At 45.7% G+C, this 70,885-nt stretch overlaps 1 protein-coding gene across 3 annotated transcripts; it reads left to right on the top strand.

The window, feature by feature from the left end:
* The first annotated feature begins 11,892 nt into the window (after window positions 1-11,892).
* On the top strand, window positions 11,893-68,156 carry LOC309602834 (dihydropyrimidinase-related protein 2). Of its 3 annotated transcripts, none has more exons than XM_082336842.1 (15): window positions 11,893-12,053; window positions 12,576-12,945; window positions 27,134-27,222; window positions 28,573-28,757; window positions 46,910-47,074; window positions 48,227-48,288; window positions 49,448-49,528; window positions 50,435-50,503; window positions 55,083-55,203; window positions 58,700-58,856; window positions 59,019-59,160; window positions 59,383-59,553; window positions 62,812-62,991; window positions 64,447-64,612; window positions 65,280-68,156. In XM_082336842.1, the coding sequence occupies exons 2-15, from the start codon at window positions 12,595-12,597 to the stop codon at window positions 65,369-65,371; spliced, it is 2,031 nt and encodes a 676-aa protein (XP_082192968.1). In that variant the 5' UTR covers window positions 11,893-12,053; window positions 12,576-12,594; the 3' UTR covers window positions 65,372-68,156. The 3 variants fall into 3 exon arrangements, with proteins under 3 accessions (XP_082192968.1, XP_082192970.1, XP_082192969.1); XM_082336844.1 differs by lacking the exons at window positions 11,893-12,053; window positions 12,576-12,945 and adding exons at window positions 22,627-22,678; window positions 23,708-23,871; XM_082336843.1 differs by lacking the exons at window positions 11,893-12,053; window positions 12,576-12,945 and adding an exon at window positions 23,582-23,871.
* Window positions 68,157-70,885: the final 2,729 nt, after the last annotated feature.

Genomic DNA, 70,885 nt, shown 5'->3' with positions numbered 1-70,885 from the left:
CTGGTCCTGCTGGCCACACTATTCCTGATACAAGCCAGGATGCCATTGGCCCTCTTGGCCACCTGAGCACACTGCTGGCTCATATTCAGCCAGCTGTTGACCAACACCCCCAGGTCCTTTTCTGCCAGGCAGCTCTCCAGCCACTCCTCCCCCAGCCTGTGGCGTTGCCTGGGGTTGTTGTGACTCAAGTGCAGGACCCGGCACTGAGCCTTGTTGAACCTCATACAGTTGGCCTTGGCTCATCGATGCAGCCTGTCCAGGTCCCTCTGCAGGGCCTTCCTGCCCTCCAGCAGATCAACGCTGCCGCCCAACTTGGTGTCATCTGCAAACTTACTGAGGGTGCCCTCGATCCCCTCATCCAGGTCATCAATGAAGATACTGAAGGACCGGCCCCAACACTGAGCCCTGGGGAACACCACTTGTGACCGGATGCCAACTGGATTTAAGTCCATTCACCACCACTCTTTGGGCTCGGCCATCCAGCCAGTTTTTTATTGCCACTTAGTAGGCGCAGGTGAAGGCAGTGACATGCCGAAGGTCACCAAGCGAGTCAGTTGCAGAGCCAAGTGAGGAGCCTCAGTTTTCATTCCCCCTCTGGTATAGCAGACAACTGACAATGCTGCTTCTCTTGACAGGTTTTGGTATGCAGTGTAGAACAGAGAAGTAAGCGTGCTAAAGTAGGAGGGTTTGCTTGTAAAGGCTCACGCAAGTATGTGTATTTATTTCACTGCATACCTAGCCAAAGAAGCCTTGCAGATTAGAGCCCTCCGCCTAACTCTTACATTTGCACACATTAGCAAAGCGAACAGGAAATTGTAGAGCGGCCGATGCATATTTCCCACTGTAATGCTAATTTGTTGGCTTCTGTTTGGGAAAGAAAATGGTGACTAATTTGAGGGAGATTGTTTGTTTGTTTTTCCTCTGTAAGACTGGAAAAACTGCTCCAGATTAAAAACTAATTGGGCACTATTGAACCTGGGGAGAATTCTGCCATATTCTGGGGCTCAGACTTCAAAGTATGGAGCACTGAATTCTGCAAAACACCTTAATCGTAGCATAAATCTCAGTGGGAGAATTGCTCTACCAGTACTGCTGAGGCCATCGCGTGTTTCTGAATCTGGGCTGGTTGTTTGCAAGGAGATGCACAGATCAGTCAGGAGATGTAGGTGTGATCCGTTTTCTTTCGCATCGCAGTTTCAGTATTGAAGCTGCTGAAGAGTAACGTGTGTCTTCCTTAGAGCACTGTTGTCAGATACTGAAGCCATGCTCGTTGTTTGGAAATGTTCTTACACTTGCAGTGGGGCAGTGTTGGCAATGCCGGGATCCCTGGGGCATTCCCTGACTCTGTGTGTCTTCCAAATGGTAGCTCAGCTAAATTTGCTTGGGCCTGGGCATTGTCCATGCTCGAGATTTGTCGTGGTTACAGTGTGAGGCCTTTGTGAATATTCTTTATCCAAATATGTGAAGTGAGTATCAAATCTATCTATTGAGCCATGCTTAAAATGGATTTGAACACTTCATCAAATTGTTTGAGAGAGAATTCCTTTCCTTTTTTTCTCTTTAAAGGGTTAACATATTCATGCTGGTTCTTGAAAAACTGCAGTTCTTCGTTTTGAAGTCAGAATGTCTTTCTGCGCAAACATTTCCTTTGATCCTACGAAAAGTACAACTCGAGCTTAAAAAAAAACCTGTTCAACCCCCAAATGAGATGTTTCATATCAGGTGGAAGGCAGGTCAGTCTGAAATGTTACATTTTGATTCACTGAAGTTTGTTTAACAAATTGTTTCATGTTGACCTCAGATCATTAAAACAAAATCCCAGCATACAAGGGGGAGGAAAGGCTGTTTTGCAGAGAGTGTAACACAGAGCCTGACCTCTTGGTACTGCTCTTCTGGAAGAGTTAGTAATACCCTGCATTTTCACTGAATTACAACAGGCTCTTGGGATGATTTTAAACAAGTATTTCCATATATACAGCCCATATTGGAGGGTATGCAACTTGTTCTCTTTTTGAAACACCAGTACCAAATTTATGTGGATGTTAAAGCAGCTTCTTAGATGCTCCCATCCTCCCTTACTGTTTAAAAGAGAGTATGCATTTCACCGGTGGGGGAAACCATCGCCCTGTGTGTCACGCCTCATCCTGCCCAGGGAAAGTGAGGCGCGACACTGGCATATGTCTCTGGCTGTGCAGGGATACCCTGGCAGGGGAGGATGAGGGGTCTCCATGTGCTGGTGACACATTACTGTTCCTTTCAAAAGCAGCAGCTGGCAGCCCTCTGATTAGTGTGCTACAGATGGCAGCAAGATGCAAAGGGCCTCTCCCATCCCCTCACTGGAGCGCCCGCCATGCTGTCACCTCCCTCCCTAATTCAAGGGAAGCCGTTGCTGCTTGCTGGGGTTTCCCGTCCTGACAGTCGCAGCTGCAAAGCAACGAGCTGCAACTAGGGCTTTGGCCTGTAACGCATGCAAAGTGCTCTGAGCCTGTTCTGGTCCTTGGGAGCTAGGTAGTCGGCAGGGATGATGGTTTTGTCAGGAGTGCCTTCTGCAAGCTGTGGGGAGGAAAGGCATAGTCCACTCAGGAGTTAATTCTCTGGGTGATCTGGGAGGCACACAGATTTCTGAAATAAAAGCTTGTAATGCAGTTTAATAAGATTAGATTTATTTAATAAGCGCAACATGAGGACGTTGGTTCATGTTAGCAGCAACTGCAACGCCCCCAGACTTAATGGGTTCTACAGAGCAGCACGAAGAGGTCTGGTTTTTGCATTGCTTCTTTCTTACTACTACTGTTACTCCTGGCTTTTGCCTGCTTCTGCCCCTGCCTAGAAAGAAGGGCTGAAAACTATGGAGGCAGAGTGAACAGAGCAGTGGTGGTGGCTAGGAGGATCCCCAAATAGGGCTGACTACAGACAAACAAGAGCCTGGACCAGCGTCTTGCTATTGCTCCATGTGACAGGCTGCTTCTGCGGTTTTAGGTGGGTCATTTGAATTTCTATGCCTCATTTCCCATGTGTACAGTGAGGCTAATAATGCTGCCTTTGTCTGTCCCGTCTATTTAAAATGTAATGAGATGAGATTTTCAAAAATGACAAATGATTTTCGGTGCCTCGTATGAGTGCTTAGCTGAAGGCGTCTTCAGAAGTAACTGAACTCTCTCCTGCTGGGCAGTATGGCCTGGTGAGGTTGTCAAGCTGTGTCAGCAAAATGAAGAAACTGAGCAGTACAGAGACAGCCCAGTGCAGGTTTCTGCTTGAAGCTTTTTCTTCTTAGCTTAACTTTTAAATTCGGCAACACTAATGCTTCTTAACAGTTAGCAGTGGTTCTCCCAGACATCACACTTGGAGAGAAGAGAAACCTTTGTAAAAACAAGGAAGAAAAGTGAAGTTTTTCTTTTTCTCGCTTTCCAAATTCTGAGGTTTGATGACTTGACTCGATTTTTGCTTTGGAATTTCCAGCATGAAATTTTTGTTTAACTATTTGTCCTTCACATTCTTCTTTCTGCCGTTGAACCAAATCCCAGTTCAGCATGTCCCTTGAAACACTGGTCATCAAGAAAACCTCTGCTTGAGACCTTTGGAAAAGACTGCGTCTTTTGTGTATGTTTATAATATTATATAGCACAGGACATGCTGCGGTAGTAATATTGAGCATATTGGGAAGCTTTAGTTCTATCTGTTTCACTTGAAAGTGTTGCACTACTTGGAAATCTGTTTGCTTTAGTAGGGTTCTTCCTTGTCTTTGCAGTTGGAAATGGTATCGACCTGGTACGATGGCCCAGCTTAGCCATAATGTTCAATAGCTTTCCAGTGTAGTGATTCTCTCTTCGGTATTATTGTCTCTGGTTGGCATTTTTATTGCAGAATAAAGCATGATAGTCTATTTACCTTTATCGATGGACTTTCCCTTTCTCTCTCCTTGGGTTCACCAAGTAAGTCACTCCATGTGTGTAAGCAGGATTAGCAGTGTATTCAGAACTGTCTCCTAAATGCCCACCTGTGCAGCCCGGTGCGATGTGTTCAAAATAGGCTCTAAAGCCATCACCAAGCACAGAGGGGTGAGATGCTTTTGTGCTATGAGCCGGCAGAGCTTTCATCCAGTGATGTTGGTAAACAGAACCATCAGCATAAGTAACATCTTCTGAACTCACCTGGGCATTTTCACCCAGCATCCCTTCTTTACCTGGACCCTGGATGTGCCCTCCTTCTCTTTTCTTTTAACTTGTGTAGCTCAGATCTCTACAGTGAAAAGTCTTGAGATAAGGGATAGGGGAAACATGTCTCTGCTCGTGGGACGTGCGTGTGTGCACGCATGTGTAATGAATATTCGAAGCATAGTTCTGATCCAAGTGTTGATTACATCGCTGCCTGTGAGTGCAGAAAACTGGTTTCAGTGTCCAAGGAAGCCTTCTCTGAGCCCATCATCCTGTATGGTGGCCCATCATCCTATATTATGAGTGCAACACAGCAGATGATGCCCCAGAATATTCTGTAGAGTTAAGTGTTTCCATTCCAGTAAATGGGGAGGCAGTTCCACTTAGTGGGAAGTGCTACAGGAATTGCTGTGAAATAGCAGGGACAGGAGAGAGCAATTCTAGAGCAGTTGAAAGGGAAGGTGAAGCTGGACTGCATCTTCGATGTAATAGCAGCATGTTAAGCCAAGTAGTATGCATTAATCGTGAGTCTGGGATACTTCTCATGTCGAGTTTAATGCTGACTTTTATTTTTAGTGCTATTGTGTCCTGTCTTAAAGGAAACCAGAGAGCTGTAACACTCAAAGTCAAATGAGTGAATCATTCATAGAGCATGATATGCTTTATGACCCTTACTATTATTGTTGCCATCATTATTTATTAACATAGTCCTTAGAAGGTGCGTGAAGCCATGTGGATCACAGCTCTGGCATGCTTGCAATGGAAAGATCTTATCTGGAGAGATAGAGAGCAGCCTAAAAGACCCCGGTGACAGGACATAAACAGTAATATTCACCCATTCTTCTCCTTCGCTTTTTGACCAGAGCTCCCTGACTTAGAAGGTCTCTATTTTAAGCCATGCTGCAATAGTAAAGATTGTCATTGTCCATTTTGGGTCCTTTTCCTGGGAAAACGCTGGCAAAATTTTAAATCATTTCCAGTCCACAAATCAATAGCTATTTCCTGCTGAGTCCCAGTTCCATACAGATTTTAATGGTGGTAAGCCAGTAGCTCTCATATTCTTAGAGAGGTGTTCAGAGGAAATGTTAATATTTAATGATACTTTTTTGCGGTTAGACGGGTGAGTTCTCTTAATGACACTGTCTGGAAGAAGCATACCTCAATCCTCAGCTGTAATCAATCCACACAACCTATTGCAAGGCTTCGAAATGTCACAGGACATTTACGGACCTTAATGAAATCAGCAGTTTTGCTGGAACTTTTGTCTTAAATACTGAACACTTCAGAGACATTCCTATTGCTTCTATCCATGATTATCATCCTGGGAATAGCTGAAAAATGTCTCTTTTCAGAGCAGGCTGGTACCTTTCACATGCATTTATTTTATAAAGACTGAATTAGTAAGAAGAGGTTTTGAAGGCAGTGGGGCTCTCCACTCCCTCTGGAAGTCAATGGGAGTTGTGTGCCTGATTTCCATTTGTGCCTTTGGAAAATCCCCTTCTAATTGACTAAATATTTGTACTATTGGCTGTGGGCACAGTGGCACAATGTGGCTTTCAGACCATCTGTTTCCATGGACTAAAACCCACTGGCAGCAAACCTTGATTGGCAGAAATTCACCAGGGCTGGTTTACATTAGTTGAGGTTGCTGAGGACAAAACCATAAAGGAAAAGAGAGGCATAGGATAAGCAGAAATAAAAAGGACCATGGAAATAAATGAGCTTTGTTTCAGCATTTGAATGGACTTTAGTCATTTATCAAAAGACTTTCTTCTGGTCCTTAATGTTTCTGAAATAATGTGTCTTGTCTTTGAGTGCTCAAGGCCAAGAAAAGCTGTCAACCACTCCAGCAATTATCATATCCCGAAGGGAAGCTGGTTAATGATTTCTCTGTAGACAACTTGGTCTTTCAGGTTTTGTGCTATGCCAGAACAATTCCAACCCAATGAAGCATTTTAGGATTTGGTTTGATTCTTAATGTTCAAGGAATATTCTGGAAATATAGTTATTCACTGCCACCTCTTGATACTGAGCCTGCACCTTAGGAAATGAAAATCACAGGGTCAGATGCAGGGATCAGCAATAGGTAAGGCAACAACTAGAGAGAGGAACGATGGCTTTCCCAGCTTGTGGTCAGGCAGGGAAAGTCACTGGCAGTGGCACGTGCAACAAGCTGGTATTTTTAAGGGCTGCATAATTTTGTAAGCAATGACGGTTGCAGAGGTCAGCACAGGCGATCAAGTCCTTGCTCTGAGCATCCTTGAAATTTGGTTGTGGATTTATATTCAAGCTTTGTTCAGCTTCTCTTTGAAAATCACTTGCTAGTGTATATAAGAGTGGTCATTCGATCTCTGCTTTTAGCCCCATGCTGCCAGGCATCATGAAGATTTTCCTCTACGTTCAGTAAAAGCATTTAGCTAACTTCACCGTGGAGTCTCCTCTCAGTGGACCCAGCTGAAAACATGATATCAACTTGATTTAATTCTGAGGACAAAACTGTATTCTTAAATTGTGACCCAATGAATTTTAATTGAAGGACTGCCATTGACTTAAAAATGTCTACTTTTTCACTTGAATTTGCTCCTGAGTGTGAATGCCAGCTGCGCTTCAGCTACCATAAGCCCATGCTTTGGCACAAACACCTAATTCATTTGTATGGGTAACTGCAGCTTTCTCTGGTAAGGTTTTGACCTGTGCTCCTTAGGGCCACTGTTCAGATGTTGGAGGCATTGAGCATGGTACCTCTGCAGCCAGGGACAGGTAAATCTGCCCTGTGCAAGGGGTTTGTTACATTCATGATTATCTGCCAGGTATCTGGTTGCCATGAAAACCCTGGCCCTGGCTAGATCTTAGGGGCCCTGTCCTACGGAGGGCCCAGGCTAGAGTTCTGTAAGTCATGGTGGCTCATGCCGGTCTCTTTCTTTGCTCATTTTCACTGGAGAATGTAGGTTTTCTGGAGTTCTGCTTTTGCAAATATCCGAATTTCAATGGGACCCTGCCTTGCATGATAAATTTTGCACCCACTGGTAGTATTAATAATTAATTATTTGCAATAGGAGGAGCCCCAGATTTGGAAGTAGTTGCTGTCATTTCTTTTAATAATGGCAATTTAATGGCAGAATATACTGCTGTAATTTCTGGCTGGGTTCTTAATCTTTAAATAATGAAGAAAATTCTGGATTTGCAGCAATTGTCTCACCTAAGGATGGTAGGCAAATAAAGCAACGTAGAGCTTAGATTGCATTGTTTCTAATTCAAATCAAGGTTGATTGTTCAGCCTTACCCTGCATGCGTAAGTAACTATGGCAATGAAATGTGATAAAGCATCATTCGTCATTTCATGCATGAGAAGTAAGTTGGCACGGCTTGGCCAGACGGAATAGGAGATCAGAAATCACTAGAGCCACTGATGCAACGCAGGTTAGTGAAGGAGTCCTATGCTCCTGAGTTTTTCTAGGCAGGCCACAGATACCAGAGCACTGTAGCCCAGAGGGAGTAGTAGTATGTAAGTAGAGAGACCTAATTTTCCACTTGTTTGACGAGGAGCCTGCCTCCTTCATATCTTTGTGCTCACATCTTCCCCTCTATATCATTGTAAAACTCTTTTGCAAAAGGATCCTTGTGAAATCCTCGTGCTCTTCCTGCGATCCTTTTTCTTGTCTTTGCCAGGGCAAATCCCCAGGCAGGGATTATCTTTTGTCATGTGGTACTGCAATGCTTAAGGTAGTGAGTACTTATGTCACTTAGGACTTTTGTGCAGTAGCATAAAAGAAGCTTAAATTAAGCCAGTTCTGCCACCGCTTTCCTCTGCCGTTTCAGGCAGGCCATGCAAGCTCTCTTCATCACTTTACTTTTTTGCGGTGTTGAGATATTGCTACTAGAAGTCACTTGCCCAGAAGCGTCCAGAGTGTTATGATGTTGAGAAAACCTGATGTTGCGATTCCACTCAGTTTCCCTCTTTTGTTCCTTTTATTATGTGCTGTGTGGATGATATTAACTGATAAAATTAACTAATTTTTCATGTATTGCTAAATAGTTTATCTGCAAATAAGTGTTCAAGTTAGTTATTCTACTCTGCATACCTGTATCACTCTGACATTGCAAGAACCAATTAATACTCATTACAGGATTGGAATATGGAATCTGCTGCATGGAGACTGAAGGCTACCAGTTTAACTCCAACTGGCCCGATTCATTTCTCAGGTTGTGTTTATGCCACTCTTCAGTGTTTCTCCACCTTTGTTGTCAGTAGGGCTAAGTATGTGCTGTTATCTGAGGAATTTTTCTTATTGATGCTGGGTTTATGAAATTCAGATGAGGGTCAGTGTCATTTTCAAAGTAATTTCTGTGGTTCAGAGTGAAAACAGACACCCTATGGGATTATTAAGCACACATTGATTATCAGCGTCTGGTGATTTTTCAGCAAAATTTGGTTATTTCCGTGCTTAGAGCATGGGTATATCCAGTTGCTGGTTTAATATATTACCACCCAGAAGTTGTGCCATGCTAACTAGCTGTAAACAAACTCAAATGTAAGTTGCATCAGCCTATGCTCTTTTTATGATAACAAAGTTGGTAAGGAATCTCATATATCTGGCTGGGAATTCTGGGATCTTAAACAAGACCTGGATGTCAGACATTATAGAGGCTCAACGGGACTCACGTAGATAATAAGTTTCCATGGCTGGTCCCAAAGTCAGAGTGATTTTGGGGGTCTAAGTTCCCAGTGCACTGGCTCGTTGAGCTTTACTCAGGACAGCACTCTTCCTGTAGGAAAAGGAATATCCTAGGAATAAAGCTGTGGAGTCATGTAGGTGTATCAAAATGTTTCTGTTCAAGTGTAAGAAAAAGAATGAGTAGAATTTGCTACTACTGGACATTTCTCAAGATCTGATACTTGAGTTTCACAGGTTGGAATAAAAACTTGAAATTACCCCAGTATTTTTCAGTGTCCATAAAAGGGCCATAAAGACAGAGAGAGTAATGCACAAACACCCTATGAAATATCCAAAAAGCAGAATACAGTCAAAGGAGGATTCCTTTTATTAGTTCAGTGATTCTTTTGGAGTGCCTGAGTTTCCACATGGGTGACTGAAGTCATCTTTGGTTTGATATGTGAGGCCAACCAGAGACTCAACAGATCAGCCTGTGGTAAGGTGTCTTTGATGGACTTCCCGTGAGCACAACTGGAGCTGAACACAAAATAACTGCAGACGCTGCTGAGAGCGTCCTCAGGTGCCTGTGGAAAGGGGAAATACTTGGAGATGGCTGTTCAGTATGTGACTGTTGTCCGTGTTTTGAGGGTTTATTGGAAAAGAGAGTCAGAGCTGTATGGTTGGAAACCTCAGCTTTTGGGAGCGACCTTTATCAGGTCTGAAACGTTTGGAAGTTGTGGTCTTGTCTGCAGGATTTCAATCTTGTCTCAGTCCCTTCACAGCCTCTAGGCTAGCTTATTGGCAGACGGTTCTCTTTCCATCCCTCCACAGAGGCCTGTGTCCGTGGCCATCTGAGCATCTTCCAAGGATGTGCCAAGTGATGAATGAGCTTTATTTAAGGCTATCCCTGAAAGCCACTGCATACCTTTCAGCAAACGGCAGAACGTGTCAACACAGTCGCTTCAAGGCTTTCAGTTTGCTGGAGCCTCTGTCAGCACTCTGCAGCTTCTGTGGACTGCCTGATCAGCAATGCTATGACTATTAATATTTATAAACCTTAAATAATACAGGACTTCAGTGTACCTGAGAGACCATATGTTGGCCTCCAATCCCCGACAAAGCACCTGAGATCAGTGTGGCTACAGCCCTGGCTGATCCACGGTTACGGTCCCAGAAGGGGAAGGAGGTGGAGCTTTTCCCCTGGAGGGCCTCTGTCTTTGGATTTCTCCCTCCTTCATTAGTTACCAGAGCACATCATCTTCATCCTTCAGGGCCATGCTGCAGGCTGATTTCTTTCCTTTTAGTCTGGAGTCTTTTATCACTGTGCTGTGCATTTATTACAGGGCTTCACTTGGTTGTGACCTTGGTGTTGGGTTTTTTTCCACCATTTAGTAAAAATGCATTGATTTGGGTGTGGCTTGCAGGGGGAAACGGCTCTGAGATTATTATTATTATTTATTTATTTTTTGCTTTTAGTGTTTTTTTTCGCCTGAATCTTATGAAGGTGCTTGGTAACCATTTGGACACAGATGCCTCTAAATTAACATTTAATGTATGCATGTACAAAGATGCCTATCGATGAATAATGCATAGTGATAAACAGCTTGGTGATTGGGTTTGGTTCAGAGCAATATTGCATATGGATTAGCCTTAAGGACCCAGATCAGCGGTGTTAATAACGTGGATCAGGTGGAGAGAGCCAAGCTAAACCTATTGTGTGCCACACCACTTACCTTTGTGATAAAAATGTCTCTCCTCCCACGTACACAGCCCCAGCCGGACTCGCAGAGCCATTCGGTGTACTCCGCCGAAACAAGCCCTTCGGAAATGACTAAGGCAACCCTCCCTCCGCATCGCCAGCCGCTGGAGCGGTTTATTTCGGCACAAACCCCAGAGAATAAGTAAAAAAAAAAAAAAAAAAAAAAGAAAAGGACAGGATCCCTGACACATGCAGCTGTAGCAGCCGCCGGGAGCAGGGGGGTGTGTTAGAGCCCAGCAGCTCATGCAAGGCGCTGCTGGGGTGGGGTGTGAGGGCCTGCGGCTGGCTCTGATCCCCCCCCACCCCGGGGCCGGCTCTGTCCCCCCCGGGACCGGCTCTGACCCCCCTCCGGGGCCGGCTCTGAACCCCCCCCGGGGCTGGCTCCGAGCCCCCCGGGCCGGCTCTGACCCTCCCGCTCCGGGGCCGGTTCTGAGCACCCCGGGCCGGCTCTGACCCCCCGGGCCGGCTTTGACCCCCCCTCCCCGGGCCGGCTCTGACCCCCCGGGCCGGCTCTGACCCCTCTCCGGGGCCGGCTCCGAGCCCCCCGGGCCGGCTCTGCCCCCGCTTCGGGGCCGGCTCTGCCCCCCCCTGGGCCGGCTCTGACCCCTCTCCGGGGCCGGCTCCGACCCCCCCCGGGCCGGCTCCGAGCCCCCCGGGCCGGCTCTGCCCCCGCTCCGGGGCCGGCTCCGAGCCCCCCGGGCCGGCTCTGACCCCCCCCGGGCCGGCTCTGACCCCCCCGGGCCGGCTCCGAGCCCGCGGGCGGCCGGCGGGGCGGGCAGGGCGGCGGGTGGTGCTGAAGGGACAGCGCCGGCGGCGCGGCGCGGCCCGGGGGGGCCCGGCCGGCCCCCGCTCCCCGGCCCCTCTGCCCCCCGCCCGCTCGCTCTCTGCCGCCTTGCCTCCGTCTCCCAGCGCAGGGACGCCGTCAGCATGGGCGAGAGCGGGGAGGCAAGGGGCTGCTGCTCTGCCTCCTCCTCTAGAAACCTGCATTCAGCCGGAGCCGCCTTCGGCTGCCTCCCCTGATCCCCCGCAGGGAGGGACTGGGGGCTGCTGGCATTGCGGAGGCTTAATTGACTAGCAAGGTCACTAATTTCGGCTCCTGGAGGTAAGTCCTGGTTAACGGCTCATTTTCCTCTCTCCCTCGGTTCTCACACCCCTCTCCCATCTGTCTCTCCTTCCCATTCTCTCTCCAGTGCCATCAATCAACCCTTTTCCCCCCTGCAGAGGGTCTACCCGAGTCACGGCACCAGCGATGCCCCAAAACCCAGAAAGATGAGTCAGCATTTTGCCTCCCACTAACCCAACCGCGATCTCATCTGCTCCCCGCCCTCCGGCTCCGCTGCTTTGAGAAAAGTGTGGAACAATAGGATTCCCGGAGCACTCCCTGACTCCACCATTTCGGGGCTAGGGGAGGAAGGGGAAGGGTGGTGGGAGGAAGGAAAATCCTTTCTCCCCTGCCTTGGGAACACGCCTCCGGAGCAGCCGGAGGTGAGTGGGGTGCCCAGTCCCCATCAGCCTCTGTGCAACTCGTAGCAATGGCAGCAGGCCGCGGAAGGGGAGGGGGGAAAGGGTGTGTGCGATGGGGGCTGTTGCTCCAACCTGATCGAGTCCATTTGCCAATTCACCGGTCGCATCACTTCCGGATCAGTCCTCAGTTTCTGCTGCAGAGTGAGGTTTTTTTTTTTTCCCCTCTCTCTCCTTTTCCCTCCCTCCCCATCTGGATGCTGGGAACTTGAAACCTCCTCCCTTGATTGCAGCAGGATCTGCCCCAACCTTCCCTCAACTTTGCACTGCATCAAAGAAAACAGAGCGAGCCACAGGCTATATTGTACCGATGGGGGCAGGGGATCTGCCAGGCACAGCCCTTTGCAGCTGATGTTGCCGTATCTCTAGGACCCAGAGCTCTCTCTCTCCCCCCCCCCCCCTTTTTTCTCCCCCTTCCTCTCTTTTCGTGTGTGTGCGTGTGTGTGAAGGATCCTCCTGGTTACCGCTGTTATTATTTTCCCTTAGCAGGGAGACCACCCGAGCCATGGCTGAGAGGAAGCAGTCTGGCCGGCAGGGCGAGGAAGAAGAAGTGCCAGCCTTCTTCAAAAACCTGGGCTCGGGCAGTCCCAAGCCCCGGCAGAAATTCTGTGGCATGTTCTGCCCGGTGGAAGGCTCTCTGGAGAACAAGACCATCGACTTCGACTCCCTCTCGGTGGGCCGCGGATCTAACAAAGTGGTGGCAAAGCAGAAGGACGTTGCCCACCTGGGTCCGGATGCTCAGTCCGTCTATTCCAGGCAGAGCGGGAAGGGAGGGGAACCATCTGTTGATTTCGGGAGAAAGGTGGAGATCAGGAGTGCCACTGGGAAGGAGGCGCTGCAGAACCTGAATGACAAGGTGGGTACATATATATGTGTGTGTGTGTGAGAGATGCAATCTGAACAGGCGATAGGCTGCAGAAGGGATGTATCCTTTCCACCCTGCAGTCTCTTGCTTTTATATCACTTGCATGTATGTGGCAGTCGATGTCTTCCTCTAAGAAGCAGCACCTCTCCGAGAGCCTTCTTGCCAGACCTCTAATGTTATCCGTGTGCTCTCTGCAGGTGTGTGTGTATGTGCACAGGGAGGAGGGCAGAAGAAGAAAGGAGCCCTCACACCCACAAACACACTCCCTTTCCCCACCCTGCCTTCCTATTTGGTGATAGAGACCGACTTTTGTGTTTCTTAGGCGATTCCCCCCAGCACAACGGTAGCAAAATGCCCCACCCAGCTAGTGAATGCAGCTCATGGGAACAGAAATGCAATTGTTAGCAAAAGAGCATCAAAGAGCCTCCACCTACAGGGATCAAATCCCTGCAGGCTTCTTCCAGGGGAAACTCCTACCCCCTCCTCCCAGGGGAGGACAGAGCAGTGACCCCTGGGAGCTGTATTTCAATACCAATTTTGATCAAGGCCTTTGGCTACAGTGGGAATTTTTGCCTCGGGAAGATCTGGGACTTTCACAGGAATGTGGTGTTCTCTTAGAAACCCACCGAACTCCTCCCAGTCCTTTAAGACTCCTGAAGCTATTTTCTCGCTCTCTGTATGTGCCAGGGTGTAATAAAGCCTATCCTCTTCCTGAGGCAAAACCCATTCAACCCATAGGTCTAGCTGACCATGCACATTTGTTTTTCTCGATAAATAGATTTAAGCAAGCTTTATTCAGATCTGAGCCATAAAATACGCTGCGCATTCCTCTGACAATGCTGGCTCCTATGCATAGGCTGGAACAGCAGAAATGAATGAAGCATCGACCAGCAAACTGATAAACTCCTAGCATGCTGGGAAAGAGTTTCTGTGAGTAGTCCCCCAGCGGGTTTACACAGCAGTCCTTTCTTCTGGGAACTGTTTCTGGGATGCGCCTCCTGATTTTTACTAGTGGTATGGATTTGTATATACAGGGCAGAAGTCTGCCTGGAATTCATAATATGGGCTCGTTCGCCACTTTCTCCTGCTTTGAGAAATGGGAAATACTACTAGGAGTATTACTGGGGGCTCCTCCTCCCCAAATCAGACCCTACTCTGCTTTTTCCTACTACAGTAACCTAAGGGCTCCATCCAGCCATATTTACATGTGCGAACAACTGCTGGTTACGGTGAGATGACAAAGGTAGGCCCCGATTTTCAGCAGTGCTACGCACCAACCTTTAATTAGGAGCGGGATATGCTCCATGCTGCTTCAACCCTGATTTGCCAAACCCAAACAAAAGTTTGCCACTACAAATGCCTGTGGTTTGATCTGACCATGTTGGAGTGCCTACTTGCCATGATTAACTTTCCATGATTAATTAGTCTTGTTGGACTAACCAAAGTGCATCTCAGGAGCAAAGGGTACACAACATTTCAGCTTTGTGAGTCAAAGGTTTTGCAATTCAGGACATTTTCAGAACTAATTTTGGACAATTTGATGCAGTGATGTCCTGCAGGACATAAGTATAAACAGGTGATATGTTCATTCTGAAAAGCTGAATTATTTTGTGATTGAAGGGTACCAGTGCAATAAACTGTAAGCACAATATGGTGAAAAATCAGAAGTCCACACAAAATATTAATCACTTCTTTTAAAAAGTGCGCTTTTTGGTTCTGTTTTTAAAGATTGTCATATTAATGTTAACTGAGGGTATGAAATAATGGGATAGCGCAAAACATTTGAGTTGTTTCTCATTACCTTTACATAACACCGCTGCCAATGGATTGTGTTGAGAGGGGTTGTGCGCATTGGGGTAAGTGCAGTCTTATTATAAATGTCTTGCTATGGATTGGCACTTTATTGCAGGAGTGTTTTAGCTTTGATGGTTTTCCAGCTGACTGCATCGACAGCTTGAATCAATGGTTAGATCCTCAGCAGGTAAAACTGGCTTTACTTCAGTGTTGTTAATAGAAATGCGTTTATGATGATAATCAAAGCTCAAGGTATTACAAAAATAAAGGTAAAGAAAAATAATGTTGCAGGAAGTGGCATTAAAGGAAACAGTGCATTAAAATAATTTGAGATAGGAGTCAAAACGCTTCTGAGGTTTTGCAACTGAATTTGGCCCATTATTTTCAAACCTCTGTCTTAAGCATTTAATAACACATCTGAAATAGGTTCTCCCTGGATAGACTGTACACTATTTCCATGTGATAGGAGTCTAAATTATCATGGAAAGGAAAAATATGCTAATTTATAGGATCTTGAATTTACAACTTGCATAAATTATTTCACAATAGGCTGGAAATCTTACTGCTTTTTCTTTAGCTTGAGGCTGACAATAGTTGCAATTTTTATCGGTTCATGTAACAGTCAACATACAGGACGGTCCATGCTCTGTTTCAGGAACCAGAGGAACATATCGTGAGCTGATGGGAATGGGTGCCGATCAGCTGGAAGCAATGGAGATAGGTGGAAGTATTTTAGCCAGTGACTGGATCCACAGTGGGTTTAAAACACAATCATCCTTTCTGCCACTGTGTAGAAAGATCTTGTATTAATCTCCACTGAAATAATTAACCAAGCAAGATGGACAAGCTATTTCTTATTTTTCTGAGGTCTTAAGTGTCCAGAGGATAAAAAAAGGAATGTAATTATTCCACATCAAATTGCAATATATTGTTCTGCAGGCAAAGATAAGGGTAATCAAATCTCTTTGTGTCTGTCCTGTCTAGAGTATTCTATAGGCATCTATCATGGCCTCGCTTTATTGCCTCTGGGCCGTGCTGCCTCATAATTCAGGGTTAAGATCATCTCTAGAGGCACCAGGAAGGCTCTCTATCTTAGTTTAAGCAGCTCTTTACAGTTAGGCCTCTGGAGGCAGTGTGACCTATTCAACAGGTCTGCAACTCAGCAGATCTGAGGCAAGCTCTGCTGCTTCCCAGCTGTCCAGCCTTGGAGAATTAACCGTGCTTCTATTTCCCATCTTCAACTTTGTCATCTTCCCTGTTTAGGCCGTTCATGCCTGGTCCTGGAGCTACTTGTTCAATGTCTGAGCACTGCTCAGTGCTTTGAGGCCCTGACCTCATCTGGGCCACCACTGCAGTCCAACAAGAATGCCATGTTCAAACCAGGATTTCTTGAATGAGACAATAAACACTTGGCCTGGCTTTCATGAATTGCTATGCTCGTGCAAGCCTATTTTCTACAGTGGGATTTGGTATTCAGAGAGCATCCGGGCAGGCACCTGTGGAACTTACTCATACCACTGCTTTGTAGTAGTCGGCACAGAGGCTGCAAGCTTCCTTGTCTCAGAGCAGGGGGACTGATAAAATGGCTTCCCAGGGCATTAGTCCTCTGTTCCTTAGATGAACAGTCTTGAGATCCATGCATTCATCTGGGTTTTGAAAAACCTTGGTCATTGCTTGCTTGACCTGGGTCATTTCTCTGTATTTCCCAGATTTCCCCTGTGTATAATTGGCATTCCTTCTGTCTTGCTCATCTGTTGAGATTCTTCAGGACAGAGATGGTGTTTTAGGGAACGTCTATAGGGAAAAGCAAGGTTTGATTGCAAGAGGGATCAGCAAGCTGGGGCTTGCTTTGATCTAGTTTGCATAGAGAGCCTGAGAAGGTGCTAGGACACTTCAACATAAGTACAAGCCCTGGGATCCCAGATCTCTTCTTCACTTGCTGGCTAAAGTTCCCATTGCCATCTTGTCGTTACCCCAGTGATTCAGGTGGTTCCCCTGCGCAACAAACAGTCACCTTTATAAGCCGTTTTTGCATCCCTTAGAAACAGTTTATGGACCTTTGGGAAGTGCAGAGTACTGGGTGTAAACTACTGGTCTAAACCAACAAAGCTATGTCCTATTGTAATAAGATAAGTAACAATAATGAATAAACAGAGACTAAGAAAATATTTTTATTTTAGAATTGACAGGAGAGGAATCACTTGCAAAACACAGTTTCATGAAGCTTTTGACATGACTTGCCTTTTTGCTAAAACCTCAAAGCTCTCAAGATCATGGTGGTTCATTCCTGGAGAGAAATAATGAGTAGCAGGACGTTGTTGAGAGCTCAAATAATCATAGGCTCTGGAACATTAATGGAACTGTTGTGTAAAACAAAGAAGCTGTTCCAGACAGTTGGAAATGCAGTTCTGAGTTTAATTTGTTATGATGCCTATAATTTTTCTAGCCTTGTTTCGATGATCATTGCTTGCAAAATAATCATACAGGAGGATGACTTGCATGTTCTTCTCATGGATCATAATAGTTTGTCTGACTACTGAAAAAGAAAAAAAAACCATAGAGAAACTAACAGTGATAAGCACAAACGCCAAATTCCTCTTAACTTCTGAGATCCCTCTCAAAGCCATCAATCTGCATAGCAGAAATGTGATATACATCCCATGGGCATCTTGTGGCGTGGTCTGCTAGTGTTATGTCAGGAATTTACCAATACCACTCTCTCATGCAGAAATGAGCAAGGGGCTTTGATAAGGGCCAACTTATTATTTGGGCTAAAGACTGCAGGGGAAACTTAAACACCTGGGGCCAGATCTCCCCACCCAGTTTGGAACTGAGCCAATTCAGAGGTCTGGTCTTTCAGCAGCACCTTGCGATGCAGGCTTTATCCCGGGGGATAGGCAGAGTATCTGGGACAATGAGACTGGCAGCTTTGCGTGCCGCCCTTATGCCCGTGCTATGGCCATCATTTGATGTGAGCCATCTGTTTTTAGTAGGTGCTGAGCAGTTGTTTAGGTCTGCCTGCAATTTGTTACCTGCAGGACTATGTCTAACTCCCCATATCACTTGTCTGCCTTATGGCACATTAAATCTGAGTCTATCTTCTGTGGTATTGTTACAAAGCTGGGAAATGACGTAGGCAGCAAAGCTCATGTGAAGCTGATGTGTGTGTTCTGCATGAACTCTCTTACCCTAAAAAGGGACGGCATCTGGGAGCAGAGCTGTAGGAAACCTACCCAAAATCAAACCTCTTTGCACTTCTGTGTGATTCTTACAGTAATGTCCTGTTCTTTGGTCAACTCCCGGAGATCTGGAATGAATCTCAGGGTGGGAGAATAGAGGTCTGAATTTCCTTTTCTCATTGGCTGGAGTAATGATTGTCCTGTACATCAGAGGTAGGCAAAGCTGGCTGACACAAGCAATGACAGCAATTGCTGAGGGCCTGAAGCTGTGCCCTGTAGGTTTTTGGGGAAGGAGAAGGGATTATAATGTTAAGAAACAATGCAAATCACTGTGAAAATAGCCATTTCTTAGACCCTACCCATGGTTTCCATGGGCCCGGAGCTGCTAAACTCCCTCCACTGGATGAAAGGGTGGAGCAATGACAAGGATGCCCAAACGTCCCATGTTCTAGAAATGCTGTATTTAACTATAGTGAAGGTCACAGCATGACTGTAGGCTGCAAGCTGTTTAGAGAGGAGAGCGCATTTTTGCCATGTATTGTACTACCCATGACAGAGCAATCTCTGTCTAGAACCCTGAAGGGGGCTGTCTCTTTCCTGATAACATGGCGTGATAGTAAATTAACTGCGGCGCAGCAGCTCGGGCTTGTTTAAGGACTATTAAGATTGTAGTGCACCCGAAATGCTCAGGACAGTTCCTCTAAGAAACACACTATAACAGTAACAGTTGTCTTGGAAGGTTATTTCTGAACTTTCTCAAGGTTTTCCTGGGATTTTAAAGGAAACAAAATCAATTGGAAGGTTAATTTTAATTTCCAGATCAAATGTACATTTTTATCGACCTGTTTGTGTGGCTAGAAAGTGAATCTCCCCCCTCACAATCTCAGTCGGTATTCAAAAAAACCAGGCTATTTCTCTGAGAAGTTGTATGATTTCACCTCCTCATAGTAGCACGTTTGACCTCTATGGTCATTTCCGTATCATGACACTTAATTTTCATTTTCTCCTCTAAGATAATAAAACAAACCAAAGATGCCCATTGGCAAGTATAATTCCCCTCTGTAATTTAATTTATAGTGATTAATAATGGACAGTTCTTTCATCATCTTTTGGGAAGGACAGATGTACTCCTTCTGCCACGTATCAGTCTGTATTTAATCTTCCCAACGCTTCATAGGATGCAGGGGATTGCTGGATCCATGGGAAACTCCTTTCGAGTCATTGAGACCCGGAGCTGATGCAGCAGTTGGCACGGGCAGAATCACGACAGAAAATTAGGGCCTGATCGGTGAACTCATGAAAGCTCTTTTGGCCCAGTCCTGCTGCCTCTGATTGCAGTAACAAGACCCTTGCTGACTTTGGCAGGGGGTGATTCCCTAAGAGGGAGTGGGGATTATTAGCAATTATTAACAAGCAATTATTAACAAGCCTAAAGGGAAGAGCTTGCTGATACTCTATGGTAGAATTTCAGATACTTCCAGGAATGCTTTCAATCCATCTCTGATCCCTCTTGTCATTACATTTTTAAATGTTTATTTCCACTTGCAGGTTTTCTAATTTCATAGCAAAATGTCCTTGTGGATAAACCTTTAAGAATTTAGTAGGAGTAGGAGTAAAAGTCATTGGGTGTTGCAGAAATTCTGTGGGGTTTGTTGCAATTCCACTAAAATTCCACAGAGAAAGAGAGTCTTTCGATAGTATTTTCCCAACCATCCAGTAACTCCACAGTGGGCATAAAATTCGCTGCTAAGCGCATTATGGTAGTTCACAGAATCTGTAAAGTTAAGATTCAGAGCTGATGTAAATTGATTTTCACTGATGCCTGTGATGATTTATTTTAGCATAGATTATCACTGTACAGAGATTCTCATATTCTTGTGCCATTTTCCCTCTAGACCTTTACAGAAGACAAATTTAGACATAGACATTCCTTTACCATGAAATGTGTTTCTGCTGCAAAGAGCCTGCACAAGATGTCCTACAGCAGCTGATATCTGTGCAGAAATGGCTGGCAGCAATCTTGTGTACCCACTGGCCGATACACCCCCCAACTACCCGAAGCCTGAGGAGGGGCCAGAGACACTCGGCCAGCGCAGAGCACAGCTCTGGATGCGGCTGGGCCAGAGGCTGGCAGTGCAAATGTGGGTGCAATGCTCAGTTTTGTGCATTTCCTCCCCTCTCCTGCCATTTGGGGAATGATGTCAAGGTCCTCAGAAGTGCTGATGTAGCATAATGAAAGATATTTTTGTCCTTTTGCTGTTCCTCTACCGCTGATGTGACTTGGCTGCAGCAACCTTGCCGGTCCTGCCGTAGAGGCTGCAGTCAGGCAGCTGGGTTGGGCTGGCCAGCCATCCCTCATCACTTGCCTTCAGTAACGTTTGGCAAGGAAGATTCGGCAGTGCTTGTTCTCTGTAGCACCGTCTAATTTTAGCCTGCTCAGCCTGCCGTATGCATTAACAGACCTATGGAAGACAAAGTGCATCAACGTTATCTAGCAATCCCATCACTACCTACCTTGGCCGGTCACGGCACCACCATATGACAGCTGGACTGAATACAAACCTGCACGGATTTAAGAAGTGAGTTCAACTCTCTTCTTTTAACCTAGGACCTGACTCCTGCCCCTGACATTTCATAAGTAGTTATCTTTCTTCATTTAACTTACAGGGCAATTTATACATAAACTATAGCTTTACCAGGGGAATGAACCAGCTTTTGTAAAAGAAACGTAGGCATACATCTCTGTATTTTCTGACTCTCTTCCCCACTTGTTCTCATCCCAACATTGTCCTTTAGCTTCAATAGCTCGCCTCCTTCCTTCCTGATCACCTCCCCTCATGTGTGTTTATACAACAGATAATATCCTTTCCTTGCCTTTGTTTAGCAAGGCTAAATAAGCCGGTTTGCAACTACATTAATAATTTTTTAATCATTTATTTTGACAACCTTTTAGCTCATTGCTAAAAGGAAAGAAAATTGGGCCGTATTGGCAATTGGTATAGTGGAGCTAGAAGGTACACCTGGGAGCTCAGTTCTGGTCCCTTGGGTACACACTAAATCATATGGAAGTTTCTAAAATCTGGTGCTGTGTAGATGTTGAATATTGAACGACCATGTTTTCCAGCCCTTTAATCTCTTCATTTATTTTATTCTGTACTACTTAGGTTCTTGCAACATGGTGATGGGAAGGAAAAGCTAAGTGTCATCTGAAGATGCGTTATTACTTTCTGAACCTAGTCACTATTGGATTCAAGTTATGGAATGTATTTGAAGTTCAAGAACTGCTGTTCTGAACTAGGCCCATGTGCAGTAAGGATTGCTTTTTAAAAAAAGTATTTTAAATAGCTATCTTTGAGCAGATGAGAACAGCTTTAGAAATATTAGTGTGCTGATGACATCATCCCCTTAAAGGTGCTTCTATTTCTTCTACCAGCGCTGCTGTTCCACAGCTTTTAGCGTAACATGGAGCAGTGACCTGCCCAAGGTCAGCAAGGCAGTGATGGCGATGTACGCTTTCCTGCGCCCGTGTTTGTGGCCGTTCCTCTGTAATCATGTTGCTGCTGCCAGGGCGGGATCTTGAAACGGTAGCTGGACTTAGCACATCTCCGATCAGCTGCCCGAGGGCCTTGATGCTATCTCTCAAACCCTTAGGCCGCGTTTCTTCCCTCTTTGATAGCTGAAGACCCTCTTTCACATGGCAGGCAAAGGCAAGAAACCATTCAGATATAAAACTGAGGAGGAAAGCTAGCATTAAAGAGAAAAAAGGAACAGTTGTGCTGTCTCAATTTAGAAATCTGATGTAGATGCTTTCTTCCATGTTCTGAGCAAAAATATGCTGAGGTTTCAAAACTTCTTCCAGCACAGATCAGAGAGGGGCAGGATAACTCATTTAGTAGTGTCTATTCTAATCATTAAATCAAAATAAACCCCTACAGGCTAACAAATCAATCATTTTGCTGCTGTCATGAGCCACTTTTTCATTTGCTACTAATTGGATATTAACTGATTGGCATATTAGCTACTTACATGTTGCCTGATGCCCTACCTATACCCAGGAAAAGCTCTTTTACTCTTTTCCTTATAGCCTCCTGTGAACTGATGTACATAAAAGGTCTTGATAGTCATCTGTTTGAACAGATGTTGCCTTTATAATGATTTACTGGAGTAATATACTGCAGGTTTTAATTTCTTACTGGCTGTGCACAGTGCGTTTCATGGAACTATTTGGGTATGTAAAGATCACTACATTCTGTGACAGGAGAAGCCTGCGGTTTGTTTTGCGTGACGTGAAAGTCACCCACGATTAAGGGAAGAAGGTAAGTCTTTGTCGGTCATTAATTGTCTCTTATAACCTCCAGGCAGAAGTGGATTTGTGCTATCTATGAGTTCTCCAAAAGGTGTCTTACATCAGTTGCTCTGGAGGAAGGGGTAAGAGGAACTGGTGTAACCAGATGCATTTGGAGTGGTTATCCCACACACTGGCCATGAATCCCATCTCTCTTCATTGCACTGGGGCAAGGTGCACTGTAAATAATGAGGAAACATTTATGCCGTTTAATGCATTTCTTTCCTTGAAGTACCAGCTGATGGAGTTCAGGGACTGAGAAATTTAGGACTCCAAGTGTGGGTGAAACACCGAACGTGGAGTTTGCAGCACTGGATGAGGCAGAAATGGCCAGAGTGACTGGAGAGGGCCCCCATGCCCGCATGCGTAGCTCTGTCCCCAGGTTTCCCTGGCACTAAAGCTTCAGGTTAGTGACCACAGCAGCGGGGGCTTGAATCTGGGCTGTATTTTCTGGACGAGGAGGTGTGGGAGAAGGCATTTAGAAAGCGTGTCTGACGTGCTGGGAAATCAAAGGGCCGGCAGTGGCTTCCACCTTATTCCCCCCCCCCCCCCCCGCAATTCGCTAATGCTTCCCAACAGCTTGCTGCTCCGCTAGCGCCAGGAAAGGCGGGGTGGGACAAAGAAGATGGAGGGCAGCGCGTTTCCCAGCGCACCGCTCCGCGGGCAGCCTCCTCTCCTCCCGCTGGGCTCGCAGCCCCGCCGGGGGTCGGAGGCGGCTGTCCGCAGACCCCGGGGGGGGGGGGGGGGGGGGCGTTTCGCAGCAGCCCCGCGTCCCCCCCCGCCCCCATCGCGCAGCAGCTCCTCTCCCCCGCCGCTTCGCAGCAGCCTGGCCCGCGGCCGCGCGGGGGAACGGGCGGCGGCGGCGGGGGGCGTCCGGTTCCCCCCCGCCTCCGCGGCCGCCGCCGCCGCCCGGCGCGCGCGGCCCCGCGCCCGCAGTGACGTCCCCCCTGCGCCGCTTTGCATATCAGCGCCGCCGCCTCTCCCCATTGCACGGCGGCCGCCTCTCATTTGCATCCCCGCCAGGCGCTCAGCCAATGGCGCCCCGAGCTGCGCCCCCCTCCCCCCCCGCCGGGGAGAGGGACGGGAGCGGCCCGCGGCGCATGCGCCGCCGCTCCGCCGCCGCTGTTGTTGCTGGCGGCGCTCGCCCCCTCCCTGCGCGGCCGGGGCTGGGCCGGGCTGGGCTGGGCCGGGCCGGGCTAGGCTGGGCCGGGCTAGGCTGGGCTGGGCTGGGCTCCGGGCAGAGGGAAGAAAGGGAGACGCGCAGGGGTGGCTGCTTCTCCCCTTCCTGCCATTGCGGAGAGCAGGGCTCGCCTCTCCGCCGCGCCGCGCCCTCCCCGGCGGACCCCCCGCTCCCCTTCCTTGTGATCGCATTGATTTGGGCTCGGGAGACTTATTTTTATTCTTTTTTTTTTTTTTTTTTTTTTTTCCGGTGGAGGGGAGGTCGGGGAGCAGTTGCTGCACGGGAGACAATAGCGATACAGCAGCCGCCCCGCTTCTCCAAAAAAAAAAAAAAAAAAAAAAAAACCATTAAATAAATAAATTGGGGAGTGATTTCCCAAGATGTCTTATCAGGGGAAGAAAAATATCCCACGGATCACGGTGAGTTGAGCGCACGGGAATAAAGGCGGGGGAGGGGGAGGGGTGCGGGGACGAAGCCCTTTGTGTGCCGGAGGGCGATGCAGGGGTTTGCGGCCGGGGACGGGATCAGGCTCCCGCGCAGCGCCTCCCGCGCTGCGGCGCGGCCGGGCGCCGGGGGGGCGCGGGGGTGCCCGCCGCTGCAGGCGGGGTCGGGAGCGGCGGGATGCGGAGCGGGCGGTGGGCGGCGGAGCGGGGGCCGCCTTTCATCAGCGTCGCCCGGCGGGTGTCAGCGGCCCCGGGAGGGCGGCGGGGACAGCGGCACCTCCGGGCGGGGGGGGCTGCCCTGGCTGCCGGCTGCGTGCCCGGGCTGGGGGGGTGGATGGGGGTAGAGCCCCCCCCCGTCGCCCTCCTGCCCCAGCCCGGCAAAGGGCGGCTCCGGGCGGGGGGGTGTCGGCCGGAGCCCCCCGCCCCGGCGGGCTGCGCTGGGGATGGAGCCGGGTTTCCTCTCCTTCCCCAAGAAGCTTCTCGCAACGCGCACGTTTCAGTCCGCTCCTCGATGCAATCCTGGGGGAAAAGGGAAGGAGCCGTTATATAAACCCCTCCCTTCATTCCCTTATTGTGGGAGCCGATTTAGGGCAGGTATCGCAGATCCGAGGATATTAACTTTTCATTACGTAAGGCAAGATATTCGCATCTAACGGACTGTTGCAGCCATTTATTTTTTTTTTTTTTTTGACACTGAGTTTTTCATTACTGGCAGCGGCTCCTTCTCGCAGCCCCACGGACACACCCATCCTAGTCCTCCTTCCTCAGCCTCGCAGGCAGAAAAGTGAGCTCGGAAATAGAGCTTTGAGGTGTGACATTTCTGCAGGAGCCGCTGGGCTGTACGGTTACGTTTTAAATGATGCTTAGGAAATGCAGAGGATGCACAAAATTGGTATGTGATAAATGCAGCATCCTCTTTTTTTTTTGGGGGGGGGGGGGCGGGGGGAATAGTTTCCCTCCAAGAGTCCAATGGTAGAGAGTTTAAAAAGATGCCGACGTTTAAATAACGATGAAGGTTACTGCTGAATTGCTGTCATGGGCCAAAAGTAGTATGACGCATTTTTCTTACGACTGAACGCTCTGATTTATGGTGTGTGCACCCAATGCACACATCTCTTGTAAAGATAAGGGATAGAAAAAAATCAGATTCTGGTCTTATTTGCTGTTGTATAAACGCAGAATTGATCTACCGAGACTAAGGCTTGAAGAAGGAGGATCATCAATGTCTAGCTGTCCTGTTTTGACTGCCTCAGTAGGGTAAATAGATAGAGCTTTCGTGGCAGGCCCTCGCACGGTTGCAAACTGCGTGCGCTTTTGTCTCCAAGGTGGTTGAAATGAGCAGAAGGATTCGCACTGATCTCAGAGCCTGCCGTTCGGCTGCAGCAGGAGACCTGTTTACTAGCAGGAGCGTTCAGAGCATCATTAAAACGGTCCAGGCTGCATTTTTGTTGCTCACTATATATATACGTATATTTTTTCTTCTTTCCTAATTGATGCCCCGTGCATTAGGGGCTGTCAGTGACATTGATGGCCAAACTAACCAATTTCAATAGTAGCCGGCTTTTTTAATAGCAGAAGGAATCTGCACTAGAGGTGGGCATAAATACTGCAGTGTTTCTGGAAATGGTAAACATGTAGGACAGTTTGCAGTAGAGGCTGGCATTGAAAGACAAGTGGGTTTTTCACGCCCCAAGTTAATTCATTCAGGCTTATTGGCATTCACAGCAGATCCTAAATTTAAATCTTGGGGTTTTCTTTCTTTGTTTTTTAAATTGGTGGCATTATTCAGGGAAACTTTCCATTGCAGCAGTAGGAGGAAGGAGAAGGAAGAAAAGGAGGGCGAAGGAGAGACACTTAACATCTCATAGATGTTTAGCAGTTATATAAAAGATGGATATAATGGTGTAAATCAGTAGCTGATGCAATTCACGTAGCCCTTTTGGCATTAAAAGAGGCACGTCAGCTTGTGTCAGTTGAGAATCGGGTGCTCCAACTCTTCAGTTTTATTACAAGCTCTTTAGGAAAATGCCTGATTCTTCTGATGGACCAGCGGAGTCCCAGCTCAAAATTAGGGCCCTGAGCATCACTGTCACTGTCCTATATGTATTTGCTATAAGTTCAAGGCACCGCCAAGTTAAAGTCCGGCTTTCTACCCCTTCTTGAATCAGCATTTGGCTTCACCAGCCTGGCCATGCTGCTCTGGTATAGCTTTGTTCTCTTACAAAGCCGTTTTTGGGAGGAGGAAAGAGAATCAGAGTACGTACATGTGAAGATGTAAGGGCCAAGGTGTATGTGGTTTAAACGGAACGCTGGATAACGTGTACGTGCTTTGCTTTAAATGTATGCATCTGTCACGTAGGGAATGAAGGAACCAGGGGAACGTAGCGGTCACGTTTAACTTTCCTCCCCATCCAGAGCTCTGTAGAATGTGTTTCACTCTTGTTTATGACCACTGCAAAAAAAAAGAGAAATTTGTTTTTGACCTAAAATCTCGCAAAAGCGAGATGTAACCTGGGCTGGGATAAAAGCACATCGCTTGATAGCTGCCTCGTTACAATTACCTTTCTGTTCCTGCCAAACTGTCTTCTAATTGGAGGGAATTTTAATAACCGTTTTTTAAATCCTTCTCTTAAACTTAATTTGCTAATGTGTGCTTATTTCCATCTGATTATGCAGTAGTGCTCCGGGAAGGCAGTAAAAGTATCCACCGCATCGAAACATCACCAAGTTGGACAAAATGAGTTTGTTTGTGTTGTGTAAGCCCTGGCAACAGACTTTTGGTCCCTTTCCCTGACAGCCGGTGACTCACAGTTAGCCCAGGGGTGACTCCAGTCTGTGGGTGCATATAGGAAATTTTGCATACGACCAAGGCAGAAAAAATAGAGATGCGGCTCTTACGCATCCCTCGGAGTATTATTTAATGCTTTTGCTGTAGGTGACGGTGGCAGACTGCAGGTATGAGGGAAGCTGCCAACTAGACAAGCCCGCTGGAAATCAACTCCTTTTCCGTTCTGATTTTTTTTTTTTTTTTTGGATCATTGGTGTGATGAAAGGACTTGCAGCTGAAATAAAATATTTTATCTTTCCAGTTGAAAGTGCAGCAATTGACTCGCGTTTTGACATGCACTTTTGAATAATGCAGAGGTTGTTTCCGTCTCTTTTATCTCTGAAGTGACACTGCAGACTGTCAGCCTTCTCACAGAATAATTATGTATTCCTCTATGCTTCTTTGTTGCAGAGCGATCGTCTTTTGATCAAAGGTGGTAAAATAGTTAATGACGACCAGTCTTTTTATGCAGACATTTACATGGAAGATGGGTTGATAAAGTAAGTGAAGCCCGATACCGTGTTGCGATTGGAAATGTACAGAAATGTATTGCAGATTAGCAAGGAATAACTTAGTCTCAGTGCGCTGTATTAAATTGCAATGAAAAATTAATGTTTCACCTATATCCCGGTGTTGGACGGAGGAACTTTAAAAACAAGGTGTTGGATTAAATAAACAAATGGGCCAAACCCCCACTGTTATTAAAGTGTGGGTCAAAGGAGGTACTTACATGTGCTTAATTTTAGCCATGTGAATAGCCCCATGCTGAGATGACACGTATGTTTGAAGTTATCTGTGTTGTAACATTTTACTGAGTTATGACTTAAGATACTTTGAATCCAGAGTTCAGCATCCTAATACAGTAAATTCTGGTTTAGGGTAGGAGGCTGGACTTAGGTGACCTCTTGAGGTCTCTTGCAGCGATGTCTTCTGTCATTCTATGATACCAGGATCAATCTAAACCCCCTTAAAGTTAATAATGCTCCTGTAGTTGAAGGATTGAGGTTCAGATCTCTTTCCAGCATGCTTCTGTGTTTTCAGTCCTGAAACATGCGTTTCTGGCACATTAAATATATTACAGATTTCTCTGGAAAATTACTCTTAGGAAAAAATGGATGAGCCCGAGGTTACAAACAAGGAATTTTCCTGTTCTGGCTAAACGGTCAGCCCATGTGCTTTGTTAATCAAGCTTAAAAGTTAAAGGGGCCAGGCAAAGACAGCTAATTAACTGCAATGTGTCATCCACTATTGCATTTTTAAAAATACGTCTGTGAAGAACTAGACTGGAGAGGGCTTTGGGGATCTCATCAGGAATTTGGTAACCGGTATCTGCATGGGTTTATATTTGTGCAGGGACTACATAATATTTATGCGTGAAAGAAAAGTAGATAATATAGAGGCAAAAATTCTTCCAGCGTTCCCAGAACGATACTAACATCTAAATCGCTGTTAGATAGCTAGAATCAAGTGTCGAACTGCCACTTGGCAACCCCAGTCCGGTCCCAGTAAAGCTGCTCGCAAGGCTCTTGCTGTGTTTGGTGCAGCCATCATCTGATTATCGGCATGGTCCCTTCTCCAGCTGTCTGCCGGCATGGCTCCTTCTTTTCCTTCCTATTAAGCCTAACATCGCCCCGAGGTCCTGAAGTAATTGCACACTTTGCTCCCAATTATGCAGCTGCTTCAAGGGGAAGCATAAAATATTATCAGCTTGGCATGCTGATCCTGTATGTGGCTTTATAAGGAAAAAGAAGACACTAGCCAGGTTAAGTAGCACAAGGGTGTGTGTTTACAGGCTGTTTGCCTTGTCTGATGTTTGTGTCTGACTTGCTGTTTGAAATGCTTTTACCCAGGCAAATAGGAGAGAATCTGATTGTGCCAGGGGGAGTGAAAACTATTGAAGCCCATGGCAGGATGGTGATTCCTGGAGGGATTGACGTTCACACCCGCTTCCAGATGCCGGAACAGGGGATGACATCTGCAGATGACTTCTTCCAAGGGACCAAGGCTGCACTGGCTGGGGGCACCACCATGATCAGTAAGCTGGCTGCTTTTTCTCTACCAAGAAAGCTTTACTTTTTTTCTTTCTCAGATAAGTACAGAGACTGTGGGCTGTGTAAGTCACGTGATATTTGGGACCAGGTATTGGCAGTGGAGGATTTCTGATGTCTGTCCAGGTTGCTGAGAAAAGCTTGTGTAGCGGTGGGAAAGGGGGTGGAAAATCCAAGACCCCAGGATTTCCAAAACTTGCAGCTGTCCGTCATTTCAGTCTTGTCTTCTATGTTGGCAGGATTTACCTTGCTACTTGTGTGACTTTGCCGGATTCTTGGGTCTGCTCCTAGTGAAACCAGTGTCACTTTGACCTCTGGTTCCAGTATGAGCAGCAGATTCTCCACATCCCTGTGCCTCGGTTCCCTTTCTCCGTGATGTCTGTGACTCCGAGAGGCTTGTACTCTTTCATCTATAGAGTTCAACCTTTCTGGAACAGCACTTGCTGCATGTACAGAGAGAGGAAGAAGAGGTACTTCATACAGGGTTGTCTGGGGATGGATAGATGTCCATCGTATGGTTCACACCCAGAAGCTTGATGCCATTGTACTACGTGTCTTTGAAAACTGGGCCGCTTATTTAAGAATTTGCACATGTCCACTTATGTACGCAGCTTTAGCACAGGATTTTTGTTAACGCTGTTCCTTCTGTGCTCATATCCTGTTTTGGAGAAAGAGAGAAATCGGGAAATGAAAATATCTCAAAATAAACCGACAGACTGACTGACGGACTGTTCTGCTGACACCAGGATTAGACACCCATGGTGTTCCACTCTGGCTCTAAAATGCCTCATCAATGACTTCCAGGCTATCTGTCCCCGCTTGCATTGGCTACAGATGCTTGGCTTGTCAGAGCCAGGACCTCAAAACTCCATAAGTGAGTCGTTGTTGTTAACCTTGTTTGAGCTAGAGAAAAAAAATAAAAACCTCTGTTGCAGTGCAGCTGATCACGTGTAAACTGTAACACGGCGCCCTGGAGTCTGTTGCTGCATATGGGAATCAAGGATAAAGGTGTAAAGTGATACAATATCTGAGCATCTTGCATTCTTTCATGTACTCTGAGGGGCTGCCATTTCACAGGAGGGGAGTTAAGGTACAGAGAAATAAAAGAGCATGGTTCAGAGCAGGTACTAGCGTCTATTGTCCAATCCAGGAATATAAAGAGATCTTAGGCACAGCCAGGAATCGGCCTAACTCTCCTCAGTTCAAACGTACTCCTTATGGAGTAGAACATCCTCATCTCTTAGAAGATGGTTATGAGCAATCTTTGATCCCTGGCCTGGTGGGTGGACTCGGATTGATTGACATGGAGGTTGGGAGTGGGAGCCAGTGGTCCAACACAGCTAGACTGTCTGTGTTTCAGAAACAAATCTTTTTCTGGGTCTGGACCTTGCAAATAGGTGTGTCTGGCCTATGAACTTGGTCTAATGCTTCAAATAAATAACCATAAAAGAAGCTGGGAAATTATTTTTCATAATGTTATCACTTTAGAGTATGAAGTTTGTGTATGAAGATAACCTCACGCATACAGAGAATGTAAAGCGAGAGTGTAGCTGTGGATGATCTCAGTGTGCATACTAATATCCAGTTTTTCTTCAAATCTTTGCTGTCAAGTTAATAACACCAAAATGGTATTTGCTTTTCAGCTTTAGTTCATTGACTTTGTTTCGTTGGTTGTTCCCTTGTTATTAGTACACCTGGTTCACACTTGAATTACCATTTTGTTCTTCCTTGTTAAGTTGAATTAGATCAAAGTAACATTCTCTGTCATCTGCATCTGGGCTTTTACCAGCACTATTTCCCCCAATGGCACTTTTTAAAACATTTTAAGCAGAAATTGCTTAGGCAAAATTTTCTAAAGTAGCCCTTTACTTTGGCTGCCTAATTTTACCTATGCAGGGCCTCATGCTTCAGAAGTGCTTGGACTTTTCCGTGTATGTGTAGATGTATATCACCTTTATGACTGTAGTATCTGAATATCTCACTAATGGTGTTCATAACACATCTTTGAGTTAGGGAAATTGGAGGAGAGTCCCCTGTTTTATAACTTCTCATTTTACAGCTGTGAAAAATCAGCACAATGTAGATTGTGACTGTGGGCAAACCATGTAGAGGATGCCGGTGGCTAAACTTGACCTTACTGCCTTCCTGAGCGTCTGGGATTAGGATACCAAAATACACAATCATCTCTGAACAAAAACCATCTTCCTAAAGCGTAGCAGCAAGGACAGTAATTGGGCTGCTTAGGATGATGGAGAGACATTTCTGATGGGTGGGCATCAGCAACTGGAGCTGAACAGTGGAAAGCAGGATAAATAATCCAACTAGACTTCAAAGCTTTGGTGACTCTGCTCTGTGTCAGCTCAGCTGTTCTCCTCTTAGCAAAATTATACCATTTGCAAAAATGTTTTTCCATAAGGAAGCATGCAGAACTGCCCTCGTGAACATGCTCTTGGTGGGTGGCCTTTGGTTTCTGCCAAAGCAGGTGGGAGTCGTGGTTGATTGCAGCATTTTTTCTTTTTATGATAAATAGGACAATGTTTAGTGAGCTAGATTCATAATATCACAGACAAATTGCAGCCTGAAAATGACACGCTAATGTTTATGTCGTTGTATATTTTAAATACCGTGCCTGGGACTTTTCAAAAGAGAATATCCTCCTCTCATGGAAATGTGTCTAGCTGTGTGCCTCCCTTCTTCAGGCTTTTTTGGAAAAGCTAGCATCATGGATGTGAGCTTTGTGGAAAAAAACACCCATGTTTCTTCATTTGTGCTTTAAGCAAACTTTGTATTATTTATTTACAAATACGTTTACTCCATCCGTTTTTCTTTTTTGTACATAGCCCTCGTTTTGGGCAAGAAAACTGATTAGTCGGCTTCATGCCTCAACTTGTTTCACATTTTCATGCAGGAGGGCACTTTAAGGCTGTTTACAGTCATTGTAGGGAAATACTTGTTTTATGTACATTTTTCAGTGAAATTAAAACAAGAATCTTGGAGAGGTTTCTATTGATTGTTGGTTTTATAAAAACTGTGGGTGAAATCCTGGCTTTGGCAAAGTAACGGAGAGTTTTGTCATTGACCTCAGCAGTGCCAGGAATTCACCCTGTATGTCTGGTTTGGTTTCAATGAACTTCATTTTCAGCTCAGATCAAATTCAATGTTGTTCCTTTAATTCTCATGGCAAACACATCCAAGGGAAGCACACAGGAGTTCAAGAATGTAACCTATTGTTTCCAAGCCCTGTTCTCATTTACTTCCGTTCCCCTTTAAAGTAAATTCACTACTACAGCATCAGAGATAGGAGAATCCGACTCTCCACTGGTATCAAAGGGAGTAGCCCCATTTTCTGTGCAGAACCAATGGAGATTTATCCTGGTGGGAAGCAGATGTGGCTCCAATCCTGTGCTTCTCAACTCATCCACTGGTCAGCTGGAATGAGGGAGAGTGGCTGGCGGTGATGATCTGAAGTAGCTCTTTTCTGCTCTACATCAGCTCTGTTCCCATAGGGCTCTCCAGTCCTTGCTTTCCTGAGCCCTCCTCTAGGTTGCTTCACTCAGGAGTTAGGGCTGATTTCTTTTTCTAGCTACTCGTTCCACGGCGGCCATCTGAACAGGAATTCCAGCTATGATCCTTCTGTCTCTACCCTCTTCAGTGCCAAAGGCAAGACTCCAGCTGACTCTGCTAACGTATGAAAAAATACAGTTGGTCTTGCTGTGCAGAGCTGAAAGGTGAAATGACATATTGTGATATGATTGTTTTTCTGAAACAGCAATTTTCGTGATCCTTTCTCCGTCTCTACCTTCAAACAGTATCAGTGTGGGTATGTCAGCCGAGGGTGAACAGCACTGTGCATGGTATAGGATAACATAACATTACGCTGGAAAAAACTCGGATATTCGCCCTTTTAAAATGTCAGAATGCAGCGTTTGGGTGTTAAGTTGAAGGGAGGATTCCAGGATGATCTGCAGAAGACTTTGGAGGAGAGAGGAGTACTAGATAGGCTCCAGCTTGTTCAGGGTAGCTTCCCTAAGCTCCCCTGTATTCCATGGAAAGAGAACAGTCCTTCTGGAGTTTTGGAAAAGGACTCCGTCTGAAGTTGTCCTTTACAAGAGGCTCTTTCTCATCCATGGAGCCCATGGAGCCATGGTTTTGTTGAGCTAAAGATGGCATTTTTGAGCCCTTATTGTCCCAGCTTGAGATAGGTTGATGCCCTAGGATATAAAACAGTCCCTGGCGCTGTTAGAGAAGGAAGATATCACTGCTAAGAACAAGGTGGTCTTTCCAAGTCTTGTGATGGTTTGGTTGCTTATTAACTGTGATGGGTGAAATCCCTGTCAAAATCGATGGTAAAACTCCCCTTGATTTCAGTCGAGGCAGGGTTGCCTTTCTCTGCTCCTAACCCTTCAGAAAGGATGAAGCTCAGCTGTGTATATTTACTGGCTCTCTGATTCTATAGCCTGTTTAATGTCCTGAGAACTGCATCTATTCAGGCCAGCTCCCACACACATTTCAGCCCCCCCCCCCCCCCCCCCCCCGAAGACTGTGCTTCTTCCTGGGTATCTGCTGTCCTGGGGTGAAATCGCTTGCTGACATTGCCTGTGTTGACTCAGTCAACCACTGTTATAATCATAGCGAGAAATTACAGTGAGAGAAATTATAGCTCTTTCTGGCTTGGTGACTTGGAAGCCAGCTGCCTTTTGAACTTGACTAGCAGTTATCCTAATAACATGGAGAATGTATGGTAGGGATATGAGCCTTTGTGTCTTGGGAGGTTCAGAAAATGAAGGGGAACTTCGAATGGGCTGCAGTCTGCTTCCTAATGCTTTACCCTGCTGTTAAAGAGAGAGCTCGTGTGCAGGGTGGCAGAGGTTTTCAGGAGTGTGTTAGCTGCTTAGCGCCGATCAAATTTGTGGTGAGTTGACACCAGGTCTCCCAGGTCATCCTGAAGATCACCACCTTGCTAGAAGGAAATGTTTCCAATCTAGTGTTCTTCCTCGCCTCTCAGTTTTTGAACTGAGCATGACTTGGGAGAATGGAGGTGCCCTAAAGGAGATCAGAGTCTAAACTGCAACATGAGCTTAGATTAGAGTTTAGAAAAGGGCTAGGCAGTGTTTTGGGGCAAGGGCAACTTGGCATGGGGGGGTATTTAGACCCACTAGTGAAGACTGGATCATATTCTACCCTACTGGGTGCTGCTCTTTTATATTATCAGGGTTAGCCCTATCCTGAAAGACAGCAAGAGTCTAAATGGTGGGCAAAGGAGGAGGATGGAAACAGAGACGCATAAGGAGGTGGCACAGCAGTGGTTGTGCAGTAACTTGCGGCCGAGCTGGAAGTATAAACCCAAGCGTTTTGAGTCCAAGGGCAGTGACCACAGAGCTGCAGTGTCTCACCAAGTCTCTGTGGCTGTGTGTACACAGCCCTGCATTATTCCGCAGACACCAGCCTGAATTTTGTTTCTTTTTGCACCCAGTAGCAGAGATAAAAGAGGAACTGTGTGGCTAGGGGCTGGCACTTCAGATGGGCTGCATTGGGGTGCATGGCGTGTTTCACTTTCTAGCAGCTGGCGGTGCTTCTTCTGCACCAAAGAAATGTTTAATTCTCTAGAAATATGATGAAAATGTCCACTTGCTTGTATAAAAGATTATTGGTGATTTATATGGGTAGAGGCTTCCTTGAACTCTGTTATTAAGAGAACGACATTACCACACAGGAGTGCAGAGTCCCTCCGGCCCTTTCTCTCCTCTCCCCAGCTCCCCTCGGTGCCTTTTATTACCCCCCCACTCTTCAGCCTCTGCACTGATTCACGCTAAATCTTGTTCGCTTCGCTGACTCCCAGCTTCCTGCTGATGTGTTTGTTGCTTTCATTCAGAGCGGGCTTAAAATCATTAATGAGAAAGTCAGTCCGTAAACAGAGATGGGCACTCCCCCGTTGCGAGCTACTCGTTTCAAGCTTTTAAACCCCTCTAAGTCCATTAGGCATCTCTGCCTGCAGTAGTGTGTGCAGCTACTGTACGGACGACGGCCTGCCTTGCTGGGGCCGGCTCTGCTTCCAGCCATCCCTGCGATGCTGCCTTTCTGCTGGATGGGATCTCCTCTATTGTTCTGATGGAGTTTCCAAAGGGGTCTCGTTGGAAGTGAACGAACCGAGGCTGCCAAGCCCTTGATGTCTCTTGCCAGTTAGCACAGAAGGAAACAGCTGTTCAGTCCTGAACATACGTTGTGTGTTATTGTGTGCATTTTATTTTTTTTTTTTTTCCTTTGGGCTGCAGCTATTGTTTGTCATCTCTTTGCTGCTGAGAGAATAGGCTCCTGTGAGGAATAAAGGAGGACTTTAGGAGCTGTGTAGCTTTGCCTGAGGTTATGCAGGAGGCCTGTGGTGCGATAGTGTCTTTAACCCTGGCTGTCGGATATTCAGGCTGATGACTGCCTACCAGCTGGGCCATCTTTCCTTCTTAGTGCTGAAAGGTGAAATCAGCAGCGTCTGGTTTTGGACTGGAGTCCTGTGAAACCACGGCAGTCCAGTGTGGCTTGTGTGTAAGTCAATCAGTAGACTTTTTCCTGTTTTCCCATCTTCTGCCTTCCCCGGAGCTGCTGTGGATCCTGGCCCTTGCTCCTCTCCCAGCCTTCTGTCTCTTCGGCAACGCTGATTTTTTTCAACAGCAGGTGAGTGGGGCACTTGCTCCATTTCTGTTTTGCCCCGTTCTGCTCTGGACCCGCTCCACCCCTGTCACTGCAGAGGAAGGAGTGAATGGAGACTGTTCCACACGTGCTGGAGACTCTGGTTTAGTGATGAACAAATGAAGGTTGAAATGGCAACACCACTGACAAGTGTGGTCGTCTTCCTGCAGATGTGACTGACCTAGATTTTTCCATGCATCCAAAAAGAGGGATTTGGCACCCACTCAGGAGAAATAACCAGTGTTGTCTGTTTATGCAATAGCACTTAATACCTCTTATTCCATACAGTGGTTGGGATCAGTAGTGCTGCTTTCCCCCTGCATGGAGAAGAGTTCATGTTCTTTCATTTGAAATGCCGTTTTTAAATGCTTTTCTTGCTTTCACGTGTCCAGTGCCCTCATCCCCAAGTCCCATGCCTTATGGATGACACACAGGAGAAGTAAAGAGCTAACAGATATCACCAATGTGGTGTGTCTTATATAGCTCCTTACACCAATGGAAAATGCATGTGATACTTTGAAGGGTGCAGGTGTAAAAGTTGGGTCCTCCAGCTAAAGCCTGTCTACGGTAGATGGAAAAGCAATCTTAAAAAAATAAAATACAATTATCCACCTCCATTAATGTAACATCATTAGCTGTCTGTGATAGGTTTTCAGGGCATGTGTGTTAAATCTTGCTAGATAACCTGTCTTAATCACCTTCAAGTTGAGACAAGGTCTTAAAAGAAACTGCAGGAAATGGTGCCTCCAGCTCTTTTCTTACCTCGTTTTTCTGGGCACGTATTTTTGCCTTCCTACCAGTGTTCAATCGCTTGGCTTCTTTTACCTTCCCCTGAGCTTGACTCAGCAGAAACCATCCTTGTCAGACAGGAACTTTTAACTTTCCACATGGGGAATTAGCCTTGCGTGTCAGGGGAGGGCAGCGAGTGATGCCTGAAAGAAGTGATGGCTAAAACTAAATGCGATATTTCTCACTTGGAGTGGATTTGGGCAAGCGCTGTCTGTAGAGTGAAATTTGACATCTTGGATCAGCAGAGTCTCTTTCCATCTTTCCTTCAGTCACTATGCCTTCAGTTCATAGATTCCATCTGTTTCTTAGAAACTGGATTTGTTTTAATCTTTCTGGTAAGAGGGAGAAATGTTTAAGGAATACAAATTAGCTCCTCCTGTCTAGCATACTTTAATCATGCTTATAAATTGCCAGTTGTTACCAACTTGGGGCTGTGCCTGCATCTTTGCACAACCCTAACTCCCATGGAAGCCATGCGCGCTTAAAAGGAATGCGGTGATGGGCACTTCAGAGTTACGGCTTCTGGGAAAACACTCTTTTCTTTCCTTGATACGCTACAGCTAGTGTTAGGACTACCTCTGTGACAATGGCTGTGTCATTTAATTTCTCCATGCTAGTTGCTAGCTGTCCATAATGGGAGCTGGCTTTGTTGCTGAGGGGTTGTAAGCTTTAATTCAAACGAGTTAAGTGCACCGAGACCCTCATATAATAAGTACAAAGTGATTATTTTTATGTAGAGCTGCCTGAGAGCCTGACACGTGAAACACTGAATGCCACTGAGCAATGAGATAGTCCCTGTCCCTCCCAGCTGGGATCCATGCAGATGCAGACACCCAGTCCCTGCAGCTCGTGATGCCCACCTCTGGTTACTGTCACGATACGAATAAAAGGAAAAACCCTGTGTGAGGGAGAGACCTAGCTGAGCCCTGTGTGTGTAAGGATCTTTTGGCTTCCTGGGTCCTGAAAGCCTATTTTAAGTAATAGGAGGAACAGTTAGGCTTTAACATGCAAATGTTAACTGGGAAATCTCTTGGGAATTTTCAAAGCCCATGAAAAAGGGCCGTGCTTTTGGAAGTTCCCCTTCCTGACCACTTCTAGGGCATATTTTCACCAGATTGCTTTGTTCCTGAAAGCAGTTACATATGTGCAGTGTGTATATTTTTGGAATCTGGGGGACTTTGTGGTGTTTTACATATGAATGAAATTCCCTGGCACAGCCTACGGGCAAAGTGAGCTGGTAAAGGAGTTCCTTGAGAACCATCCTGTATTATTACACAGCACTGCTTTTGTGCAAAGGAGAAGGGGGCAAGTTCCCAAAGCATAGCACAACAAGAGATAGTGTAACCCAATATTGCTTCAAAAATCTCATTCCAGAAATGCATGCCAGTTAATGATACTTCCCAACAGACTTTTCTTTATTTCAGCTAAGATTTCTCAGGATTTGTATTAGTGTCCAAAGAGAAGAGTTCAGCTGCTAATGGGGTAACAAAGTACTTTTCAGACTGATGTGCAGGGACTCTTTATCCCCTGTGAATTGAAAAAGTTTTGTAAAGTCTTTGTAGCACAACGGTAGCTGTACATGTGCAGGATGTTGGTACGTGAAGTCGAATTAGGCCATGCTACCAAGACCAGAGTTTGCTTCTGCTGCTTTGTGAAGCAGTTTGTTCTTTTGCTATGCAAACGCTCTATAAGAGGGGAAAATGGCAGCTGTATGGAAATGACTCACACCGAGCTGGCCCACAGCATGGATCCAGGGGCACTTCAGGCTGTTGATCAGTCTGGCTTTCGTGTTTGAGACAGGAAATTAAGTTGAGCTCTAGAATGTAAGAGTTGCCTGTAAAAGCATAGCGCATGGAAAAAAGAAAAGGCGGCGTCTTGTATGTACGAGTTTTCCTAACCAGTTTGCTGTAGGGGTCCTGGATTGGAAGAGCCACAGGCTTAGTGTCCACCTTTGGGTTGGGCAGATCAGGTGATGCCCAGGAGTGCATCCTTTTCTACTGCAAACATGGGGCTTTGTGCCCCCAAACAAGGGGGGGTTTCATGGGCCTGGGAAGATACCAGACTGCTGCAGAGGCCGGACAGGGCTATTTCAGACCGGGAGGAAGGAAATTCGGCAGCTGGGGACTGTGTCACAGAATTCCTATTTAAACTAAGGATGATCTAGTTAGGGCCTCCTACAGGTTATTATTACAGCAATTTCCATAGCTATTTTTGCAGGCAATATTAGCCTTACAAAGTTGATAGAAAACTAGCAGATGGCTAGGTGTAGTCAGAAAATTGACAGGTGAATGTGCTGCTTGATCTCTGTCCTACAACAGGTTTGTTAGAAAATAGGTTCTGCTGCACCTCCGCATCAAATCCTACTAATTTTCTCTGCGGACACATGGACATTTGGGTCTGATTCAGTCCTTGCTTCCTTGTCTATAGTTCTGTTTGACAGTCATCAAAGTCAGTGGTTTAACTGAGAACAGAATGGGGACTCTCAGTGTCTTCCCAGCAGTGGCAGTGGCATGATGGTGATTGACGAAAACCTCTTCCTCAAAGCGTGATGTCACTTCATCGCAGCCACGAGAAGAGGAAATGTCTGGTCCTTGTCCAGCGACGGGAGATGTTTATACGGCAAGTACACAGAGGGAAAGGACAGGTTCGCCAAGCAGATCTTCCCCGCCCCACCCCCTGCCCATTTCCCTCACAAGTTGTTAAAAAAAGTGATTCTGTAGAATCGGAACTCTTTGCATTTAGTTTATTTTGTTGGGGAAAAAATTCATCTTTCTAGTCCTGAAAACATAAAGCCCTCTCAGAACCATCACAAACTTCTGGTGTAAAAACTCCCGTCCTGCAGTTGTGTTCCTCTTCATCTCCAACGCCCCCCTGAGACAACCATGGCCAATAAAATGAAGCTGAGAAGCCAGAATCTGGTCTCGGTGACGATGCAGATCCAGAATTGTTGCAGCTTCCCGGCTAGTGGAAAAAGCCTGACGGGCAGCATATATCTCCGCTGACCTGAGAGGGACAGAACTGGCTTACAGCACTTGATCTTTTGTCCTCTTGTTTCTGATCAAACTTTTGCCCCTTGGATGTGTTGTTATAGTTGTGTTTTGCCTTGACTTGAAATCCATGGCTACAAACAGACGTTTTCTCAATCCCATTCCCTCAAGGTTTACAGGCCAATTTATATGGAAGTCTTTGAAGTCCTGTGTACTTTTTTTCGTGGGCTTCAAGTGTGGAATATGCCTAAAAGAAAGAATAAATCTTGGAATCACTTAAATATCTCTTTTGAACTTGGCTCCCCACCTCCTCTGTCATGGTGACCTCCTGAGGTACAGGCATAGCTTGGATGTACAATAAACCTGGACTGTAAAGAAATGGAGCCTTATTTGATCTGATCTAAATATATAGCCGTTTCAGCTGTTGAAGAGGGTTATTAATTACTGTTTGGACATACAGACCCCTATTCTTTACATTTATGTCCAGCTGGCATTAAATTATTAATCAGATTTTGGATCTAATCGGTGGAAAAGACAAGTGAAATATCTATATGACATCAGTGAGGGAATAACAGAACACTGCAGTCTGAAAATGTAATCAGTGTAGCACGGATATGTCTAATTCTTCTGAGCCTGGTCCAGCTTCTGATTCTCTGCTTGGAGTCTAATAAACTGGATCTAAACTGACAGAGGACAACGTGCGATGTCCTTTAGCCTGCCTTTTCTTCTATTAGTTTGGCAGACACATACAAGCAAACAGTCCTTGTGTAGTTGTGTTAGCATGGTAAATGCTATTTTGTGCAGAGCGTTGTTACTCTTCAGAACAATATCTATATTTCAGTATCTTTTCTTGGGGAAAAAAGCCCAACAACAGTAAAATAATGTGGGAATAAATCCCCAGAAATATACAAAGCTGAAATCTGATTCCTGGATCCAGGATGTTAAGAAAATTCTTCATTTGACTTTTCATTACCTTCAAGTGTACCAGCTTAGGTACGTCAGATACATGAAATGGTAACCTTAAAAGCAATCTTGTAGCTATCCTTTCTTGTCCTAGATCAAAAACATGACCTGGAGTGTGGTTTAGAGGAAGAACTGGGTATGAAATCAGAACATATGAGATGTGAGGCTCTTTTAGGTTACTTGATTTGGGATTTTTGAGCTCAGAAGAAATGCTGAGGTCTCTCTCTAGCCTAAATTGAAGCAGAGCCGCTGAGCTGGCAGCTGTGTTTCAATACTTCAAGCAGAGGTCTTGTTGCTGGGAGGCTTGACTTTCGAACAACTTTGTTACTGGACAAGGCAGCTTTTGGTAGCTCAATTTCTTGACATGTAAAAGGGTCATAATGGTATATAACCAACAGTAGAAGGGATTGCAGTATTTTACTAGCTGAGAGTTTGAAGTCTCTGGATGAAATAAGGTCTGTGATTATGGGATAATCTTGTGTGAAGCTTCTTGGGTCGGTCAAGGCCCTGACTTTCAGTTCACGTATATTGCTTTTATGCCACTCGCTTTCATAGTATTACTCCCAGTTCACACCAGGGCCAGGAGAATACTACTGCAGCCATAGACTAGCAACAACTCCAGACTTCTAAGCAGGGAGCTGTGCAATTACCAGGGCTGAATTTAATTACAACCTCTCAATAAAATGGCTTGTGACAGAATGTACAACTCAATAAATTCACCAGATTTCATCACATGCAGTTGCTGTGAAGATTAAGTAGTATTAAAAAGGCAGATGTGTTTATAGTGATCAAGCTGCTATTTAAAGTTTTGGGTAGGGGAAATCTGCCTGCTAACAGTTAAGCTTAAATGTTAAGGATTTTCACCTTATAAACTCCTCTTAAACAATAGGCACATTTAATGCTACTAGGAGCAGGAAATAATGTGTAAAACTGCAGTTTATAATAGCAACTGGAGCCCCGCATACATGGTTTTATTACATACACAAGTTTTGTAACATCTGACCCTAATTCATGTTTATATTGTCCATATCAAATAGCTTTTCTCTTTCCTGGTAGGGGTGTTCGTTAGCTGAAGATCAAGAAAAACTTCGTGCATGCTTTAGATGACACGTAATTAAACCAGCTGAAAAAAACCTTTACGGGGAAAGCTGGAACCAAGGGCTATTAATAGAAACTGCAGGAAGGGGCTGTTAGCAAGCCAAGGCCTGCTCAAACGAAGCAGGATGCAAAAAAGAAAAAAATTGAACATGCCACAATACCAGGAAGCTATAAAACCCATTAATCCCCACCCATGAGGACATCCATCCAAAAAGTAAAGTTTTGTTTTCAAGGCAAGGCTAATAGCTGAATTCGGCTCTCCCACTGAAGCAATAATTTCTCTTGAGCTTAGCGAGGGGTCAAAAATATAAAGGCATGGCTCTTAAACTGCGTTTTTTTGAGAGCTTCAAAGTGCCAGAGGGAGATTATATGGGATTTTTTATGGCCTCAGTCTCAAAGCATCCTGCAGGCTGTTGGTTAAATTCCCCAGTCTTCTGTGTGTGATCCCCCTTGCCCATGCAGAATAGCTACCTCCCTTCTCAAACCGGGCACTTGTTCAGGGCCTGAGCGAGAGCCGCAGATATCCCCCTGCTTCAGAAAAGCTCTTAAGGACCAGAAAGCCACAGTGTATCCGAGTTTGTAAAAGGAAGCCAAGATGTGATGCAACACTTTCTAAAGCCACTGTTTAAAGCTGAGATCGGCACCATTTTAAGTGTGCTGTGCAGCTAGAGGGTTGATGTGGTTTTAAAGTAAGTGAGAAGGTACAGCAGCTGAATAAAGAGCAAAAATATCTTTAAAGCCAACCGTTAATAAGCGCACTGACCAGTAATGTGATTAGTAAATGCTAGTGCTTTATAAACTGATGCTGTCACTCCTCCTACCCTACTTAGATTTTTTTTGTGCTTACGTTAAAAACAATACTACTTTGTTTTCCCCATACTTGGAAAGTTCCCTTTAAATCAATTCCTCTAAGTTTTTGCCTTCCCCTTTCATTTCACACCGAGTGCCTGATGCACTGGTGGCTGTTATCTCTCCCCCACAGGCTTCAACCATTTCGGCTCATAGGATGCATAACATCTCAGTGTGGCTGAATGCCAGCTCTGGTATATTAAAGCCACGCAGATAAGCTAACAGTGGTTCGTGTTGTTGTCTCACTTTGGCTTATTGTCTTCCGTAAATCTTGAGCCGATTAATCTGTCCAAGGACGAGCGAAGGATCATGAGCGAGACAGGCAGAAAACCAGCCGTGGATGATGGGTGGGTGGGAGCTGAAATACTTGGAAGTAAGAGCAGATGCACCTTGTAAGCGATGTGAAACTACGTAATGACGGGAGAGCAAAACCAGGCGCATGGGAGAGGTAATTAAGAGTCTTAGTGATTGTGGCTGGAACAGTCATGGCATGTCGGGTTCACAGGTGCCCAAATCCCACTGTCTTCCAAAGGGAGGTGAACGCTTGGTTTGTCTGGGATAAAGACAAACAGACCAGCCAGTAATTTTGGAATCTTGTCAGTATTTTACCAAGGGAAAAAATAGATGATTTGTAAAATACAAAATCCTTTTTAATTTTTTTTTTTTTTAAAGCAGTTACTTTGCTGATGTAAACGGGTTTGCTTGCATCTAAGCCATAGGCTGTTGCATTTTGGATTCTTCATCTTGGAAGGTTAAAAGATAAGTCTACAGAATAAATATTCTGTTCATAGCTGAGAAACCACTGTAATCCTAACCTTGGCTTTGCCATGTAACTTGCTGAGAGTGCATGTTAAATAAAGAGAAACATTAGGATTAGGCCTGAAATTCACTCTGATTCAGGGAGCCGCTACAAGGACCACAAGCTATTTAATTCCTCCTTTGAAGGTCTCAGTACTGATGAAGTGATACTTAAACGATCTTTTCCTTTTCTCTCTTTTTCTTCGTTTTGTTTCTGGTTTTGGAGCAAGCTTTGAGCTTAAATTGAGCTGGCAACTTCCTTTTCAGACCTCAGCGGCTGACATCATTTGTACAGCAGTAATCAACAACAGGAAGAAAACATCTGGGCTTGGAAGCACGAAGAGATCAAGGCTGTAGTGCTCTAGAGAATAAAGGGGTGACAACAGTCTGTATTGCAACAGTTTGTCTTGACTGTGTCCTGCAGACGTGAGGCCACTCCAGCGGCTGCAGGAATTGAACATTCCTGGTTTCCGAGATGAAGGAACGAAAGATGGGACAGTAAGCTGTTGGGTTCCCTAGAGAGAAGTGGTTCAGTGAGGTCAGGACAGCACACTGGTTTTCGCATGGGAAGCCTCCAGGGTAATCTCCACGGCAGGGTTTGCTGCGTGCTCTGGTGGGTCAGAAGACCTTGTGTCTGTGGTTCTGCAGCAGATCATACCCAAGGGTCATCTTGGGAACCTAGGGCTGTGGGAATGCAGCGGATGGAGCCTTCATCAGCTGCTTTGTACTGCTCCGAAGCACAGGGACCTTAAAGAAAAAGCTTTTTGTTTTACTCGGAGCTCTTGAGCTGTGCCTGAGGACTAGAAGGAGAACTTCCTCTGAGCTGCATGTGGGCGATTTCTGTCCATACCGATAGGCAGAAGTAGTTGCGATGCTCCATTCTTTTAACAGCAGGCGAAGACTCAATCTTGACTCTTCTCCTTTAAAGGGTCTAGGCTCATTCTTACTTATTTTGGCCCCCCCAAAACTCCAATCTTAGCATGTAGGGATGTAGGCCGTGATCTTGCAATGTAGTTGGTGCCTTCCATTGTAACAAGGGATGGTAAAATTGAGGAGATATTTGCATTTGTGTCTGAACTATCTCTACACTAGCACTTAGGGTTACATCCACCTTCCTCATGTCTTACATGCAGCATCTACTGCTTCTGCCGCCTCGCCTGCGGCAGCACAGCTTCCTTCCTGCTCCAGGATGCCGTGTGTCGGGCATCCCATGGTATGCTCTACCATGTTGCTCCTTGGCCGAGTCTCGTTGGACTAGTTAAATCACAGGGTTTTGAAGGCTGTTGGCTTACCTTGCACATTCAGGCTGCCTTCGTGCTGACTTCTTCCACGTGAATATAACAAAGTGGTTGATCAGTAATATTTGCCTGGCAGAGAGCTGCTATGGAAACAAACTGTATTCTGTTTTGATGGGGATGATGGGCGATTTGGCTATCGGTGAGCTCAAGGGAGCTGCTATGAGATGCGTCGGCAGCACAGCTTCCATATGAGATATCCCTAATCCCCAGAGCTGACTTTCATGCACATATGCACCACTACCTCCATCCCTTATCCTTATTGCAACCAGCTGTGGTTTGACTTTGTCAAAGATCTGATAGAGCTCCCTTACCCCCTCTCCTACTCCCTCCACAAACTCCCATTAGTCATACTTGGGCAGTGTATGAAATAAGATGGTGATAAAGCTCTGATCTGAGACACCAGAATCATTCCTAGGGGCTCCGTGCTGGGCTGTGAAGACTCCACTGTGTTAACCCCTTGGTGCCTCCAGGAAGAATTTCTTAATGCCCATACGCCATGTATCATCTCAGGGTTGACAGAGCTCTTAGGGCGCCTTTCATCTAAGTAGAGATGGATTTATTACTGTGGTGTGTTTAGAGATCAAATGGGCTTTTTTGGCTTTTTAATTAGTCAGTGGGCTGAGGAAGACAGCTCTTGTGTTAAGGCACTGGCCATTTGCGAAAACTCGGCTCTTCTCTCTGTCCCATTGGTAATGCAGAGAGAATGTTATTTTTCTCCTTGTTGTTCATACTACTTAAGCTAAAGATTAACTTTGGCAGAGTGACAAGAGGCTACGTACTGGCCAAGAAACAATTCAGTCTGCAAGTTAGCAGAAGGTTTCTGACCATTGGGGAGGAGGACCTGGTGGAACAGAAATTGGATTATTTTTTTTAAAAACAGGACAGTTGATCAGCTGGTTAAATTTGGGTTGCTTTTCCCAAGGGTGGTGAAAAGCACATCCTTGATCTGATGCCAGCCACCAGGCACGTTTCAGAGCTTTCACTCATAGCGTAGTTTTCTCTAATGGGCAGGACACTGCTGTCTGAGCAGACGAAGGCCACCAGCCACTCCTGAACCCCTAAGCCACTGCTGTACTGCCGATGTATCAGCAAAGAACTGTACATCACATCCTTCCCTTTGCAGGCTAGTGTGATACTTCGAGGGACAAACACAAGCCTTTTGGAAAAACACAAATATTTTAACTGCCGCTTTGCTATCCATCACGTAGCCACCTTTGCAAAAGGGAGAGAGGGTGGGCAGAGCTTGGAGGAAGGGATGGTTGTTTTGGGTAATCCTCTCAGCTTTCTACAGTGTGTGCACACCTCCAACATTGCGGATGTCATTACCAGCTCGGGTGGCTGAAGCTCGTGGGTCGTTCAGGAGAGCAGTACTGCTTTTGCGGCAGGTCGAGAGCTCCCGGTGTAAATCCAGTTCTTAAGGCAGTGCAAAACCAGTAAATCTAGGCTGACACGTCTGCATGGGGGCGAAGCAAAGCTTTGTACTTCACTGAGAGCGAGTAGGGCCCAAGGACTTTGTCTCTTATCCCAGTTGTGATTTAGAGCTAACTGCTGAGCTGATGGCAGCCCAGATACTCACCAGTAAAGTTAAAAATAAACTGCTTGAATTTCTGTGCTGATAATTGAAGCAACTTTTTATTTTTTCATGTGATTTGATGTAAAATCAAGACAGGGCTCTCTCCTCCTCCTCCTCCTCAACAGTGCCTGCCCAGTTTGTGACCCCTGAAGTCCCGCAGGCTTTTCCTACTCTCTCAGCAGCAGTTCAAGTTCTGAGATGCTGGCTTGCTTCTTTTATTTCAGTGTCCAGTGAAGGTCTTAGAGATCCCCTGTGTTCAAATAAAAATTTGAATGCTATTCAGATTACTGGGAGGAACACTAAACTTTCAGATCCAAATCTCTTTGGTTACCCTTTGAGGCTGTTCTGCATCTGTAGCACTGGTGGAGTATCCTGTAGCTGCCTATGAACCCAGTTGCTGCTGGACCTAATGTGTTAGGCTAGAACAAGGATCAGACTGAGCAGATGCCAGAGGCAAGCAGGACCATCTTGTTGTCAGGAGGTGTCTCTCCAGCCATGACAGGCTGTTGGTCCTGCTTCTTCCAGTCCTCACGCGTACACTGTCTCTGGAAGGTGCCCTCATCTGGGATGTGTAGCACAAAGCATCCCTGATTCACGTGTGGAGTCCTTGGTTGTCACCGTGTACGCGCCAGCAGCAATACATCTTTGCACTCTTTGGACACCTTTTCTAGCATGTCCAGAGGCACAAAGTCACTGCTTGAACATGAGGTGCTGCGTACTGAAAGTTGCTGACTGATGCTCACAGGGGATCTTGCCTGTGTCATTGTTTATTTGTCACCAAACAGGGGAGCGGTGTTTATAGAGCTCTCTGCAGTGGTTTGTGTTTGCTGCCCTAAGAATTTCATTTGCTCCATTCACGAACAATTGCAGTAAACAAGCTGTAGTAATTGGACTATTTCCTTCGGCTTTGGCTCCGTAATCAGCTTCCTGGCTGCATTCTCAGATGTGGGGCTTTAGAAACCAGGTCTTTCAAACTCAAGTATTTTAAGGGGAAGGGGATGTCTTGTTTTTGCAGCAGCCTCTGCAAAGCATGCTTTTTATCTTGGACATCCAGGAAAACTACTGCACCAGCCGTTTACCGATGCTTTGGTTGTCTTTCCCAGTTGATCATGTGGTTCCTGAGCCAGGGACCAGTTTGCTGACTGCGTTTGACCAGTGGCGAGAATGGGCAGACAGCAAATCCTGCTGTGACTACTCTCTGCATGTGGATATCACCGAGTGGCATAAAGGTGTCCAGGAGGAGATGGAAGCTCTGGTTAAAGATCATGGTAAGTTCAGTTACTGAAAGCTCAGAGGAGCCTTTTCCCTCTTTATTTTTTAGGACTGGCTTCCCTGTTCTTTAGGACTGGCTCCTGTAAAATACTTTATTCTTACGTCTCAATAAAGCTGTTCTGGGCCTTGACATTAACTTGCCCCATTCTGGCTTCTTGTGGAGGTTTGGGCAGTCAGTGTTGTAGAGGGCTCAGGGGGATGGTACACACTGGTGTTGCTGCAATGTGTTAGGTGGGTGAGCGTTGATTTTGAAGAGGTGAATCTCTCGCTGCTGCCATGCAGAGGAGCACCTTTGTTCCATGAAGGTCCTTTGATTTTCGTTACTGCAGGTAGGTGATAGGTTCAGCCATTGAACTGTTGTAAACAAGGGAAAAATCAGGCCCAGAAGGAACAATCCAGCACTGCTTGCTAAAAGTGGAGAAGAGCTGAATAAAATGACCTCATAGGTTTTTCCCCTCTTTAATTTCCTTGACGTTTCATCCTTAGGCTAGAGTAATTTTCCATCCTGTTTGTAGTTTAAAAAAACAACCTTTTACATCCTAATGAGTGCTTTCCCACACATGCTGGGTAAGAGCTTTTGCTGGTTCAGAAGGCAGGAGAGGGAAAGCCAGCTTAGGAGCACTCCCTGTGTCTTGGTCAGTATGAACACAGTGGAGGAGGGCATGCTTACGGACACGGATTCCCCATCGCTCTCGCAGGAGGGAGTGGGGGATCAGGCAGCCAGGCCCAGTCTCTGCTTTTGCGTGTGATGCATTTTGCTTATTTTTTTACTCAGCCTCCTACAGTGCTGAATCCACAGAATTATTCTTATTTCAGTGTTAAGTGGAAGCCTAGGGGTTTAGCTGTCCCCACGGCTGGAGCGCAGGCTCCTCCGTTCTCATCAGTTGTGTTAATAGAAGCCACATGGCTGAGGAGATCCTGGCTTTACACTGTGATCTGTGGAGAGTGCGTGTGCCTGTGTGCACGCACATGTGTGTACGCATTTCACAGCAGATTAAAGTAATTTATTTGTGTACCCATCATTACTGCTTGCGGGGCGGCTGATTGAGGGCGACATCTTCTCTCTATGAGGAACAGTGTGTTTCGTAGCTTTGTCTGTGCCTTCAATTTGTATGTCAAAGGTAATTCCTTTGCTCTCTTTCTACCAGGTGTGAACTCCTTCTTGGTTTACATGGCTTTCAAAGATCGCTTTCAGCTAACTGATTCTCAGGTAGGAAGGCTTAATGTTCACATGCTTCTGTCACTGCAAGCTGTGCATTAGTCTCTTACAGGGGTTTAATTTCAATACACTTGGATCTGATATTCTCTTTTGGTTTCAATCTTTGTATGTGTAACAGTACCCAAGATTTGCGACAGTACCCAGAGCTCTGGTTTGAAGATGATTTTTTTAAATAAAAAAACCCAACAACAAACCCTGAAAGACTTGGCTGGGGCAAGCAACGACAAAACCCTCATTTTGAGAGATCTAAGGTTTTATTCCAGCTCCTTTGGTGTGGAAGCAGTGGCAGTTTTATAAAGTGCTGCTTTGTGCCTAGGTGCAGAGCAGGACAGTGAGATCTCTGGCATAACTGTGTGTTTATAAGCTGAAAGTGATCCTAGTCCAGAAGTGGGTTTCTGGCTTTAGCATTGGAATCGCTGGGACCTTAAAAAGGAATTGCCCTCCTGTTTGCTGTTCTAGTGGATACGTTTGGGTACATTTAATTGTTGAGATGGGCAGTTTATATTTCTAAATGTGGTGGGAGGAGAGGAATGCCTGGGAGTCGTTTGGAACAGTGTAGGAGGCAGTGGTGTATGATAGTTATCTCTAAGGTCTCTGGTAAGCATTTTAATGAGTGACCATTGATGGAGCTGGCGTCAGTTGTGGGTTACTCAACCTGAGCCCTCTCAAACTGGTTGCTGGAGTGGGAAATCACACTGCTCCTATCCCAGGCAGTGGGAGAAGTGGGTGCAGGTTCTCCATGAAAATCAAACATAGGGTTTTTTTTTTTCATGCCAGGCAACAGTAAATGAAGGCATAAAACAGGTACAACTCTGTGTGCTCCTTAAAATCACTCCAGATGTAAGCCTGCACAGTTGATGTTTCTTTCTCCAGTGTGGTAAATATACCCAAACCTGGCTTTTGAATAGTGCTTCTTTGCCATATCAGTAGCATCTGACTATACAGATTGGGAAATGTAGTTGTAGGCAGGAAAATGGATCATATGTACCCAGCAGACCACATCTTATATTTCTTAATGCTTCTCTTTCTTTTTTGCATTCTGCAAAATTCTGTATGCTGAAGGAGTCTGGAGCGTATACTATATAATAGGTGCATACCTGAGTGTGTACTCGGGGTATATATATTGCACTGTGTGTTTTCTGTCTTCCAGATATATGAGGTCCTGAGTGTAATCCGGGATATTGGTGCGACAGCTCAAGTGCATGCTGAGAACGGTGACATCATTGCTGAGGTATGTTATGTTTATTCTGTGAATTATTAACTTCAAACTGCTGGGAGGGATTTAAATTCTAAATCCTTCTTTGCAAACAGAAAATCACCAAGGCTTTTAAAAGCATGGCATAGCTGCATCAAGGATGCAAGCAGAGCTGTGCGTCAAATCTCATCCCCTTCGTGGTCACTGCTAAAGCAAGTTTTCATGGCAGTTTTCAGTTTGTGGTGGATATCGGCCATCTCTGCCTTTCTCCCCATAAGTGAAAGACTGTGTCTGAGTGTGACTGTTACTGCGTACAATAAAATGTTCTGTGGTAACTAAGACCAGCGGGAGCGGGAAGGGAAATAGCTTCATACAGTACCTGGGATGCTGATGTTTGGGATCTGTTCATCCTTTAAACAGCAACAAAGAAGAAATGTTAATAATGATTTGAATTTAATCTGATCTCCAGCTCATTTTATACATTATGTCTCAAGCATGCAAAACTTGGTGTTGCAGAGGATTTCTGCATTGTCTGACTGGGGAAGAGCCCACCTGAGTCCTTGAGCCCAGTCACCTGCAGTTGCAGGATGATTTTTTCATGAGATACTGTTTTACCACATCTTAGAGATTATTTTATAGACGCAAATGAGTGGTGAAAGTTGAGGGCCTATGAACCCAGTGTGAAGCAAATCAAAATAAAAGGTTTCCCTGACCTCCTGTGAACAAATCAGCAAGGGGTTTTGTTAGCTCTGGTTATTCTCAACAAGGGAAGTTGGACAGGACTCTGGTTGTAAGGCCCTTATGTAAAGCACCATGTGATTATTAGGTAGCACAGATGCCTAGGATCTCACTTGTACCTCTTTCAAACAGCTGTGTTTGCTGCAAGAAAAAATGCATGTTGCTTTAAATCTTTTTTCCTGCTCTTTTTTCTCTCTGCCATAGGAGCAGCAAAGGATCCTGGAACTGGGGATCACAGGCCCTGAAGGGCATGTGTTGAGCAGACCTGAAGAGGTGAGGACTTTACTGCCTTTGCATTTATTCCCCCAATTTATGACATTTCTGCATTGCCATCAAGTACTTCATATTGGGATGAATGTGCCGAAAACATGGATTTCATCCTGGCTGTAAACCTTATTGCTTCCTGGGGTAAGGGAAGAGGCTAAGACAGTTCTAGGGACTAACTAGTAACTAGTCACTTCTGGAGACTAACTGCTGTGGGTACTTATGAGGAATTGAGGAGCCCCCTCAGCTGCTGTACTGGAGAAGGGGACATCTCCAGGGACTAATTCATCCAGCCTAAGATTTGATTCACCCTCTGGAAAAGCTCATCTCTTTCTGTTGATTATCAGAGATAGTCTATAAAGACTCTGGTCACACATCAGGTATTTAAAGTGAGGTGAGATGTGCTTGAACCACAGAGTTCCTAATAAGCACTCAGGACACAGAGTTGGTACTTAGCACATCTTCAGTTCAGCCCTTTCATAGCCCAAACCGGAATCTTACATTAGGAGATGTAGAAAATGTTGAACCTGAAGCACAGGTAGAGCACAGCCTTACCTGAATCACCAATTCCTTGATTCAGCCGCTGCACAGGAAGACTTTAAGATGGAGTCCCCGAAGAATTACATGTTATGATGATGTTGGTCTTCATGGAGCTTGACCCTGAAGTTCTTGTAGTTTCCCATCACTTTCAGTCAAGTTTTGCATGAGTAGACTTCAGAATTTGGCTTTATGTAGGCAGGATTCTGCCACTGGCTTTTCTAGATCCCATTTCTTGGGCTTCTTTCTCAGTCCTTATTTTATCAAGACTTCCACTGAATCAGCAGAAATTTTTAATGCATGCCTAAATCCTGACATTCTGTCATAGGCACTTGCATAGCTTCCATGCCATAATATTTGATCATTTGATGAACATTTTACTGATGATGGATTTTTTACACCAAGGGACTAAGTGGTTTGCTGAAGGCACAGAAAATATGTACCAGAGAGGGGAGCTAATTCTCAAATCCTAGCCCAGCATTTTATATAGTTAACCTCCATACTTCTCCACTGATTTCTCTATGATCAAGCACTCCAATCCCTCTCACTCTCTCTAAGTCTTTAAAATAAATCTCAAGAGTAAGAAAGAATCTTAACACTTTGCTTTTCAGGTTGGTTCCCATTGCATTCTTCGTTTCCAGTCTTTCGGTATCTCTAAGCTAGACATCTCACCGTGGCATTCTGGGTTTGTGAAGTCCATCTGTTATGTACAAGCAGTTCTTTTTGTTCCTCCAAGATATTGGGGCTTTGCTGACTGCCAGATGTGGCAGCTGGAAGCTGGGTGTGTGAGATCATCCACACGTGCCCCTCATGCTCCCTCTCTATTTCCTCCCCTTGCTTCAGACAAGCAGCATCCAGAGACATTTCAGTAGGAATATAAATCATTCAGTTGCTTCATGCAGAAGGGTAAAAAAATGCTTGACTTGGGCAGTATGTGAATCCTCACAGAATTTGTGTTTGGCTCTGGGAGCTTGGATTTTTTGCTTCCTGGAAGTTGTGAGCAAACATTTGCACTGAGCCTTCCACCCAGCCACCCCTGCATTTCTTTTTTTACATATTTTTTGGCTTGCATCAGGAGAGCAGGAACAGATGCTGACATGACACTTGGGGCTCATTTGTGGAGCACCCCTAAACTTTTGTTGACTTCAAAGGAAGGCTGCTCCTTACCTTAAAAGATCTGGCTGTCAAACTAGCCAAGTTTTGTCTGGCTACTTCAAAGCTCATCCTTAGTGGAGCAGGAACTTTAAAGTGTGAACTGTGTGGCTCCCTGGCTTGGTTGATTTGTTACATCTGTCTCCTGCACTTTGCAGAAATGTGTTCTTTCTGAGTATTGCAAGGAAGGCTTCCTGAGGACACGTGGCTGCCTCAAATGAGGATCAGTAGAGCCTCTTCCCAGTGTCCCTGGGCAGCCTCTGTGCAGCTGCACTCAGCTGTGCTGTCTGCCCAGAGTGGAAGCAATTGGTCCAAAATTCTCCTCCTTGAATGTCATAGGAAACAGAGCAGGAAACAATGTCATCTGGTTCCCTCCCCTCCTCTTCTCCAACACGGGACTAAATTCGTGTTTTTAAAAACATACAACTGCCTTTAAGCTGGCTGATGACAAAGGCCAGGTTCTGAGGGTGGCAGCAGATCCATAACTCCTGTTGACTTCAGGAGTGGATGTTTCTTGGTATCCCTCTGGGGTGCTGTTAAGGCTAGAATTGGCTTTTCATGCCACCCCTTATGGAGTGTAAAGCCCGTCCTAAGGACTTTATGATGGTTGTCATCTTACTGAAGAGCTGCTTAATTCAGACCTCCATGTACAGCAAACTAGCAGGAGTTGTTGAACAAGTCTAAAATATTTATTAAATCAAAACTCCCACTCAGTTCAGTGAGAGGCTTCATCACAGTGAAGCATTCAGGGTCTGGCCATGTGCATTTGTGTCTTACTTGGAGCATACACATCTTCTGAATTCCCAGGTTGAGCAGAAGGCATGAATTAAGGCCTAAGTTTCACTGCTGACTCACGCGTTTAGCTTGCTCACCTCAGTAACCTGGGTTGAGCCAAGGTGACGGTATTCAGCATGTTGTTCCAACCAGCAAAGGGAGCCTTAATTAAGACATCACCGTCCCAAGTCAGCATCACCCATCACTTTCTGGAAAACTCTCCCCCTCATAGCTCAGATCATTCTGTGATGACTTTTCGGAGCCATCCATCATTTTTTGTTTTTGTTTTAGCCACAAAAACGCTGAAAGCACGAGCAGTCCAAGTGCTCCAGGAAATGTCTGTCTTTTTTTCCAAGAGAACTGCTGTGCTAGGGCTTCTAATGCATACTGGTAATTGCAAACATTCCCCTTTGGACTAGTCGTTGGGTTATTGTTATGTGCCTGTCACCATAGCATCTGGGCACAAGGCATGAATTCAGCAGCCTTGTTCTCTTCTGTGCAGAAAATATTCTCCTCCTGCTTAGCAGTTGCTCAAATGTCTTTTGGTCAAAAGTCTGGAGATGCGTGTCATTTTATCCCTGCTTTGCAAGTGGGGAAACTAAGGCACACTGTGGAAACGTGACTTCCGAGTGCTGCAGTGACAGAGCGGTGCGCAGGCCTGCTTTAAACGGGCGGTTTGCAAACCGATGCCATTGCCTGGAAGCATTGGCCTGTCTGAGTTCTCTCCTTGTCTCTCAGGAGGGACAAATATGCTTTTCTTGGCTCTTCCTTTCAGCCTCCATCTTCCTTGCAAGTGCTGCTGGCTGTGGCATACTCGAGTCAAATGTTCTGGAATAAACACCCTTCCTTGCAGCCTTTTCCATTTGCGTGGGGCAGCTGGGCCAGAAAATGTCCCCTTCTGTACATCACCCTGCCTGGGGAGGGTTAGTCACAAGCCCTGGCGTGGTGACAGCCTAGGGCTTTAACCCTTTTGGCACTAGAGACCAACCTGCTCGCTCTGGGGGGCTGGTTTTCTTTTAAAAACTCCCAGCTGTTGTCGTGTTGTTTTTCTTGAGCAGTCCAGCTGCAGACAGAGCAGTGTTACAGGTGGTGGCTTTGTCAGAGCTGTTCTGGGCACTCGGACATCAGTGTGGCGAACACACCGTTTCCTAAGCTGGTGGGTCCTTGATTTCAAGTACTTCTTTCCGTGGGCCAAGTGCGGTGCTAGGAGCCAGCAGTCAATGCATTCCGATTTTGGGACTGATGATGATTTACAGTGCTTGGTCTGTGATAAGTCACTGTAGAGCAGATTTTCAAAAGTGCTGAGGATGTGCCAATCCCACTGGAGTCCACAGGAGGTGCTGGTAGCCTCTTGCATTTGGGAATCAGGTGGCTGAGTGCTCTGGGTTTCAGTTTCCTCTGTTGTTTGCTTGGAAAATGTCTGTGGTATTGCAGGCTCAGTTCTCCATGGTAGCAGGCACTATGAGCATTACCCCGTTGTTAAATCTGTCATCTGGACTGCTTTGATTAGGATGTGTGATCTGTAAAAGTCTGCAGAGTGATTATGTTCATTCTAAGACTGTAGTTATAAAGTGACCCTCAGTCTTGCTGAGGTTATCTCTCTACACACGCAAGAAAAAGTAGTTGATTTATGGGGTGGTTCACACTCTGTCAGATCCCGAGCCAGATATTGTAGTGGAGGGTACAATTTAGGAGCCTTGTTTGCAAACGTGGCTTACCAGAGTATGTGGCTACAGCATCTCTCTTCCGCGTGGGCTGGAACATGAATAGTTTTGTTGAGTCAACATTTAGTTGCTTATTTTTGTCTAGGTTAAAGAAGGGGCTCTAATCATTCTGACCTTGAGCACCTGGAGTGTTATTTTAGGACTTAGCCTGCTTGCAGAGAAACTTTGAAGCAGCCTGGGTTAAAAGGTAGTAATGAGAGGGGACTACAGCTTGATGTCATTTTAATTATCGTGATTACACAGTACATTTTTCTGGCTCGGAATCGGAGAGGTGGAAAGTCTCTCGTCTCGGCCCCGCACACTCTTTTCCCGTGAAAGCAGAGGCTGTGACCCTCTGAAGGTGAATGGGATATGCTAACATGTGGGGATGCCACTAACTTGCTGCTAACTTTGTTTCTCAGGTGGAGGCGGAGGCTGTGAACCGGGCAATAACCATTGCCAACCAAACCAACTGCCCCCTTTATATCACCAAGGTGATGAGCAAAAGTGCCGCTGATGTCATTGCTCAAGCCAGGAAAAAGGGTAAGTTATTTCCCTTGGATGGAAGCACCCTATTAGCTCATACAGTTCAACTCCTTGCCAACATAGGCTTCATCCCTCCAGGAGAGGTTTCTTTTTCCAGTGTTATTGTCCAGACTCTTTTTTAAAAGGTCCCAAGCAACTGCTTCTGTCTCATCTCCCACAGACAAGTATTCAGTGATCGTATCAGTGCCAGGAGTTGTTTCTTCTGTTCAGCCTGGAGCCTCTCTCTTCACACTCGTCCTACCACATTGAGGCATGCGCCTTCATGTTTTTGCAGAGTAATTTCATGCTGTCTCCATTTAATGAATCCCCCTGGAGACTGCAAGCTGTGTCCTCCTTCCAGCTGCTTTCGTCTTTCCTTGGTGCTTTCTGCTGAGCTGCTTCCTGGGGTCAGAAGTGATTCCAAGGGTCCTGACGGAGGTCTCTAACTCATGAGCCCTGTTGGATTTAGTTGGAGTAGCCAAAGAGGTTACCGATTCCAGCTATCCACTGTGCTCCTTGTTTGGGACATAGATACTCCTCCTCATGTGCTGTAACTCACAGCGTGGCATCCAAACAGGAATTGGGATCGATAGTCTGGGTTAGGCGGGGAATTGCAATCGCCTCTGATAACTCTGCCTGAGGGTGCTGCAAGAAGCAAGACTCAGACCTGTGGTGGATGCTGCTGCCCTGTGTCTCCTCTCTCTAACCGAGGTCTGTGAGGGAGCTGAGCTGCTCTGAGTGATGCAGTAGCTTCTCCTGAGTCCTGACCCTGCTGTCTTGCCACCAAGGAGCAAGGGTTACAAAGCACAGTGAGTGCCTGTCTCCCTGCTTTATTCTGTGACTAAACCCTTCATTTCTATTTAAAGCGGCTCTGGGTGGGTGAGTAAGCAGGAGGGATGATTTTCCCCCTTCTTTCCTCAGAAGAGTTGGATTTAATTTTACGCCGTCTAAATAAGCCTGAATGGATATACAAATGACATCACTTTCCATCTGGGTGTTTGGTGTGAGAAGAGCTAATTTCCTACCGCAGCAAACAGATTTGTGTTTGTGTATTGGCTCAGAAGTATTTTGGTCTCATGATTCCTGTTAAATGAATTCAGAGTTGGTGAAGAGGACTGATTTCCAAGACATCTCTTTCTGTTTGTGGCATGGAAGCAGCTCAAACTGTTTGGGATAAACCTTCCTCTCCTAGCTCCATTAGTGGAGATCATGCTGAAATGGGAAGATGTGTTGACATGCAAAAGTGGCTGCATGTTGCATTACCCCAGAAAACAACTTGATGTGGCTGCACAACTCAATCCTATAAGCCAGGGAAGCATCCCTTCCTTTTTCTAGGTAAAGTACTGGAGACACATGCACCACAGAGGTGCAGCATCAACAAAAACTCCCTCTTGTTATGCTCGCTGTCCCCTGTGATCACTAGCTGGCAAGTAGATAGGAGTATTGGGATGAGGGACTGTACACTTGCATTGCAGAAGCCATAAAACACAGCCTGACTTGGGTGGATGTTACCCTGCCTGTGAAAGGTGCTGGGTTATCCCAGATGAATGATCCACAGAACTCACTTTACTGAGCCTCCTGAGTGAACTAGCGTACGCAGTTTTCATTCAGATTGCATTTTCTCCTTATAAGGAGAATTTGGGGTATAAATGGCACACCATTCTCTGTTCCTTTATTTAAATAATTCAATTTAAATGCTGTGCAGTTACCCAACTGGCTAACCCAGGAGGGCCACACACACTAGCCTTGCCCTCCCAAGCAACAGAGGAAACATAACTGAAGACTATCCAAGGCAAAAACAAAACAGAATTGATTTGCTAAATGGAAAAGAACGCATGTTATTTAAAGCCAGATGTTCCCAGTGGCATTTGTATGAGGAGATTCCCTGCAGACTCTGTCGTTGGCAGATCTGGGAGCTCAAAACATCGCTCCCTGCAGAACAATCCTCCCAATGTATTGGCCTACAACAGGCCTCCCATTAATAGCCAGCGTGTGTTTTGCCTTGTTCTGATTTCATAACCCTATTTGTGGCAAGTGATGTCAGACGGCCTCTTCCTCTGCTGGTGGATCCCCTCTGACAAAGGCTGTTCCTACACCTCCTGTTTCAGTGTGGTCCTGGAAGCAGCATGAAGCCAGTTAATGCATCGTTCTGCCTCAGCTAATGCACTCTTTCCCAGCTAGCTTGAGAGCCTGTAGACGTAACAGTAGCTCAGACAATATGGTGAAAGAAAGGTCATGGTTTTTTACTCTGCATGGTGGGGTGTGTAAGACCCTGCTGACCAGTTCTGGGGTTGCCTTTGCCAGTCTTTTCCAACTGAAGTATTTAGTATTTTAACGACCCACGTCTTTTGCAGGCAGATACAAATACATGAAGTGTCTGGGCTCAGAAGCCAGATGGATAGGCGCTTTACGGAGATTTCGGGAAGGTTGCATTTGGTGAGCAGATCTGTGGGGCTACCAGCTTGCACTGCTTTTGAAGTTGCAGCATCTTGCATCTGCTTGGTGTGCAGATGTTGCTGGTGCATTCCAGCTTGCAAAGTATCGTGGCCTTAAGGATCCGCTGTTCCTTCAAGTGGTTCCAAAAATGTTAATGAAGAGGAAGGATGCACTGGTGGTTAGTGCACTGGACAAAGAGTCAGAAGATCCAATTTAATTTCCTAGTTCTGCCACAGATTTACTGTGTACCCCTGGGGAGTCACTTGGTTTCCCTGAGCTGCATTTGTGAACCAGAAACACCGATACTTCCTCTGTGATGTGCTTTCTCTGTAGGCAGGAAACTTTCCTGATAGGGGTTTTCTCTTATCCGATCTATGCACAGAGCCTGCTCCAATAAACCCAGCCTTGTTAGACCTTTAATACATACACATTTATAAAAATATTGCAGGCACTATTTTTTTCATTCTTTTTCTTCCACATCCCTTCTGGATCGGACTGGATCTCCTCACGCCCTTAGAGTTCCCCTCAGCCTCTTTCATAGGGTTCTTGGCCCTGGATATCATACAGTGAATCCTTACAGTAACCCTTTCAAGCACAATTAATCAGCACTGACCTCAGCAATTGTGTAATGGCATTGTGCACGTTTTGCTGCTCCATGCTCTTATCAGCAACAGTATCTTTATTATTAACTCAGATATTTAGAGGTTTGGATACTTATTCCGAGGGACTGATTTTTGGAGAATGCTCAGTGTTCCTTAGATAGGCATACAAAATTAAGAGCTTGCTTGTGAAAACATGTCCTTACTAACATGATATAATTTCAGAGGAGCATTGAACAGGCCAGGAGTTGAATCGTGTCTGATCATCTGGTTATGCAGGCCGGTGAATTCAGTCCAATGTTGTGTCTCTGTGATCACATACTTAAGAGGAAGTACCAAGAAACCAAGAATGCGTGCGACGCGGGCATAACTTACTCAACTCGTCCTATTTCAGAAGGATGCTTTATGCCTGGAAGCCAGGCTGGAGATGCATGTTGCATGGTGCTCACAGTGGATTTCCCTGTATTCCTGTCCTATAGGCACTGTGGTGTATGGAGAGCCCATCACAGCCAGCCTGGGTACCGATGGATCTCATTACTGGAGCAAGAATTGGGCTAAGGCGGCAGCTTTTGTTACTTCCCCACCACTGAGTCCCGACCCAACCACTCCTGATTTTCTCAACTCACTACTGTCCTGGTGAGTAGAGTTCTTTGTGTTCATACAGCATGTGGTTCATCATGAGACAAGTGGGTGATAAAAATAATAGCTGTTGTTGCCAGCAAGCGAAAGGCTGTTTTATCTGTAAGAGTAAACCTGTGACAATAAAATATCTTAAATACCTATCGTTGTCTTTTCCAGTGGCGACCTCCAAGTTACTGGCAGTGCCCACTGCACCTTCAACACTGCTCAGAAAGCTGTTGGGAAGGACAACTTTACCCTGATCCCTGAAGGAACCAATGGGACTGAAGAGAGGATGTCCATCATCTGGGATAAGGCTGTGGTATGTCCCACGTGTCATAGGCTTAGGCTGCAACTAGACATTCAGAGCTGAAAGAGCTGCAGCAGTGTGTTATTATCTCCCCCCCAGCTGCTTGTTTTGGTCCTTCCACTTTAGGTTTTTGCTCCTATAGAGATCATTGGAAATCGGCTGTGCTGTCAGCTATTTGCTTTTCAGAGTGGTCCCCACCTGGCTAATGCAGTGACTCCTTTTGTCTTTCCCCAGGTGACTGGCAAGATGGATGAGAACCAGTTTGTCGCTGTGACCAGCACAAATGCAGCTAAAATCTTTAACCTGTACCCACGGAAGGGCCGTATTGCAGTGGGCTCGGATGCTGATCTGGTTATCTGGGATCCTGACAGTGTCAAGACAATCTCCGCCAAGACTCATAACATAGTAAGGGTATTTTCCACGGTGTGAGCTCTGCTGCTCATTTCCTCCTCTCTTCCTTCAGTGCCAGACTGTGCTGCTCATGAGAACTCAGGGCTTTGTTTTCTCGATGCCCCAAGCCCTCTCTGGTCTTACACCCGGTACAGCTCAGTTGTGTGAGCAGAAGGCAAGATGATTGAGTCCAAATCTGAAATCACATGAATACCCAGAGATTCCCCTTGGAGCAAAGAGATTGTCTGCTCTTTCTGAGTGTTGAATGCTTGGATCTGAGCACACAGAAAGCTCTTTAAATCTTCTAAAATATCAAAAGGCCTCTTATCACAATGTGGCATTTATGACCGTCTGGCTTGCTAGCAGTGGGAGTGTGAACTGCCCGTTTTCTAGTTGGGGTCAGTGAAGCTTATCAGCTCGTGGACATCTTCGCTGGAGATCTGATCCAGATCAATGAGTCTGAGTGGATTTACACCACATTCTGATCTGGCATAGGTGTGTGGAGTCATACTTAGACATGATTTTACTGGTGATCATCCCAATGTTAGTTGGCCCAGGGAAGCACAAGAACGCACCCAGACTAACCAGACCTTCCCCTTCTTTCTTCTGTGGCTTTGTGGTGGCATTGTTAGAGGCACTGTTTGCTTGTGGGCTGCAGCTGTGTCCCATGTCTTATACCTGTCTCCTACAGTGAAGAAGCTGTCCTGCCCTGTGGGAGACTGCAGAATGGTCCCAGTGCAAAGGGCTGGTTGGAGTCTCCCTGTGACATTCGAGCACTGTCTCAGAGAAAGCAACCACTGTTTGCATTTGTTGACGACTTGTTTCACTGCTGGCGATGAACCTATGGAATGTTTCCCTGGAAAAAAACTCCTTGTTCTTTTTTCCGTGAATGCTTTCATTCACTCTGGAGCTGTAGGAGCAAAATTTTCTTCCACACTTGGATCCCTGGGCACATTCACAAAGAAATTTTTTTTAAAGGTTTGGTTAACTTCCCTGTGACTTAACTCTGTGTCAGAATTGGTCACAGATGGCCTGGATTCATCCTGCCTGTGCTTAGACTTCTAACAGAGGCATCCCGACTCAGAAGTCTGGTCGCTTCAATCACCTTAGAGGTGCTTCCAGACTCATCACACCTTCAGTCTGGAGAGGAATGACTTAGAGAAGGGAGCCCAGGGACATACCGCGATTAGGTGCCAAATTCAGTGGTCTGAACCTGGGTTTGTGCTTATCAATGGCTCAGAGAGCTGGAGGTAGCTTGCTGGATGGAGGATTTGAAAGTCATTGCCATTTAATGGCTGTTGTCTTTAGGAAATGAATTGGACTCTTTGAATTTCCTAACACAAAATTCAGAGACTTTATCTTTTGTGGATAGGCTCCAGTACAATCATAGAATCATAGAATTGTCAAGGTTGGAAAAGACCCTTAAGATCATCGAGTCCAACCGTTAACCTACCACTGCCAAGTCCACCACTAAACCATGTCCTCAAGCACCACATCTACCCTTCTTTTAAATCCCTCCAGGGATGGAGACTCAACCACTTCCCTGGGCAGCCTGTTCCAATGCCTGACCACCCTTTCGGTGAAGAAGTTTTTCCCAATATCCAACCTAAACCTCCCCTGCTGCAGCTTGAGGCCGTTTCCTCTCATCCCATCGCTTGTTACTGGGGAGAAGAGACCGACCCCCACCTCACTACAGCCTCCTTTCAGGCAGTTGCAGAGAGCAATAAGGTCTCCCCTCAGCCTCCTCTTCTCCAGACTAAACAACCCCAGCTCCCTCAGCCGCTCCTCATAAGACTTGTGCTCCAGACCCTTCACATCAGGACTGGCTCCATGATTTTGCCATAGATCTGGGCTAGGCTGAAGGAGAACCAGATCTGCCATGAAGCGACCATTCAGAAATACTTTATATGCTAAGGATTGCAGATGCCCCTGAAACTCTTGCACCGTGTAAGAGGCCTCAGCACTGAATGATCAGCTATTACCAAAGTCTGCATCTTTAGGTTGTGCCAAGACTATGGAGGATGAAGGGCTCTCTTTTTCAAGTGGTTTGTTTAAAGCTTGAAGGGCTGTCTAAGAAATTGCAGCTGTTTTTCTTACATGTCCAGCTCTAACCTCTTCCCCTGTCGTTGCATCGCCTGTTATACCTGGCATTACACCTGTTGGGGTATTTTTTTGAGTCTCACACTGCATGTGTGCCTTGCGTTAGAGGAGAAATGGATGCGAGGGATACCTTTAGGCTCAAGGCATCCTAGTTTGGTCAAGTATAAAACAAAAGCCCCTTTGAAAATCAGGCAGAGCAGTTGCTGTGACACAGGGAGATGTAGTGATTATGTGGCATCAGATGATTATTACTTTTTTAAAAGCTAGAGCAACATACGGATATTTTCCAAGAATTCACACTGCTCTTGCCACTGTCTGGCAAGGAAACATTAGGAGCTAGAGCGGGAGATAGTGTTGTTCTTGGAACCAGCCTAATTCATAAGCTTCTAACCGAGCCTCCTCCTTTGCCACCACAACTTTTTTTCAGGGTGGACCCGGTTCAGTGTCGGTTTAACCGCCATTCTAGCTAATTGTAAATCTTCAGTCAAGCCTACCCATACTTATAACACACTTCAAGAGCAAACTCTGTTATTAACTCAGTAAAAAAGACCTGGATTTGTCTCAGAGATGGTCACTAGAGTAACAGTCCCCAAATAACATGGTTGTAGTGCATCTCATTCCAGGATGCTTCATGGGTGGGACATTTACCAGCGATTCCTTTAAAACTTGTCTTTTTTTCCGTGGGGTAATGTTTCCAATCCTGTTAATTAAGGATGAGCAATCCCATTAGAGTAAAACAAGATTGTCCTGGTCCCTGACCCATCAACACTAGTTTAAAATACAGCTTTTCAAAATTACCATTATTTTTAGTATGAAACTCAGATAAAACTTTATTTGGCTCCTAAATCCCCCACAATTCAGAAGAGATAGGAGCCTAAACGTATGTAAACAGCTAGGCTTTGAGATATTCCCATTTGAAACTGTATTTCCTCTTTAAGAATCTTGTTGCAATGAAAATTTTGCATGAGTAAATCCTTAATAAATTTAGACAGATAATAAAGACCAGCCTTTGTATTAAACAGCAGCATAGACAACTCAGGTAAATGCTGTTGAGTTTGCTTCCATCTGTCCTTAAAATTTTGGCAATTAGCATGACTGGTGATTGCTAATTAAAGCACAGCACGCTCTGCCGGGATGAATGTTTGCCTCATGTTGTCTTGTTGTTTGTTCTAGTCTCTGGAGTACAATATCTTTGAAGGCATGGAGTGCCGTGGGTCTCCCCTGGTGGTTATCAGCCAGGGGAAGATCGTGCTGGAGGATGGGAACCTCCATGTCACCGAGGGATCTGGACGGTATATCCCCAGGAAACCATTCCCTGACTTTGTTTACAAGCGCATCAAAGCAAGGAGCAGGGTGAGTGTAAATGGTTGGATGCACATTTGTTCTCTCACTGGAACTCCTGAGTTAAAGTGGGTGGAAAACAGATGCTATCCCCTGGCTTGCAGACACACACTTCTGCAACAGAAAATGTTCCCTGGATAGGAGCCATATTTATCTCATTCCTCTTTCATTTTTGCTATTCACTTGAGTCATTACAGGACTATGCTTTGGCTTGAGCTTGGATTTTCTGCAAATTTTATTTTTCTGCTCTTTAATTCTTCTCTGTCTTGGGACGCCTAGACAGACCGTGTGTCCAGGAACTGTCCGGTTTGGACAGGAGTCAATCTGCAAATAACCTGGCAGGCTTCTCCTGTCACAGAAGTACCAAGTTATTGATGGCATTCATATATCAAACTTTTCAGCAACAATTTGGAATTCTAGTTTATTGTTATAGATACATTATGCTGCTTTCCCTTCTGTCAGATCTGATCAGATGCTCTTGTCTGGTGACTGGTGAGTCACAGGCACAGCCTACTGACTCTTTAAAAGTGAGAATTTTCTATTTTTAAGAGGCTAAATTTGTTGGAAAAGTGTTTTTGTAAAATACACCCATTCAAAACAGAAACTGCCTTTTGATATGCCTTTAGTTGGTAAAAACTGACAGAGAAGATGACACTGAACTCAGCTGCAACTTAGCTGCTGAGGATTTAAGAAGTTTATTTCTAGATGAAGTCAGATTTCTGAGGAGAAAAGTATTTTGATATTTGAAGTGTTGCCCTCTCCTGGACAAAACCAGAGCTGTGTTAGTTCTGCTGACCATAGGTAATCTTCACATTCCTTGCAAATGATCTTTCCTTAATTGTTCTTTTGAAGAAATTGCAAGTTATCAAAATTACAACCTCAAATAATTTAGCACCGCAGAGTGCTTCTGTTTGGTTTCTGTGGTGGTCTGGTCTCCCACAGAAATACGTGTCTGACCTATGAATCCAATTGGGCAGCATCTCAACTGGAATAATTGCGTTTGACCCAATCTAAAGCTCCCAAGCCGGTGATGTGAAGCTAGCCTGGCTCCTCTTTTTGCAGACCTGCCTCTGTCTCAGTGTTGCTTTGCTTTTTGGGGATGAGTAATAAGTTTCATTTGAGAGTTGTCGGGAGCCTTTAATACAACAGCAGGTAGGTTGAGATCATTAAAGGACAGACCCTGCGGTGCAGGGGACAGACTGGCTGTCTTCTGTAGCCTGCTCACACCAGGTAGCAACTAACTGGAGCCACAGCAGTGCAGAGCGTGTTTCATTTTATCCATGCTGCTTCAGGGAGCAGCTGCCACCCGAGGATCAGCACGGAGGAGATGATGTACGCTTTCAAATCCTCTTACCAAAGACAAATCTTGAAATGTGTGTCTTTGGCTTAGCAACATCTGGCGGGCTGTTTAGTTCTGTTTTGAAGGCTGTTTTGACCCTGAAGGCTGCCTGCTTCTGTGTTTTGCAGCTGGCTGAGCTGCGGGGCGTGCCTCGAGGCCTCTACGACGGACCCGTCTGCGAAGTGTCAGTGACACCGAAGACCGTCACACCAGCATCTTCAGCTAAGACGTCTCCTGCCAAACAGCAGGCCCCACCCGTGAGGAACCTGCACCAGTCTGGATTCAGCTTGTCTGGTACATACTTCTACGGGGCTAAATTGCTTTGAAATTACGGCTTGTTTACGCTCCCATACTCTGAATTAATTCTGCTGAAATTGGAAGGCAATGAGAGAGACTGTGATGTGTTTTTAGCTTGGAGGTTATCCCTTTAGAAAGGAGGAAGAGCAGTATAGGAGCTATCATAAAGTCCTGTTTATTTTCATGCCGTGGCATGAATGATGAGTACTCCATTGCGTTCCGGGCTTGGTCCTCAGCCGGGTGTCTGAAGAGGGCAGATGGTGGAGCATTGCCAGCTGAGACCAGCTGTGGATCTGGTATGTGGCAGATTTGATTTCTCAGTGTGCTGTTTCAGTGCAATAAGGGAAAACTATAAAAAGGAGTGAAAAGGCTCGCTAAGGGAAAACCATTTAGCCAGCTCTTACCTGTGCAGGGCTGGGTGGCTCAGCTGTTTTGTGCGGAGATATTAATGCAGAACAGATTTCAGCAGAATTAAGGCATAGGAGGCCAGTAAGGGCTTTTCCTCCGAAGGTGATGCATTTTGGTGCACACAGTTGGAGCCTGGCTTAAAAGGAGTTGATGGGTTTCAATGCAGCTGTGCTCTCCCAACTCCCTTGTCCTACAGCTCGCTCTTCTCAAACTCTCGCTGGCCCAGGGGACCTGACATTGCTTCTCTCTCCCACAGGGGCACAGATCGATGACAACATCCCACGCCGCACGACTCAGCGCATCGTGGCACCGCCCGGCGGACGTGCCAACATCACCAGCTTGGGCTAAGGACCGACCCCTTCTGTGCCCGCCTAGCGGACCAGGGGACAGGGGCACCTGGAGACCCTTTTCGATTCTTTTAGAGCCTGTGACAGTTACTGCGGGCAACCAGTGAGGGGGGGCTGAAGTAAGGCACCTCTTTCAGTCCCCTCAGATTCCCTCCTCATCTTCACCAACCCCTCTCACTTCCCCCCTCAGCCCCTACACATTTAAAGAAATAAACCCTGTTTTGACACCTCTGACATGCAAAAGTAAATGTAAAGAGGGTGTTTGAGATATGTGGCCTCTGTCCCATTCAGCATCTTTCTTTTAATAAAGGAAGGACAAAGTGAATTTCCCTGGAGCTGCCTTTAAGACACACACAAAAAAGGAATAAATAAATAATAAATGTAAAAAATAGCGCTTTTTTTTTTTTTTAAATGTCGAGCAGAAGAGTAGTTCAAGGGTTTGAAACTGGATATTCTGTAGGGTTCTGTGTTCCAGCAGAAAAGCTAGGCAAGCATGGAGGGACAGAATCCCAGCCTGTCTGTAACCATTCCCCACCACCGCCTTTGAGGTCACTGAATAGTTGTCTGCTGCCAAGAGAGAGAAACAGGACCCAGCACTAGGAATTGACAAAGCGCATCGCACCCAGCCATCGGGTGAGCTAGAATCATTGGGGACTTTGGTTCTGTTTGTTTGGGTTTGTTTTGGTTTTTTTTTTTTCCTTCTGGATTTTGCTGCAAATTAGGTCCTTGAGGAAACTTTTTTTTTATGTTTGTGTGTGTGTTTTTAATATGTTTGTATCATTGTGTTTACGAAGCCTTATCTGAGAACTGGGGATCTCCCTGTTCTTCCTTCCCGAACCTCATTCAAGTTACAGGCTCCCGCCAGAGTCACTGCCACTGCCACCCTGATACTTCAGGTGTTCCTGCGTTGCATCATTCCAGCCAACGCTTGCCACTTAGCTGCAATAGGAGGTCGCAGAGCAGGTTCATAAGCTATGATCTTCACTTCAGTGTGCTAGGTCTTGAGCTGGTGCAGACAAAGGGGCTGGATACCAGCTGAGGAGCTGGGACAGAGTATCTTGAGAAGTTTTTAGTAGTTAGTTTTTCTTGTGTTCCTGGAGGTGGAAACCGATAAGCAAGGGGCCATGGGCAAAGAGCAACATGTTGCTTGAAAGATTTCTGTAGCAGCCACGTTCCCCCTTCCTGGCCATCAATGAGTGGTTATTTAAAGCTTTATGAGAGCTTATCTTTAGCTCTCATCGAAAGGCCAGTCAGTTGAGTGTGTGCCTGAGCACCTGTGGCAATTCCAGTTCGAGTCCAGATGCCCAGCTGTTGTAACTGGGAGCCTCAGAGCAGCTCAATGGGTCAACAGCAGCTGAGAATCTCTCGTACACGGCGCGAATTTCACAGTCACTCATTCCTTCAGGAATCTGCCTTTGTGCAAATGTTCCTGAGAAAGCCTGTTGGTTCCCCACCCTTCCTCAGATGCCTGCTGCCTCAGATTTGAGAAACCGGAGGCCATGCGTGGTCCTTGAATGAATTTAGGAGCCCCAGCTTCTGTGGCAGTCAGCGGGATCTGGGCATTTATGTATCTTCTGGGATTGAAGGTCTTTTAGCCCTAGTATTAGAGGCTCATTATCTTCAGGACATGGAGGATAAATCTGCACCATTAGATTCCCACTTACACTTAGCTGGAGGGCTTGGCGGTCCCAAGGACTTGGCCTGTCTCTTAGCACAGAGAGCTTTTCTACCCGCAGTTAACACAGCATTACCTCCACTATCTGTATGCCCTGGCACTTGGCTGCATCTTCTGCTTTCTCTTCTATTTGTACTTTGCCACGTACATTGACGTTGTTTTTCCATATTTGTGAGTATTTTCTTAAATGGTGTTTACAGGTTCTTTTAGGGAAAAAACTATATATATGAAGGCTTTTAAGAAACAAATACCAAATCTGTTGTTATGAAGTATCAACAATGCTGGGATTTGCAAAGGATCTGGAAGCTATGTAGGTACCCAAACCCTCCCAGCTTCAGCACCTAATTCCTTTAGGCCTCTTTGAACACAAAAGTTAAGAAAAACATTGCCATATTCATCCACGCATTTTGCATTTAGGTTTAACTCTCGAGTCTTTTAGTTTTGCATAAAAGAGTTTGCACTTTGTTTGTTAAGTAATCCGTGAACTTAATATATATTGCAGCTATTTTCATTTTTTTTCACCTATATGTTAAAAACAATTTGAACGAGTTGGGGAGAAAAAAAAAAAGAATTGCAGATCCGTTTCAATTCTACGAAACACTTGCGGCTCTTCAGTATTCACTTAAGTCTTCCTTTTTTTTTTTCCTTCACTGACTCATGATGACTTTTTAGTTTTAATTTGTTCTTCAAAAGGAAAAAAAAATCACAAAAAAAGATTTTTGCAGGCTATGTAAGCATGTTTTTTCCTGTGAGAGCTCGTCCGCTTTGTGTCTGTTTAATGAATGTCATATGTAAATGCTTAAAGAAAAAAAAAGACGATGACTTAATTAATTAATTAACCGCAGTGACTTGAAGCTCTAAAAATAAAAAAAAAGTAGGATTTAATACTAGCTGGATTTAACCCTTGGATTTGTGATTGTGAACCATGAGTGGAGGAGCTGTAAGTGCTAAAGCTGATCATGTGTGTAGACAAAAAGAAGTACTGATATTTGACCATTGTCTCAATGGCAAAAAACCCCACCCCATCCCCAAGTCTTGTGTTTTATTCCTTAAGAACTCTGTGTTATATTACCATGGGAACTCCTAATAAAGACAAAATGTTGTTGTTTCACTAGGTGCATCTGTGTCTCAAGGCGATACGTGTTCTGTGTAACTGGGTACCTTGGCTGGTGCCTTCAACAGAGAAAAACTGACTGAGCCCCGCAATCGGTGCTAATGTGGGCTGATGGTAGTCCTGTGCAGGAGTGAGATGTACAGTAGCCGTGGTTCCTTGGAAGATGGTGATGGTAAAGAGGAATCAATGGTCCACAGTGTCATTTCCTTAGAGAAAAGCAAGCCCCTTCTCAGGGCAGTTGTCTGTTTAAGGCAGTATTTGGCAAAGCAGAGAGATTTGCCTGAAAACTCCTGGCTCCGCATTGCAGAGATCACTGATGAAATGCGAGCAAAAGAAGCTAAAACTATTGGCATAGCCCTCCAATGTGTTTCTACTTGGACCCTCGTAACAGCGATGGAGGAGGGGAGAGAAAGTACAGCCATAAATAGAAGCCACACACAGATAACTGAATGGGGAGTGTTAGAGCTGGCTGGAAAAACGCCAGTGAAACTTTCAGTGGTGGTGGTTGGGTTTTACTGTGTCGCAGAGATGCTGTGGGTGAGATTGCACCGGACCGTGGGAAGGGCTCAGAAAGAGCCAGCATCGCTGTCAGCCACTCGGACTGTTGGTTGCTGCATCCCTACATCCACCAGATGAACCCTCTCGGTGGTCTTCCCCCAAATCCGAGCACAGCTGGAGTTTGCAACTGGCTTTGCAATGATGTTTCGCTCTTGTTCCTCATCTGAACAAAACCAAATGTTGAAGCACTCTGTGAAATGCAATTAGCTTTCTCCACACAGCTTTAAACCCAGCACCCCTATCCAGTGGGAGGTTTTAAGGGAGTTTCCTTTTTATCTGTTGAGAAGGGACAATGGTCATCCACTAATAAACAGACTTCTGCTTAATGTGGGGATCCTGGCTCTTTCACCAATGATGTGCAGTTATTTGGCTGTTGGCAGCTTAAATTAGCTATTAGCGTATATGCAATCAAATCCCATAGAACAGGGTTGGTGGGTAGTTGTGTGTAAGATTTATTAGCTTGTCCCAACAGTAATATCCCAGTGAAAGACACATTCAGCCTAAAGCACTGGTGTTTAGTTAATACACATCTGCAGAGCCTCCATTTGTTTTTATTCTATCATTATTTCTTCCTCTGGCGTCTAAATTGGAAAGAAAGAAACTTCTTCCCCAGGAAATCAATTCCAGGGGCTCAGTGAACCTGGTCCATGTTGGAACGGGCCAAAAAATATCAACTGAAGCGTACGGAAGTTTTTGAGGTCAGGAAGAAGTCATCAACAGCCAGATCTAAACCTGACGTGTACCGAGGAACCAAGCGAGGGAGAAATCTCAGGAAGATATTCAGGTCAGTGGGGCAGTGCTGGTTTGCTGCTACAGAAGAGCACAAGAATAGCTGTATTTGTCAACCAGTTAATCCAGGTAATTCCATATGCTAGCAGCAATGAGGCCCAGCTCATGCCTTGTTACGGATGCACTGATTTGGTTCTCTGCAGGCCTCCCATTGACTGGTCTGTGGCCACGCACGTAAGACCCAATATAGATCTAATCTGATCTTAACATTGATACAGAATTAGTGGTTAAAAGGAGAAGAAAGAAAGCAGAAAATGAATTTGACTCAGTGACCTGGAACACTAGCTGTCAGCTCCTGAGGAGAGGTAGGTTGTCAGGGCTGAGGACAACATGGCATGATTTATTCCTTAGTGGCAGGGTGTTGGGAGCAATAACTGTCACAAGTCCTTCCGTCTCAGCTGTCCTGCTTCAGCATGTGTCGAGACCTCGCACAGGATTTTCAAAGGCAAGGCTTCTGTGACCTAGGACTCATATCTGCAGCTATATGCATATTCTGTATACACATATAGAAGCATATATATGTACCTCTCTCCAACCCAGCCGGTTTTGCAGCAAAGTTAATTTGCACCGGTTTGCATTTCCTGCAGGTTAAAACCAGTGTTTCTGCAGCTTCATACCTTCCACCGCAGTCATTTGAGGGTGTCTGAGTGCCTGGGTCCCTCGGCAATATGGACCTAGTTGCTTTGCACTTCAAAAAAACCCACTGTTGGGTAACCCTTAGTGTGTGTTACCAGGACCAACACCTTCACATGGGCTGGAAACATGGTATCACGCCCCTAACTAAGGTAATATATATGACTCTAGATAGCTTGTGCAGGACAAAAATCCTATTAATTAATACTAAGTTTAATTAACTTAAATTTCCCCAAATTTTTATGACTCTAAAAGTTAAAGCATTGAGTACTTTTAGCTGCTTGCTCTACGCGGATGGAAGCTTCAGAACCGGTTTTCTCCCCTTTTTTAGCACAAAAGGTGGAGGTTGAGCTCACCGCCATTAGGTGGCAGCAGGACATGCAGAAATGGAAATGACAAACTCCCTTGAGGCACATGGATCATCTTAAGAAGGATGTAGGATGTAATAAATGTAGACCATGCACAGGGCTTATGATTACTGTGACAGAGAGATGACATACACATATATCCTCTCTATTATAAGAATATATTGGATAGTATTTCAATGTTAAAAAGATATGAATCAACTGAGTGTATTCTGTTATAGTTTAAGCCAAACAAGACACCGTCCTATAATAAAATACAGAGCAAGCCATAAACTTCATCTATCAATTCAGTTACAGGGAAAAAAAAAACCAAACCCAAACATTCTTTTTTTTAAACAGATTTTGGCTTTTCTTCACGGAGATATGGTGTCCAAGAGCAGA

This window comes from Platalea leucorodia (assembly GCF_965183815.1).
Source record: "Platalea leucorodia genome assembly, chromosome: Z".
Lineage (NCBI taxonomy): Eukaryota > Metazoa > Chordata > Aves > Pelecaniformes > Threskiornithidae > Platalea > Platalea leucorodia.
Note: the sequence above shows the minus strand (reverse complement) of the source record. Positions and strands in the feature narration are given on the sequence as shown.

What these genes read in the sequence shown, in the direction of transcription:
- LOC309602834 (XM_082336842.1), top strand. Translation starts at nt 12,595, where the DNA reads ATGGCTGAGAGGAAGCAGTCTGGCCGGCAGGGCGAGGAAGAAGAAGTG. An exon ending in ATGGAAGATGGGTTGATAAA is followed by an intron (nt 27,223 to 28,572) that starts GTAAGTGAAGCC and finishes GCTTTTACCCAG; the next exon opens with GCAAATAGGAGAGAATCTGA. An exon ending in TCATCTGGGATAAGGCTGTG is followed by an intron (nt 59,161 to 59,382) that starts GTATGTCCCACG and finishes GTCTTTCCCCAG; the next exon opens with GTGACTGGCAAGATGGATGA.